At 45.2% G+C, this 72,089-nt stretch overlaps 2 protein-coding genes across 2 annotated transcripts; one reads left to right on the top strand and one right to left on the bottom strand.

Moving 5' to 3' along the window:
* Positions 1-2,621: 2,621 nt before the first annotated feature.
* On the bottom strand, positions 2,622-30,833 carry LOC131899765 (anomalous homeobox protein-like). The gene is given in 9 exon segments (XM_059251227.1): positions 2,622-2,762; positions 3,017-3,101; positions 4,964-5,078; positions 15,690-15,982; positions 16,778-16,898; positions 17,202-17,409; positions 18,186-18,309; positions 24,260-24,387; positions 30,583-30,833. Coding segments are annotated over 9 exon segments (1,464 nt in total). The 5' UTR covers positions 30,832-30,833.
* A 759-nt stretch (positions 30,834-31,592) lies between these two features.
* LOC131899766 (uncharacterized) lies at positions 31,593-38,711 on the top strand. Its single transcript, XM_059251228.1, is given in 4 exon segments — positions 31,593-31,656; positions 35,265-35,417; positions 36,227-36,427; positions 36,430-38,711. Coding segments are annotated over 4 exon segments (2,700 nt in total).
* Positions 38,712-72,089: the final 33,378 nt, after the last annotated feature.

The raw sequence follows: 72,089 nt of genomic DNA on the forward strand, positions 1-72,089 counted from the left end.
GTTTGAATGGCCAGTCTGTGGCTTCCCCAACTCCAGCATCAATCCATGTCCCCACGGGTTGACGCTCAGTGTGGTACCCAGAGAGAGATGGGGGCAGTGGTCAGGGAGCATTGGGCAGCACGGATTGTACACAGAACGTTGGATGGTCGGTCCAACCCTCAGCCCCGGACCCTTTCGACTTCCCTTTGGGCCCAGGATCTCTCCAGAAAGGTTCTGAGACTGAACAAAATGGAAGTGCCAGACTGGAGAGCAGGGCTGGAGAAAAGGCTACTCGGGATCCCTGTCCCGGCTTGTGAAGCAACAGCCAAATGATCTCTTTCCTCCTTCAGTTGCTATGGTCATGGCTTCTCATCACAGCACTAGTAACCCTAGCTAGAGCAGGGGTATATAAGATAGTCTCCTTCACAGTTTTCTTGAGGAAACTTGTCTTACCACACATGAATCCAAACCAATTCAAGTTGGATGGCCGCTCCTTAGCCCTGCACTCAGATGTAAGTTGGAATGTGTCTGAGTGGAACACGTGCAAGTTTAATGTTTGTTAGGGAAGAAGTATATTCCACTGTTCAGAAGGGTCCATGTGCAGCTCAGTGCAGGTGAGGATCCCAAGTTACTAGGTTGGTTGGTATGTATTCAGAGTACATGGAGCTAAGGTTCTGAGGCTGTCAGTGAAATATGATAAATCTGTGTGTGTGTGTGTGTATGTGTGTGTGTGTGGTGTGTGTGTGTGTGTGTGTGTGTAAAAGAGTCTTGGGTCACTCAACTCTTTTCTGTGCTTGCTTGCCTTAAAATTGCTCAAAGTTTCAGAGGAAACAAGAATTCTTTCGACAATGATAGGACAAACACCATTCACGGGAAAGTTTGGCAAAGAAACTTCTTTCCTTTGGCTTGTGCCCTGAGAACCTGAGCGAATCCGAAGTTGAATGTAATCAGATCATGAGTTTGATAGAGAAAATGTCAAGATGGAAAGGCATCAGGCTGGTGCTGAGAAACCAGCTGTAATTGTCAGAGATCAACATCACTAAAGAGAAACCTCCTGTGCTGGGCTGGGACATTATTCTGAGGGCAACCCACTGGAGGCTCCACCCTGTGATGGTCCAAATGCATTTGAAAGAAGAAAACCGAAACCTAAGGATTCCCTGAATCTCTAAGTCAACTGCCCAGGAAAGTGTTTCCCCAGGGCCAGGACACAGAAGCTGATGCTCCCATGGTCCATGGGAGTTGGGAGCAGAACTCAGCATCGTCTCTGTGTGGTGCTGGTTCTGCAAGCATGGAAGATGCAAGATTAGGGATTCAGGAAGGCCTGCTCCATGTTTTGAGAGAGCAGCTCGGGCCAAGCAATGTGTGGCAGTGCTGGAACTGCCATGAGAATGCCCTGAGAGGACATCGTGTAAGGCCACAGGAAGAGGAACAAACACACTGGGGATCATAGCTTGATGCACATAGCAAAAGTCCTAGGCCGAGGACAGGGGGAGCCTCCTGTGGCACAGGGGTCACTGCCCCCTACATGCCCCTTCATCTAGTAGAGTCAGGCCGGTAAGGGGGTCTACAGACCCATTCCTGCTGCGGCCATCAGACAAGTGGTTACTGGCAATAGATCCTCTGACTTGGGCTTCTGATAGGCCATTGTCAGGGTCTGCCTCCCCTTCCAGAACTGGGGATTGCCTAGTGCCCAGTTGAGAAGGACTGACATTAGGACTTGGAGCCAAAGTTCAGGTCGCATTCATAAGCTCCTCGGGCCCATACATGGCTTCCACTCTGCAACAGACACCTGAGTGTGCAGGTGAGCAGAGGGTTATCAGATGCCCAGAATCCACAGCAAATCACACAGATAGTCGCAGCTCACCAAGAAATGCACCTTCCAGGAATTTACAAGGAAGAAATAAACAACCGAAGCCGAAGGAACAAAGGACAGAGGAGAGGGACGCCCACCAAATGGTGCTTATGAACTAGCTGAGGAAAACAGTCACATCTAGAGGAGAGGGTGTTTAGGGAACAGTTACCACCTCCCCACTGTGAATTCTGCTCTGGGACCACAGAGCTGGTGTGTTAATCTCCTTGCATCCATACAAACATATGTCGGGGCAGTGTAAAGTTTGATACAAAAACATGAATTTAGTTTAATAAACCTTTCTTTCTGAAACAAATGCTGGGGGGCAAGGAAACACAGTCTGCTGTACCCTATCTGGCCATCTCCAGTCAACACTTTGCTGGTCAACATTCTAGGAGTGGGGGGGGGGGTCCCATGAACAAAGGGATGGCTTGTCACTCTCCATACTCACTCAAAAGATAATGAGTGGAAGAAGGAGGCTCTGTGTACAAGGGATAGGAAGGCTCAACAGTGGAACATTCTTCTGTGATCTAGTGAGCCATCCTTCTGTGATCTAGTGAGTCCTCCTTCCCAGCTCGTGCCGGGAAGGGGAGTGGGGGGAGGGGAGCTAAAAGCAACTTTTATCACTGTCTGCCTGGAGCCGACCCACATTGGACTTATGATACCACAAACATTTCTCAAAAACTTTGCCAAGACAGAGAATTACCATCCAAACTGCTCAAACAGTGAGTGTGGTATGACAAGAAGCTCTTTGGGGCTTCCTTGCCGACTCTCTTGGGGATTTCTTGGAGCATCAATTTTTATTCGGGATGGTTCCATGTGCTGATCCGATCTCCACATGGGCTATGTGACCCACGCTGCCCTCAGAAAACTCAAGGAGCATCATGGCTCTCCAGAAAGCATTCCATGAGGCCTGGCCATCGGGCCATTGCATCTGGAAAAAAAAAAACAGAACCACGTTACATATAGAGGCACATTCTGCCAGGCTTTGGGACACCTGCCTCCCACCTGCATGCCTCCTGGCCCCATCAGACCTTTACTAGACTTAGGAGAGGGATCTGCCCCTAACACCCCTGGCCAAGTTCTTGTGAATATAATAACATCCACCCACAACTCATTCTGCTCCTCATGGGCCACCCAAAAGCACTTGCTCTAAACAGAAATCATGCAAACCCCATAAGACATCACCTGGCTGGAAGGCATGTGCTGGCTCTGCTCCGTGACAGACTCAGGAGCTGGCATGCCAGAGGAGGCTGGCATCACCTCCAGAGAACTGAAAGTGAAGAGCCCTATCTTACGCAATTCTACTTCTTACATCAGAACAGGCTCTGGCTCAAGGGGACCCTGGGTGGTGTGATCCCCACAGTCCTAAATCTGTACATCACAGCCGTTCTGAGAGACTGATGGAAATGTGACTAGTTCTGACAAAGCACTGTGTGCAGAGTTAGCCAGGAGGGAAACATCGTAACACCAGTAGCCTCATACAGCAGGTCACAGGGAACAACTGGAGAGGGCGTCACTGGTACTAACCCAGCCCTGGCAGGACACATGTCACAGTGGATACACTAAGCACAAGACACCAGAGCAAAGCAAAAAATAAAAACTAAAACTTGGAAAACCAAAGGCTGGGCACGGAGCCTATGTCTACAATCACAGCCTTCCACAGGCTCAGGCAGAAGGACAGCTGGGATTTAGAAGCAGCCAGATTTATACAAAGACCTTATGTTATTTACCAAAACAAACAAACAAAAAACCACAAATCATAGGGCACAGTATCTGTTTCTATTTACATGGAATCCTACAGAATTCTAATGGGGTCATTTCCTCTGAGTTGAAGCATTCCCTCCGGGAAGAAGGAGGGAGGTGGATGAGACCCGGGAATGAAACAAGGGCATGTCTAGTCAAGCTGAAACTTTTAAGATTCACAAAGGTCCCTCCCCGAGGTTATAGAAGCAGCAAGTGATTGCTGAAGGCAGGGGTTCTGACCAGTCAAGCTGCCTGGAGGAGACTCCCTCTCTGGTGAGCTAAGCTGCCTAGAGAGGATGCTGCACTTGTCAAATTGCTTGCAAGAGAGTTCCAGGGTTCCAGCTTTCCTGAGGCATCACTCACGCTGGGGTGGGTTTTGGTGAAGCCCAATTGCCTTTGGTCATGCCTCCTGTGTAGCCAACTCCTTACCTACACCACAGTCAACTCACCCATTCACCGAGATGGACATTTCACGGTTCTTTGTCATCTGTTCCCTACCTGGGGTGAGTAGGCATTTATTCCTATCACCCCCAGGCAGAGTGTCACCCTCAGCAATGCAGCTAATCATTACAGAACAGAAGCACAACCCTAGTCCTGGAGTATCACAGAGCTGGTGGGTGAGACGAGGAAGGCTCCATCATGACCTGGAAACATGGCCTTGGTTTCCCTGAGTATAGGCAGGACAGGTGTCCACGGAAATAGGAGGAGCATGAGCGATTCCCTCTCCACCACAAGACCCTAGACAACACTTCCAACTCCTGGAGCTCTCCCCCAATTTGGAGATTTTTGACATCTTTTCTCCACCAGAAGACCTCAGACCACTCCATACACTGCCCCTGGCTGCAATCTCTTGAAAACCTTGGGCATCGTCTCTTAATCACAGAGGCCTGGACCACACTGGACAGTATGCATCTTTGTGTCCAAAATCCCTTGCAACGCTGGGCATTATCTGCCTACCACAGGACACTCTACTGCACCATACACCCAAGTCTCTGCAGTCTTCCCAGAAGCCCTGATTGTCTATCTTAACAGTCCACGCCTTGACCTCTCTTAGGCTTTGCAAGCCCTTTCAAAACAACAATTTGGAACATTAAAAGGTAAAACCATTATGCTTCTAAGAATCCAACAGCCTTTGTCTATGGAACAAATATGAAGAGGGTTGTTAAGCCAAGAGACATCCGGCCACTGACAAGCCTGCAGACTATCAGAGGTGTAGGATGCCCACGGATGTGCTTTTGTTTGGGGTGTTCCTTTGTTGAGGAGTGTTAAGGTTTCCAGAAACACACATAAGGAAAGATACGGAACTACAAACTCTGAGAGAGTGAGTCTGCAAAGTATGCCCTAGCCTGCCTTGTGATCCACAGAAAGCCCAGGATTCTTCAGGCTTACCTGTGGGGATGATGAATTTTACAGCCCGCCGTGGAAGCTGCCTGCCCACTTCTTGGTCCTGGACTCTCCTCTTGGCATAAGCTCCGAGAGTGACTACCACACAGGCCAGTAGATCCTGCAGATAAAGAAATTCCACAAACCACAGGTGAAAGGAAGGCACACAGCACACGGGTGGCACAGCCACTCTCTCCAGGACACAGTGGACTGTAACAAACAAACAAACAAACAAAAAAACAACAGTTCCCCATCCCTGGGACTCAGCCTCCCACTCAGGAAAAGGAAGGACAGATCCACCACCTCTATGACCTATCAGACCTCCAGAGCCAAAGTGAAACTCCATTTCTGTTAAGACTAACTAGGCCAGGCTTTGCCACTGTGGGCTTCACACCAGTCTGATGCCAGAGTCTCAGTCTGTCACATGCAGGCAGCCCCAGTTGGTCAGGACATGCAACTTGCACTTCGGGCTTTTGTGCTTAGGGCTTCAGCCACAGGCCTGCTTCAGTTATCTCAGGTTTCACTGAGAGTTTCTTGATGTGAACGCTTTTACTCCCTCACCCTCACCTTTGTCCTTCACTCTATCTTGGTCAGAGAGCAACTTGGAAGATCTTTGACCGCCCCCTCCCCATTGGAAACAGAATCTTTTCTCACACAGTAGATCCTGCTTACAGTTTCCCCTCCCTCCACTCCTCCCCATCGATTCCCATCTCCCCTTCGATCCAAATCCATTCCCTTTCTGTCCCTCACTAGAAATAGACAGGCTTCTAGGAGATATCAACCAGACGTGACACAATACAATACGATAAGACAAAGCGAGAACCATCACATCCAAGTCGGACATGGCAAGCCAACAGAAGGAAAAGAGTCCTAAGAGCAGGCACCAGTGCCAGAGACCCACTGGTTCACGGATTCAAGAGTCCTATGAAAATACTAAACGGAAAGCTGTAATATATAGACTGAGGACCCGGTGCACACCCATAAGCTCTGTCCTTGCTGCTTTGGTCTCTGTGAGTTCCTATGAGCTTTGCTCAGTTGATGAAGAGGGCCTTGTTTTCTTGGATTCCACCATCGCCTCTGGCTCTTACATAGTTTCATCCTCTTCCTCCCTGAGGTTCCCTGAGCTCTGAGGGGAGGGATTTAATAGGGACATCTTATTTAGAGCTGTGTGTTCCAAGTTCTCTCTCTCTCTCTCTCTCTCTCTCTCTCTCTCTCTCTCTCTCTCTCTCTCTGTCATGTCTGGCCGTGGGTCTTTGTATTTCTTCCCATCAGCTGCAGGCAAAAGATTCCTTGAGGGCAGCTGAATAAGGCATTAGATCCTTGACTCTTAAAGATGAGCTAGTGGATTTGGTCATAATTGTGTGTGCAACAAGAAGGAGAAAAGCCTGAAAGGCAGGCTTCAGGTTGCCCTGAAGCCATGGGGTAGTACAGCCAGCACCAATAGAGCCTGGCCTCAAGCCAGAACAAGAGGCCTGGGGCAAGGCATGCTCTAGTCTCCTGCCTGAGCACCAGAATGCCACTAGCTGCCCACAACCTTCCAAAGTCAAAGAGCCCATTGTCACTGTGGTGATATATTGTAGACCCTAATAAACTTGCCTAAGGATCAGAGGACAGAGCCAGCCGCTACATTCAACATAGAGGTCAGGCAGTGGTGTCACACACCTTTAATACCAGCACTTGAGAGCTCATGCCTTTTCTTGGGAAGCACACACATCTTTAATCGCAGGAAGTAATACGGCCGGGCAGAGAAAGGTGTATTAGGCGTGAGGAAACAAGAACTCTCTCTTTAGACTGAGGATTTATTACATAGAGGTAAGAACTAGTGGCTGGCTGTTCTGCTTCTTTGATCTTTCAGCTTTCACTCTGATATCTGGCTATTGGGTTTTTTTTATTAAAAGACTATGTAAGAATCTAACAACATCTGGCCATGTCATATGTGCTTCGAACTCTGTTTCTGCTCTCTTCTCATTCCTGAAGAATTTGAAATACTCCATTCTTAATAAAGGGAGTGAAGCTGCTGGGCCAATGTTGACACTCCCCAACACACACAGACAGACAGACAGACACACACACACACACACACACACACACACACACACACACAGAGCAAGAGAGCAAGAGCGAGAGCGAGAGAGAGAGAGAAAGAGAGAGAGAGCTAGAGAGAGGGAGAAGGAGAGGGAGAGAGAAAGACAGGGGTAGGGGGAGAACGACAGAGGGAGAGGAGGAGTAAGAGAGGGGGTGGAGGTAAATATGTGGCCCTTGTGGTGCTTTAAATGAGAAAGTCTCCCAGAGCCCAGGTATTTGAGAATTTACCATTTGGTGGTGCTTTTGCAAGGGCTGGGGTTCGGGGGGTTACGGAATCTTTAGGTGGCAGAGGCTTGCTGGAGGAAGTGTATTCCTGTGGGTGGGCTTTCAGAGTATATAGCCTTGGCCAATTGCTAGTCCACCTTCCACGAGCCCTGCATGCAGGCAGAAACGTGATCAGCCACTTCTTGCTCTGACAGGGAGGACATGAGCTGAAATGCAAGGAGCATTGGTACCAACTGGGCTGGGCAGGGGAGAGGAGGTAATGTAGGCTTTAGGATGCATGTTCAACCCCAGACCTGGGGAGCACTCATCTGCCTGGAAACTGGAGAAAGCAAGCTCCCAGAAGTGAGTTTTCAAATGACATGCTTGAAATACTGGATGGTATTGAGAACATGAAAAAAATTAGGCAATATAGGTTTCTTTTTAAAATGAGGCAACTAGAAACTGCAAGAAATAAAAAGATGCATTATGTTCACAGAATATTAAGCAATGTAGGCCTTGGAGGAAGTGGGAATGGGGGGTGTGTTGTGGGGAAAGGCTTGGGGGCAGGAGGAGGGAGGACAGGGGAATCTGTGTTTGGTATATAAAATGAATAGAAAATTTCTTAATAAAAATATATATGAACATTTAAAAAAAAAGAAATGCAGGCAGGCAAACACACTGGCCTTGCGAGATGCAAAGTTGCATAATTCTGTTGTCCTACAGACAAACAAATGCTAAAGTGCTAACCTAGAAAAAACTCCTGGCATTTCTACCCTGGAGTGCTGTGAGGGGCAAGGGAGGGGCATGACTAAGGAGACTGCCTTCCTCTGTTGCCCAGGTACTCACAGATTAGGTAGGACAGTTGGGAGTATTGACATGTGCAGGCAGGCACTGCCTCCCATTTTAACTCTTTCCTAACTGCCTTGTTTTTCATTCATGTGCACTTTTTCCCTAGGAGACATAAATAAGAAATATTCTGGGGCCCAGGACTTCCCTTCTGAAGCACAGGTGAGTGCCCTAGCTTGCCCCCGACCCCATCCCTGGGCACCAGCCACTGCGGGGAAGACCTGCCCAACTTGGCCCCAGGTTCTGGTCCCCGGGCAGGTGCCCTTCCAGCCCCACCGGGAAGGATCCCCTTCTCCAAGACCCCTGGCAGACCCTGCAGTCTCCACGCCCTGCCCCCACGCCCATCCGCCTGAGCCCCAAGCCTCTTCCTGAGACTTAGAGGCCGGCCCCCAGCTCCCATCTTGCCCAGGACTTCCCTTCTGAAGCACAGGTGAGTGCCCTAGCTTGCCCCCGACCCCATCCCTGGGCACCAGCCACTCCGGGGAAGACCTGCCCAACTTGGCCCCAGGTTCTGGTCCCCGGGCAGGTTCCCTTCTAGCCCCACCGGGAAGGATCCCCTTCTCCAAGACCCCTGGCAGACCTTGCAGTCTCCATGCCCTGCCCCCATGCCCATCCGCCTGAGCCTCAAGCCTCTTCCTGAGACTTAAGAGGCCTGCCCCCAGCTCCCATCTTGCTCAGGACTTCCCTTCTGAAGCACAGGTGAGTGCCCTAGCTTGCCCCCGACCCCATCCCTGGGCACCAGCCACTCCGGGGAAGACCTGCCCAACTTGGCCCCAGGTTCTGGTCCCCAGGCAGGTTCCCTTCTAGCCCCACCGGGAAGGATCCCCTTCTCCAAGACCCCTGGCAGACCCTGCAGTCTCCATGCCCTGCCCCCATGCCCATCTGCCTGAGCCCCAAGCCTCTTCCTGAGACTTAGAGGCCGGCCCCCAGCTCCCATCTTGCCCAGGACTTCCCTTCTGAAGCACAGGTGAGTGCCCTAGCTTGCCCCCGACCCCATCCCTGGGCACCAGCCACTCCGGGGAAGACCTGCCCAACTTGGCCCCAGGTTCTGGTCCCCGGACAGGTTCCCTTCTAGCCCCACCGGGAAGGATCCCCTTCTCCAAGACCCCTGGCAGACCCTGCAGTCTCCACGCCCTGCCCCCACGTCCATCCGCCTGAGCCCCAAGCCTCTTCCTGAGACTTAGAGGCCGGCCCCCCAGCTCCCATCTTGCCCAGGACTTCCCTTCTGAAGCACAGCTCCCATCTTGCCCTGGATTTCCCATCTGCAGGAGAGAGAGAGAGAGAGAGAGAGAGAGAGAGAGAGAGAGAGAGAGAGGAGAGAAGAGCACCCATCCTCCCCAGGACTTCCCTTCTGAACAAGAGCTCCCATCCTGCCCCGGACTTCCAATTTGGACAAGAGAGCTCCCATCTGGACAAGAGAGAGAGACTTCCTGAATCTGTCAGCTCTGTCTGAACCAAGTGTGCAGATAAGGCCAAGAACGAACCACAACGAGATGGGCAGACATCAAGGCAGAAACACATACAACAAAATGAATAGCAATACACCATCACCAGGCCCTAGCCCTCCTCCAACACCTAGACCTGAACATCAGAAATTGGAAGAAGCAGAAGAAAATAGCCTTATGAATGTCATCATGAAGAAGCTAGAGGCTCATGTAGAGGAAAAGACAAAAAAATGTGAAGAACGCTGTAAACAACTAGAGGAAAGGGCAAACAAATTAGAAGAAATCAAAAATGTCCTGGAAGAGAACAATAAAATACTGAAAGAAAATCAAGAAAAATCAATGAAACAAATGAAGGAAACAGTCCAAGACCTGAAAAGGGAAATAGAAAAAATGAAGAAGACACAAACAGAGGGAATGCTGGAAATAGAAAATCTGAGAAAACGATTGGGAACTTCAGATGCAAGTATAATCAACAGAATGCAAGAGATGGAAGAGAGGATCTCTAGCGTTGAAGATACAATAGAAGAAATAGATTCATCAGTCAAAGAAAACACTAAAGTCAACAAAGTCATGAACCAAAATGTCCAAGAAATTTGGGACACCATGAAAAGACCAAACCTACGAATAATAGGGGTAGAAGAAGGAGAAGAATACCAACTCAAGGGCACAGAAAATATATTCAACAAGATCATAGAAGAAAACTTTCCCAACTTAAAGAAGGAAATGCCTATGAAGATACAGGAAGCCTATAGAACACCAAACAGACTAGACCCCCAAAAAAAGTCCCCTCGCCACATAATAATTAAACAATTAAACGTACAGAATAAAGAAAGAATATTAAGAGCAGCAAAGGAAAAATGCCAAGTGACATATAAAGGCAAACCTATCAGAATAACACCCGATTTCTCAATGGAGACTTTGAAAGCCAGAAGGTCCTGGACAGATGTAATGCAGACATTAAGAGACCATGGATGTCAGCCTAGACTAATATACCCAGCAAAACTTTCAATCATCATAGATGGAGTGAACAAGACATTCCATGACAAAGCCAGATTTAAACAATATTTATCCACAAACCCAGCCCTACAGAAAGCACTAGAAGGAAAATTCCAACGTAAGGAAGTCAGATACAACCTTGAAAACACAGGCAATAGATAAAGCCACAGCAGTAGACCCCAACGAAGAAAAGAACACACACATCACCACCAAAAAATAACAGGAATGAACAATCACTGGACATTAATATCCCTCAATATCAATGGACTTAATTCACCTATAAAAAGACATAGGCTTACAGAATGGATACGAAAGCAGGACCCATCTTTCTGCTGCATACAAGAAACACATCTCAAATTCAAAGATAGACACTACCTAAAAATAAAAGGCTGGGAAAAGACTTTCCAATCAAACGGTCTTAAGAAACAAGCGGGTGTAGCCATCCTGATATCCAGCAAAATAGACTTCAAACTAAAATCAATCAAAAGAGATCAAGAAGGGCATTACATACTCATCACAGGAAAGATCCACCAAGATGAAGTCTCAATTCTGAACATTTATGCCCCAAACACAAGGGCACCCACATATGTAAAAGAAACATTATTAAAGCTTAAATCACATATAAAACCCCACACATTAATAGTGGGAGACCTCAACACCCCACTTTCACCACTGGACAGATCCCCCAAATAGAAACTTAACAGAGAAATAAAGGACTTAACTGATGTCATGACTCAAATGGACTTAATCGACATCTACAGAACATTCCATCCTAACAAAAAAGAATATACCTTCTTCTCAGCACCCCATGGAACCTTCTCTAAAATCGACCACATACTTGGTCACAAAACAAATCTAAACAGATACAAAACAATTGGAATAACCTCCTGTGTTCTATCAGACCACCATGGTCTAAAGTTGGATTTCAACAACAACAAAAACTACAGAAAACCTACAATCTCATGGAAACTGAACAATACCCACCTGAATCACCAATGGATTAAGGAAGAAATAAAGAAAGAAATTAAAGACTTCCTAGAGAACAACGAAAATGAAGACACCACATATCCAAACCTATGGGACACTATGAAAGCAGTACTAAGAGGGAAATTCATAGCACTAAACGCCCACATAAATAAGCTGGAGAAATCTCACACTAGTGACTTAACAGCACACCTGAAAGTTCTAGAACAGGAAGAAGCAAAGTCTCCCAGGAAAAATAGATACCAGGAAATTATCAAAGGCTCATGGATAGGCAGAACTAACATAGTAAAAATGGCAATCTTACCAAAAGCAATCTACAGATTCAATGCAATCCCCATCAAAATACCAACACAATTCTTCACAGACCTGGAAAGAATAATACTCAACTTCATATGGAAAAACAAAAAACCCAGGATAGCCAAAAGAATCCTGTACAATAAAACAACCTCTGGAGGCATCACGATCCCTGACTTCAAGCTGTACTATAGAGCTACAGTAATAAAAACAGCTTGGTACTGGCATAAAAACCGACATGTGGACCAATGGAATCGAATTGAAGACCCTGACATTAATCCGCACACCTATGAACAAATAATTTTTGACAAAGAAGCCAAAAGTGCACAATGGAAAAAAGAAAGCATCTTCAACAAATGGTGCTGGCAAAACTGGATATCAACATGTAGAAGGCTGCAAATAGATCCATATCTATCACCGTGCACAAAACTTAAGTCGAAGTGGATCACGGACCTCAACATAAATCCAGCTACTCTGAACCTGCTAGAAGAGAAAGTAGGAAGTAGTCTTGAACGCATTGGCATAGGAGACCACTTTCTAAATAGAACACCAGTAGCACAGACACTGAGAGAAACAATCAATCAATGGGACCTCTTGAAACTGAGAAGCTTTTGTAGGGCAAAGGATACGGTCAACAAAGCAAAGCGACAGCCTACAGAATGGGAAAAGATCTTCACCAATCTCACATCTGACAGAGGACTGATATCCAGAATATATAAGGAACTCAAGAAATTAGACATCAAAATGCCCAACAGTCCAATTAAGAAATGGGCTAAAGAACTAAACAGAGAATTCTCAACAGAGGAAACTCAAATGGCTGAAAGACATTTAAGGAATTGCTCAACATCCCTAATCATCAGGGAAATGCAAATCAAAACAACTCTGAGATACCACCTTACGCCTGTCAGAATGGCTAAGATCAAAAACACTGAAGACACCTTATGCTGGAGAGGATGTGGAGCTAGGGGAACTCTCCTCCACTGCTGGTGGGAATGCAAGCTTGTACAACCACTTTGGAAATCAATATGGCGCTTTCTTAGAAAATTGGGAATCCATCTCCCCCAAGATCCAGCTATACCACTCTTGGGCATATACCCAAGGAATGCTCAACCACACCACAAGAGCACTTGTTCAGCTATGTTCATATCAGCGTTGTTTGTAATAGCCAGAACATGGAAACAACCTAGATGCCCTTCAACTGAAGAATGGATAAACAAAATGTGGTACATATACACAATGGAATACTACTCAGCAGAGAAAAACAATGACATCATGAGGTTTGCAGACAAATGGATGGATCTAGAAAAAATCATCCTGAGTGAGGTATCCCAGACTCAGAAAGACAAACATGGTATGTACTCACTCATAACAGGATACTAGATGTGGAACAAGGATGACTGGACTGCTACTCACATCACCAGGCAGGCTACCTGGAAAACAGGACCCCAAGAAAGACACAGGGATCGCCCAATGACAGAGAAATGGAATGAGATCTACATGAACAGCCTGGACATGAGTGGGGGTAGTGAAGGGCGAGGGTCTAGGGAAAGAGAGCTTGGGTGAGTGGGAGATCCCAGCTGGATCAACAACAGAGAGGGAGAACAAGGAATAGGAGACCATGGTAAATGAAGACCACATGAGAATAGGAAGAAACAAAGTGCTAGAGAGGCCCACAGAAATCCACAAAGATACCTCCACAACAGACTGCTGGCAATGGTCGAGAGACTGTCCGAACTGACCTACTCTGGTGATGGGATGGCCAAACACCCTAATTGTCGTGCTAGAAACCTCATCCAACTACTGAGGGATCTGGATGCAGAGATCCATGACTAGGCCCCAGGTGGATCTCTGGGAGTCCAATTAACGAGAATGAGGAGGGTTTATATGAGCGAGAATTGTTGAGACCAAGGTCGGATAAAGCACAGAGACAAATAGCCAAACGAACGGAAACACATGAAATATGAACCAATGGCTGAGGGGTCACCAACTGGATCAGGCCCTCTGAGTGGGTGAGATAGTTGATTGGCCTGATCTGTTTGGGAGGCATCCAGGCAGTGGCACTGGGTCCTGTGCTCACTGCATGAGTCGGCTGTTTGAAACCTGGGGCCTATGCAGGGTCCCTTGGCTCGGGCTGGGAGGAGGGGACTGGACCTACCTGGACTGAGTCCACCAGGTTGATCTCAGTCTGTGGGGAAGTCTTTGCCCTGGAGGAGATTGGAATGGGGGGCGGGCTGGGGGGAAGGCGAGGGGGGTGAGGGGGGAGAACAAGGGAATCTGTGGCTGATATGTAGAACTGAATTGTATTAAAAAAAAAAATGGGATTCAATCAGACAGTACCTAATCTCACCCTGAAACTCCCACCAGAGTGTTTTTTGGAAAGAAACTGAGCCTTCTGAAGCACCAATCTTAATTACAAAAAAAAAAAAAAAAAAAATTAGTCGGGTGGTGGTGGTGGTGCGTGACTTTAATCCCAGCACATGGGAGGCAGAGGCAGGCGGATCTCTGTGAGTTCTAGGCCAGCCTGGGCTACAGAGTGAGTTCCAGTTAAGGCAACAAAGCTACACAGAGAAACCCTGTCTCGAAAAAACAACAAAAACAAAAAATTAATATGGTCACGTTGTCTGAGCAGTGATTGTCTCATTATATACAAGGTCTTGTAGCCTTGCACCAGGCCTTCCAGGGGAGATGATCACTATGGAGTCTATGAACTTAGACAAGACCAGTTTCTTCCATCTGTCCTGCCCACTTGGGTGAACCTACATCGGAATCTGATGTGCATACCATATATGTCAACATGTGGGAGGCTTGGATTTTGCCATTCTTCTATTTGATATGTTAGTGCTTCTTTTATACAGGGTTTATAATAGGTGGTGTTCAGACTGTAGGCGTGCATTATTTGACCTGTAGAATCTCATGTTTAGTTAAGTTCATTACCAGTATTTAGAATTTACAAAACAAAGATGTAAAATTCTAGGTCAAATTTTTAACTTCTAATTTTTTTTTAATGTGGATAAGTGTTTTGCCTGCATGTATATATGTGCCATGTGTGTGTGCTTGTGCCTAGTAACCACAGAGTCCAGAAGATAGTACCAGATGCCCTGGAACTAGAGTTATAGACAGTAGTAAGCTGCCATGTGTGTATTGGGAACCAAATCTGGGTACTTTAGAACAGCTGCAAATGTCCTCAACCACTGAGCCATCTCTCCAGCCTTTGATATGGGATACTTTGGTTCAGGGGATATTTAGCATCCTTTCTCTATGCTTTTGTAGTACTCAATCATCCTCAGGGAACTCCTTCCCTGAATGACAGGCAGACACATTGAGGCTGCTGTACCCCCCTTCTTGAGGCAGCATATGATGTAAGCATGACAATTGGTTTATCATTTTTCCATCCCAACACTCAGCTGAATACTCTTAAATTGAACAATGTTGAGATGGGAAACACAGATCAGGGCTCACACCTATCAACTGTGGAGTAATTCCAGTAAGACCTCAGGTCCTGCCATCCTTATGCTACTTTATAGCACCCCTGTGGCCTTTGTATTACCTAACCCTGGTTTGCTACCCTTCTTTGATATTTGGTGGGCTGTTTTATATCTTCCTGGGAAATTTCTTGCCATTTAAGTTTGGTTATAATGGGTTTCCTGTATCCAAGAAAAATACACCAATAAATTTTGTTATATTAGTATCTTCCTTCACAAAAAAAAGAAAAAAAAAAGAAATATTCTGGAATAGTTGTGGGAACAATATGCTCTGACAAGAGCAGTTCTGGGTTTCGCTGAACATTCCAGATTCAAGCAGATGGTGGCCACCCTAACAGAGCACCTGAGGACCTGAGTAGTTGCTGGACTAGCACAGTCTCTGTGAGGTGGACTCACCTGCAAGGCTGGGACCCGTGAGTGCACCAATGTCCATGGCTAAGGGGACAGGTTCAGGATCCATCCCAGAGTCCAGCTGGTGTCTAAGGCCCGGTTCCTCCATCGAGAGGCAATGTTCCTCGGAGGATGACAGTGTAAAGGGCATCATCCAAGAATCATGGGCAGCCATAGAGGAATCAAGCATGCTGCTGCCAGTAGCCAGAGGCCAGAGGCCAGAGACGAAGTCCATTGATGTGAGGCTGGCAGGATGGTGACCTGGCCACTCCTGGTACCTCTCGCATCCATATAGTGACCTGGAAAACATAACCAAACAGTGTGCTTGGGATGGCAGAGGCCTGGGTGAGGTGGGTGGGTGTTAGGCGGGGACTCCAGGCGAGGTTGGCATTATGGGCTGAAGCCAATGAAGCTGTGGAAGGTTGCAAATCACTACCACTAATCACCCTGCCTGCTCTTCCCCGAGGTGGCCGAGGGGCAGGCTCTGACATGCCTGGAGTCACAGACACTTCAAATTGTCTATAGCATAGAACCAGAAAACAGAATATGATTGACAAGATCCTAATATCAAATGAATAAATGATGGTTAGCATCAAAGGAACATTAGGCAGAAGCTGACAGCAATTTAATGAGTATCCCATCAGGGCTAATGTACCTCAAACCTGATCAGAGCTTTTGTTAAATATCCTCTCAACCTCTGCCATAGCCTGAATGGCGGCACTCTCTCATCCCCATTGCATGGGGAAGAGCTCACATGAACCTGCCTGGGGTCACACTCCTGGGTATTGTCCAGCCTGGCACTGGCCCCATGATGAATGAGCAATGGGCTGCATGCAGAAGGCTCAGGCCTTGCCACAGGGGAGCAGAGTGCATGGGGAGTCCCAGACAGTGAGGGACATACAGGGTGCTGCTCACTCCATGAAATAAAAAAACCAACCAATGCTCAGAAAAAAAGAAAACAAAAGCAATCCACTATGTCAGGGCCTAGCACAGGCAGCCCCGGAGTTAAGGTTCCAATATACTCTGGTCTGCACTCAAAGGCAGGAGGGGACTAAAGAGGAAACACCTGCCATGGGCTGAAGGCATGACATTACCTGAAAGCCAGGGCCTGTGAGGTGGTGTTGTCTCCAGAAAAGCTCACAGTTGGGGACTGTGGCCCCTGAGATCCTTGAGGGGTTTCGGAGGGCTGTAGAGTCCCACTTCCTTCAGACCTGGCTGCAAAGCAGAACAGAGAGGAGGGCATTAGCGTCTACCTACCTCCTGCCCGCTGAGAGCAGCCCCACAGACCGGCGTCAGAACTGGTTTTGAGTCATCCCAATGTTCTTATCCCTTGTTGTGACCTCAGTGCAAACAAACTGTTCCAGGCCCGGACATGGACTCACTCCCCAGCTCTACTCATTGTCCTTCCTAACAGCTACCACACCCCCAGCTCCAGACAAACACAGCCATGCCAGGGTCAACTGCCAGTCAGCTAGATCTTGCCAGAAGGCAGCCCCAAGAAGCCCTTGCGATGCTCACCTGACCACTGGGACACAGCCACAGACTCCTGATGGTATCCTGAGAGCTGCAGCGGCTCAGGACCACTCTCCTTTGCACTGGACACTTCTGATGTGGCCTCCTGGGCTCTTTGCATGTGCAGGAGAAGAGCCTTCTGACGCCGACGATAATTGGCAAACCAGTTGTACACCTGCTCAGGAGTCAAGCCAGTCTCCGAAGCCAGTTTCTCCTGACCCCCCCCCCAAAAAAAAAGCAACCACAATTGAGGTGTAAGGGGGCACAGAGGGGGCTTGGACAGCTCATATCCACATAGGAAACAGGGCACAGCCCAGCCTCACCCCTGCAAAGACAGCAGAGATTGTCTGCCATCTATGAACTGGCATAGTGGAAAACAGTTTGTCTCCTGCGCATGTGCTGAAGAATTAGAGAACAATGCACACATGCCCCACCTCCTGCACCCACTCCATTCTGGGCCAGCTGATGCTCTGAGCACCCAAGACCTTAAAACAGGAAACGGGCCAGAATCTACCATGAATCCCAGGATCAGTGTCCGCACTGGCCCCAACCAGGAGCCACTTTCTTTGAGACACTGTGCCTTTCAGCTTTGGATCACACAGCAGGATTGGGGATCCTCTGGGAATTGACCAGGTTGAGAAGTGGGCAGCCAAACCTTGCAGAGGAGAGGTTGGGTAAAGATGGGGACCAACAGCACCCTGGGAGGGGCCTGGGGAACCCAGTGAGCCCAGAGGGAGACACAGACTGCTGAAGGAGTTACAAAGTAGAAGGGGAGCCACGTAAGAGATGGTGGCCCTGCTAGGAGGAAGACAAGTGGTCTCCCTTGTGGAAGGTGGAAGAGAAGTCTGCTGAGCTGAGGGGAGGTAGGAAGAGCTGTCTAATAAAGAGAGGAGAGTTACTCAGGAAGACATGGGGAGACTCAGTTACTAGGTGGGGAAAGGCTCAGGAAGAGTAGCAGAGAAGTCCCCTGGGGTGGGCTGTTGTCCTTACCAACTAGGCCTTCTTGGGATAAGCACCCACACCTGTGGCAAAGTCTTGCAGATGGCAGCCAACCTCTGGGAGGAAGTTCCGGTTCTTAGGGCCCTCAGGGCAGAGGATAGAGGGTGGTGGGTTCCTAGATAAGGAGGGCCAGGACGATTTATAGAACACCAGTTCTATCTGCTTAGGGCCTGGCATCTCACAGGGAAGGAGTTCTGACAATCATTCTCCAGTCTGCCCCTGCATCCCACTCCCAGTCACCTCAAGGGGTCTGATTCCTGCTTTCTGGGATGCCAACTGGTGGTCCACCACACTACAGTCACCCAGGAGTGAGCACAGGCTCCCCCCAGAGCCTGGCCCAGCACAAACACTGACGGTCCCTCCCCCGCCACTGCCCTGTTCACAGCAGACTTGTTAACCCTGTTCTCCACCACCAGCACTTTTACTTCAGGTCAGACCCTCCAGTTGGCAAAGCTGTGAATCTCTCACCTTATACATGGATCCCTCTAGCTGCACCTCCTGACTTGTCCCTGGCAGCAAAACTTCTCAGACAACAAGCAGGATCATGGCCCTGACATCCCAAATATACTGCCACTGGCTTCCCCTTGGCCCCTGTCTCACTGAACTCAGCTTCTCAGCTCCTTGTGTTCTCCATTCTCCTCCTTGTGCCATTCTTCCTGTTATGCTCCATGTTGGGCAGCCCCTGCAGCATGCAGGAAGCCCATAGGTGTTTCTCCCTCTCCTCTCTACACAGCATTGGGATTCAGGGTCACTGAAGGGACCCCGGCACAGCTATCCTTCTCCTGTGTGTAAGCTGATTTTTCCTGCTGCATCTTTGAATTTCTTCATAACGGACACATGAAGTGTATAAAGGCTATCTATCTGCGGAACAGGTGAAATCCAGATGTGTGGCATGCATGCACTTCCCAGGAGCATCTCATCTAACACATCCCAATTGCCATCCACCTGGGACTCCAGAGCCTTCTCCAGCCCAAACACACCCAGAACAAAGGGCCCTGCTCCTGGAAGTTCCTACTTAGCACAGAGCTCCTCCTGCCTCAAATTCAGTCCTGGGCCACAGCTGGCCTTCAAGATACTACAGGCGTGGCCAGCATAGTTATAGCATAGACCGTGTTCTGGCCACTGCCCACATGGCCCTGAGGTTGACTGTCTCCCTGGAAGTCCCTGGAAGGGGTAGGTGAACCAAGTCGCCACCTTTTCTTAGGGTCACAGGCTGAGGACAGATCTGTATTTGAGAGGGCTGGAAATAAAACCTCCTGAGACCTCTACTATCTATCTGCTCAGGACATCAGGCACCCCTCAATCCCTGGCTCCTGAACTGGCACCCACCTGCCTGGAAAATTGACCAGTATGGTTTCTGAAGGGACTCTTGTCCAGCTCAAGTGCAGAGAGCATGGCTCTGGCAGGCCTTGACCTTTTCCCCATGCCCTCAGACCTGTGAAGAACCATTAGATTCCATTTCTAAGGCTAGCCACCAAGTCCTATTCCCTTATTTAGCTACGTACTTCTCCTCAGGCTGACTATCAAGGCCCAGCTGTCAAAATATCAAAAGCCAGCAATAAAAAGCCCCATTTGATTGCCATAATTAACACGCCCAATGTGGTATTTTGAATATCATTTGCTGCAAGCCGCAAGAACATATTATAGAGATTCAGCTGCATATAATAGAGCTATACCAAGAAAGATCAAGGAATTTTTCTAGAGGGAAGCCATTTATCAGGGAGTATCTGGTGTTATTCAGCTTTTAATATTCAGTTGTTTCTTGCTGTGAATTTCTTGTGCGCTCATATACTACTAGGCCATAAGGCAGAAAGTGTAAGTTCAGACCTACTGCTGATCTACTAGGTAACACCTCTACAGAGCCTAGGAGACAGGAGGACTGTAGTTGCATAGATTTGTCTCTTGTGCAAATGAAGCTCAGACCATCCCTTTCCTTCAGGCCCAGTAGCATTACAGAGCTACTGACTCAGCACAACAGGGCTGTTTGCATAACCAGGTGCACTGAAGACTTGAGCAGAATTCCTTGTCCAAGCAGAGTCCCTTGGCAGGAGGAGAGAGGGGCAGGGCAGAGTTTTTGTAGAGACTGGCTCAGGCAGAGGAGTAAGGAGCAAGTTAAAGTTCTGCAGACTGTAGTTGGATCTGAATCAGGTCAGAAGACGAGAAGAGGGAAGAAAGACGAAAGAACAGGGGACGAAGATGAGATCAAAAGCAGAGGAGCTTAGTTATTAGGACAGAAACAGAATAAGCAGAGAGGAACTGAATGTCAGGACTGAACTGAAGCTGTATAGATAGAATTTTGTCTTAAGAGAAATAAAGCAAACAGACAAAAGGGCATGGTGTATATAGATTCCTTTCCCTCAGGAAACCCCCCACCAGACGTAGTGTCTTCTCCAGGCCCCCGGGAAAATTCCAATAGGCATTGGCTTCCATAACCTCATTAGGGAGTGGTTCTATTAGGGGTAGGTGTTGGGAGGAAGTGTGTCACTGTGGGGGAGGGCTTTGAGGTCTCCTATGATCAAGCCATTCCTGGTTCAGTTCATTTCCTGTTAGCTTCAGATCAAAACGTAGAACTCTCAGCTCCTTGTCAGCACCAGGTCTGCCTGCACAAGGCCATGTCCCGCAATGATGTAAAGGAACAGAACCTCTGAACTGTAAGCCACCCAGTCAAATGTTTTCCTATATAAGGTCATGGTTTCTCTATGCAGCAATAGAAAACTCCAACTGAGACAAAAGTTGGTACCAGGGACTTGGGTATTGCTGGGATAGGTCTGATGATGCTATTGTTTGAAGGAATCGTGGATCTTGTGGCTGTGCATTGGAAAAGCAGTTTAGCGCTTTAAGTACTTTTTTATTTTTTTTATTTTTTTACTTTTTTGGTTTTCGAAACAGGATTTCTCTGTGTAGCTTTGCGCCTTTCCTGGAGCTCACTTGGTAGCCCAGGCTGGCCTCGAACTCACAGAGATCCGCCTGGCTCTGCTTCACGAGTGCTGGGATTAAATGCGTGCGCCACCACCGCCCGGCTAGTTACTTTTTAATGGGTGATTCTAGTAGGAACATGGAAGACAGTGGTGCTGAGTGTGACTTCAGCTGTGGGTGCCTGGATCAAGTGTTTTCAGAGGAGAGGAATGTTATTATGTGGCCTGGAGACCAGTCGTGTGATATTTTGGTAAAGAACGTAGCTGCTTTTTACCCCTCTCTGAAAAGTCTGCCTGACGCTAAAGTGAAGAGTTTTGAATTAATATCTTTGGCATAGGAAACCTCAAAACAGCCTAGTATAGAATCTGTCATGTGGTTATTAGTGTTAACTCTAATGAAGATGTGTAATGAAAATGAGCAAGATGAGAAAGGAAACATACAAAATGTACAATTTGCAGAGAAAGGGAGCACCAGGAAATGGAATGGAGTTAAGTTCTGTGTTCAAGGATATAAACACATTAAGAAATGAAATAAAATGTGTGGTGACCTTGGGGCAAGATCCCACCCTGGTAAGTTTCCAAAATGTGAAAAGGAATGAAAGAAAAGCTTAGAACCAAGTTTGGTGGTGCACATCTTTAATCCCAGTACTCTAGAAACAGAGGCAGATGTTTCTCTGAGTTTGAGGCCAGCCTGGTCTACAGACCTGGTTTCAGAACAGGCAAGCTTAGGCAGTAAAGAAAACCATCAAAACCAGAAAGCTTGTGAAGATGTAATTGAACGAGGGGGCCATGTTCCAACCACAGCAAGCAGCAGATCTTTGCAGCTTCAGCCATGTGGTTCTGCCTTTAGAGTCAAGGACAGAAAAAAGGGGTTATGGAATTTGCCTCTGTGCCTAAAGAAAGTTTAGCCAAGGACGTGCATGTGTCAGGGATGTCCCTGAATGAGAAGTTATGTGTGAAGCTGTGAAGTTGGAGCCTGGATTTCCCTGGAGACCCCACGACGTTAGAGATGCTAGATCCATGGGATACCTCCTGAGGAGACCTGCAAACAGGGAGTGGAAACCAGCCCAAGAGAAAGAAGTGTATTGCAGTCAACAAAGCTGAACAGAGTTGGAGATCTGAAGAGTGTTTTGACATCAGATATGGAGATGCAAAATTTGGAGCTTGCCCAGCTGGTTTTCAGTGTTGCTCCTGCCCAGTATCTCCTCACTATGCTCCCTTCCCCACATTTTGGAATAGTAATGTATATCCTGTGCCATTATATGTTGAAAGTATGTGATCTGCTTTTTGATTCTGATTTTACAATTTTATAGGGGATTATGGTTAATAGATTGCGTGAATCTCAGAAGAGGCTTTGAACTTTAGACTTTTAAATAAGTTTGAGACTGTTCTAGACTATGTTGTCTTTCAAAGTTGACCTAAAGGCCTTTTGCATTATGATACTCTTACTAGCTTATGGGGCCAGGGTGTGGAATGTGGTAGTCGGAATGTAATTGGCCCCTGTTAAGTTCAGAGTGTGTGGTACTATTAGGAGTTTTGGCTTTGAAGGTGGAAGTATGTCACTTTGGGAGTGGGCTTTGAATTCGCCTATTCTCAGTCCACACCTATTTCAGTTCACTTCCTATTTCCTGTGGGTCAAGATGTAGACATCTCAGCTCCTTCTCAAGCACCATGTCCCACTATGATGACAACAGACTGAACCTCTGGAGTGTATGCCACACAACTGCATGATTTCCTAAGAATTGCTGTGGTCATGGTGTCTCTTCACAGCAGTAGAAACCCTATCTAAGACACCCAATAAAATTAAACACCTCATCCTAACATGAGATTTCCCCTTGTAACTTTATAACTGCCAATTTCCTATGTGCCATGTCTGTTTTCTTTCTATCCAGAGACAGTCCTTTGTCCTGCTCCGGAACAAATATCCCTGCCCCTTTACTTTGCTCCCTTCCCCTGTTCCTCTTTTACTCTTATCTCCTGTCTTTTTCTCTTATTCCTTTGCCCTCTGTCTCTCTTTGGCAAATAAATCTCCTTTATGCTGAGAACTTGGTCTGGAGGTATCTTGAGCCAATTCAAGGTTCCCTACATTTTCTCCGTTCTTGTCCAAGTGCTGGCCAGGTAGCACCTATGATCTGTTCAAATGAACCTCCCTCCCCCCTCAACCCCAAAGCAAAGACCTAATTCTCTCAGTCGTCTTACTGTCTCAATAGCCACACAGGAAGAAATCAACTTTATTTCTTTTCTATTGCCCCTGAATTTACCCACTGCCTAACAGTAAGAGATCACAACTTGATCTATACCCACAACCTCCAAGCACCTAGCACTCCGGGGGACACTTCACAAACACAGGGGCAAGACGCTATGACTGCTTAGCTGCGGTCTGCTGGCCTATCAGGCTTTGGGGTGACATGAACATATCCACTATCTCAAGGCTGATTTCTTACTGAACTTCCGAGGACCTGTCTCACACTGACAATATCTGGTTATGCTCTCCGGTCAAGAAGGAAATCCCCTCTTCTTCCTACAGTGAGTCAACCCTGTGACTCAGGAAGCCTGCATTACTCAGAGCATCAAAGCCTTCAGTCCTCTTACTCAGGTGAGAGGCCCCGGATGAAGAACACACGTTCCACCATCTCAGTGTCTAGGGAACCCTGGTCTGTATCTCCCACACAAAACCTCAGGCAGGTAACTTGACTATCCCATGACAGCTTTCTCTTCCATAAATGATGAAGGTGAGACTAATACTGATGACATTGTCATACTACGGCCCCCAGGGTCTAGCCTGATGCCTACACATAGGGATTAGATGATGTGAGGAACAGCTATGCAAAATTCAGTTGCGCTTCATTCTCACCGTTCCTAGTCACAGGATCCTTGTCTAGTGATGATTGGAAGTAGAGACAGACAGGATGCCAGCTGCGTGCAGCCCTCTACTTCCAGCTACCATGTAACAGGTGACAGTTGGAGTTGTGACTGTGTGATGGGCCTACCAGGGTGTGACAAATGCTGACGTCATGATGTTCACTACATTGTAATAAATACTGCTAAGGTGACTTCCTGTCCCTGTTTCCTCAGCCCCTTGGGGTTCGGATGGCACATCCCAACCCTGGAAGACCCATGGTGCCAGCACAGAGGGCAATCATCAAGTACCTCTTCCTACAGCGAAACTTCTGTCCCGGGCTCAGCTTGGAGACACACAGCCTCCTCATGGTCAGGTGATAGTGGACGTCATTCCAGACTCGTACCAGCTCCTGGCTGCCTCCTGGCACCCGACAGCCCTGTAAGGAAAGCCTGCTGAAACCCAGTCACCCTACACAACCTGGAGTGTGTGAGAATTGGTCGTGAGCACCAACCCAGCCTATGGGCAAGGCAGTCATTGGGATCTGAACCACTGGTCCAGCAACCACCAATGTCAGTTCAACATACAAGCCCTTCAATCCAGCAGGCCCTGGGGAAGTGCGGCCTGATTCAGCCGGTAACCGCACAGGCCTGCCAAATCTGTCATGCCAGCCCTGAGTAGCTCACAGGCCTATTTCCTAATCTTGAACCCTTCAACCCTCCAAACTTCTAAGTAAGCCCAGCTTCCACTCAACCACACAAGTATGGAGAACAAGGTATGGTGGTTTTACTACGCCTTGTTCTCCTTCTCTTGCCCGGGGCAAGCACTCCCTCCATGAGTTTCTAGTCCCACTGCAGGGTTTACTGTCACCAATGCCACTAATTGCCTTTCTGTAGTCACCTCAGCTGAACCGTGTACTCCCTGTCTGTTCACTACATTCCTCCTGCGTGATTCTGTGTTATCATGTTGACAGAGGCTGGCCTGCACCTCGCCATTGTCTTTCCTCTGCCTCCGGAGTGTTGAGATTACAGCTATGCATCTCTATGTTAAGCTTCAGGTCAGGTGTCCGTATCAAATGCGTCACTGCATCTGTTGTGTGACAGTTTCCTCCCAGATTAAAGCATTCCGTCCTACAGGGGAGGTCCTAAAGCAGGACAGTAAACAACTACTAAAAAATACAGCCTCAAGGCCTTCCTGAAACTGACCAGATTCACTGGGGCCCATCCTGGGGGAGTAAGCAGAGCTCAACTGCCAAGAAGATTCTGAGATACAGTAGAGCCAAGATCAAAGAACACTCACAGCTAAGCTAAGCCACAAACAAGACTCTGGGACCAGACCAGCTGCCCGGAAGAAGGAGAATGCAGGCAAGCTTCCTAGAAGATGTTCAGACCAACAAAGGCACCTGGAAAGGACACCCGCTAACCAGTTGGTTGGTGCTGGGGTGGACCTTGGTGATGCAGCTGTCTTTGAGTCGTTTCTGCTCCAATAAGTAACCCACACCCATAGTCCTGTAAGTAACCCATATAAAACTCTTTGATTCACCAAACTGGATACCAAGTAGTATCCATCCTTTGGTCTGTCATGGGTTCCCTTTCTGGGGTGAGTAGACGAGTGTGTTTCGTCTCCCTAGAAAAATCTTTTGTCAAACAACTTAACTGGAGCCCAAACAGAGACCTGACAGAACCAAAGAGTCGTTGACGAGGAGTGAGTACATGAGTCTCCTGTGCATGCAAGTCATGCACCTGAGGCTGCACAGCCAGAGGGGCGAGCATCCACAAGGGAAGCTCCAATACACTTGTCTGTTCCTGTGTCGTGGGTGGAGTGTGCTTTTGTGCTCTGAAAGCAGTGGCATGGTTCTTGCTGTGGGTAGTGAGACATGCAACTAAGGCTGAGTCCTCAGGATTAGGAGTGCCTGTGGGAATAATCCCAGGATGGCGTTCTTGCTTGTGTGGTGTGGGGGTGGCATGCCGAACTGAAGAGCGGGGTCCACCACATGAATACGGAGATGTGATGAAAACAGTTAAAGGTTCAGAGGAAATTCCGCAGCTTTGATATTAGCGCACAAGTTTGGAGACTGGTAGCAAGCAGCAGAGGTTGCCTGTCGTCCAGCGTTGTGTGCAACAGAAATATGTCCGAAGCTGGGATGGCAGCCAAGCGGGAACTTGTTCGCAACAAGAAAGGGATATGCAGATAGCCTCCTCAACTACAGTTGCTGATGTGGCAAACAAAGTAGATAAAAGGATGAGAGGGAGATGGTAAAAGCAGTAGAAGGTACTCCTCAGGTCCTACCTGTAGCATAAAAGTGGGAGAATCTGCAATCCAGCATGCAGATGGGGGATTAAGCATGGTCCAATGCAAGAAACAAGTGTGGTCAGGAAATACTCAGCGTGGGAATTGCTGGAATGAGAGAAGACTTTTAAATAAGTGATGGAGCAGTCTGTCTCAGCCTGGCTTGTGAGATCATGGGGCATGGGAGTGGATGGCATCAGTCTGACTGCAGTGGAAGCAGGAAAACTGAGTAAGTAGCCACCCCTCCTTAAGTGAAAGGCTGCTTAACCCGAGGCTTTCTGAGAGAAACCCATCACTGATGGGCCGGCATTGCAAAGCCATTAGGAAGACTCGGTTATCTCCCTCTGAAGTCCCACAACTAACAGGGGCTGGAGGACCACAGAGGAGGAGCAGACACTATGGAGGGAACCAGGAGTAGAAGGAGCTGTGTTTGAAGCCCAGTTCACTGGACCAGACAGAACCATGTTCATGGAGAAGTTAAAGAAGAGGCTGACCCAGCAGGGACCTCGAGGTTGCCGGTAGGATGGAGCTTTAGTGGCTTTGCTGAGCCCTTTGGTGGGCAGTATCTTGATCACGTGGGAAAGGCTTTGGTAGATCCCAGTAACTTAGACCAGCACGTTAAAGGGTGTCTGTAAAGTGAGGGAGCAACCCAGAGGAGGTAACAAAATGGGAGAGCAGAGAAAGAGGTATATCTGGGTTCCTCAAGACAAGTGTGACTGGATTTGAGTCGAGCTGGAGTTCTTACGGAAAGAAATAAGAAAACCTAAATGGTGTGCTACGGAGCCCCTGGAATCTTTAAGGCCCAAGGAGCAGTTCACAGAAGGCACCCTTGATAGAACAATACAAGTGAAGAGGATCAAGCCTGTCCCAGGGGTGGGCAATTATAGTCCCAGACTAGGGACTGTAAATTCCCCTCAAGCTAAAGGTAATGCTAATGGTGGAAACTGTTTGCCCAGTCTGGAACTCCCCAACAGCAGGATGTTGAGAATGGAAGGCAAAGGCTACAGCTACATCCACAGTGCCAACCCGGAGAGTCAGCAGGTGCAGCAGAGGAGAACAAGACCATGTTCCCCTTTTGTACTGTCTGGTAGGTCTGAGCAGATTAAGTCAGGCCCACTGACTTTATCAGGTGTAGAGAAATGTAGGGAAGCTCCGAGAAAGAGCTCTAGGATATGGATTGTATTGACGGAGAGAGAATGACCAAAGATTACAGATGAACGGATAGCCCACTCGAGCTCGTGACTCTGGCACACTTTGCCCTTCCTCCGTATTTCCTCTGCCTTGCTAAAAACAAAACAAATAAACAAACAACAACAAACAAAAAACCCCAAACCATTAGATTACATTCCTAAAGCTAGCCTCCAAGGTCTGTTCCCTTATTTGTCCACTTCCTCCTCCTGAGGCTGACTACCAAGGTCCAGCTATCAAAGTGTTGAAGTCCAGCAATCAAAAGCCCCCAGGCACGCCCCCATTAGTTCACCTAATTAGCATACCCAAGTCAAAATATATCACTGCATCCTAGCCGATGCTAACACAGGCCTCCCCTTTTTCTCTCCTTAAAAATTTCACCTGAAAGGTCATTTGCTTTTGCCTGAGTCACAGAGCAACCACATTAACTTTTCTTCCCTGACTAACAGAGGATTCCTCTGGTGTTTAGGTGTGGTTTGTGCCTAGGATCTGGGAGGGAGCCCCCGCTGTCCGGGAGCCTCCTACAACAGAGAGCTAATTAGTCAGTGCCACCTATCCATGCTTTGTACCCAACCTTGATCCGTGGGAGAAGCTACTCAGCACGGAACCTTTTCATACTGTATCAGACCTTGACTGTGTCTGGCTTTAGTATCTTCTTAGTCAGGAACCTCTGGGATCTCCTGACCCTTGCTGGGAAGAGATGACAACAGACTTTCCAAGTGCTTCTCAAGGTTATCTTTGTAACTCCACTATTTATGATGGGATGGTGGTTCGGGATGTCGCCTTGCCCTGCCCATCCTCTGGCAAACGTTTTGTTACATAGAAGACACAATGCTAACCTCTGAGGGTTTTGCAGATTAGGAAAGCCATGGGAGAGACAACCAGGTGCAATGGTACTTCCACCTACCTACTACCCAAGTGTGGCTGGCTTAACTGAAATCCAAAAGGACACTCCCAGAGGCTATAAGGTTATTGAATGAAACCCCTAGTTCCAGGGGGGGACGACCTCCTCATGAGTCATCGGCCAGGAAGTTCTGGAGAACCCGCAAACCATAGAGGCTATTGCTACTGCTGTTGACTGTATGCCAAAATCAGAGCCTATTGCTGAAGACACCACATGCATATCCTTTGATTGTAGGACACGGAACAATCAAACTGGCACTGAGCTGGAAACTCCCAGCCTGCTGTCTGGGGTTCATACTGCCAGAGGTGGCTGGGCAAGCTGCGGGTGTAGAGGACTGTCACCGACGTTCCTGTTTGGCTATGGACCCTGTGTGCTAAAACATTGGCATGCCAGGCAGGATATGCCTGTTTGTGCTAGAGTGGGTAAGCCCAACAGCGTTCTGACTGGACTTAAGGACTGCTCCACAAGAGAGAGCTCACATCTGGGAAGGTAAGGCAGGACAAAAACCTGTGTCTGGGGAGGCCAGAGGTCCCAATGGGGAAGCACCTATGATAGTTTGACTAGATGGATGTGATGAGCCTGTCAAACCATCTTCTAAACCTGCATTTCTGCCCATACTACACTGTTAGCGAGAGCCTCATAACCACTGGTGAGGTTCCACAGAAAACGTGACTGTTACTGTGGCATGGGGCTTATTTCTTAGTCCCGAGTGGACATCTAGAGTTGCCTCCTCCAGGGCTCATGGAACATTGCAGGAGAGGGGGAGGAAAGAATGCAAGAGCCAGAGCAAGGGCTGGAGTGTTGTGTAACAGTTGCCTCTGAGACACAAACATTCCATCCTGCAGGGGAGCTCCTTAAACAAGGAGGTAAACAGCTAAAAACAAAAGTAACTTCAGAAATTCACTATGCTCCTCCCTGGGAGCCAGAGTAAACAGACCTGAGCTGCAAAGGAGACTCTGAGACCAGCCCAGCTGCCTGGAAGAGATTCAGACCAAGTTGGACCTTGCTGTAGTCCATAACTTGGTCTACTGTGGGTTCCCTGTCTGGGGTGATTAACAAGTGTGTTTTGTCTCCCCAAGAAAAGTTTTGTCTCAAAACTCCACCTTCGCTCATCACTTGGCGAGGGATTACCACCAAATAAGCATTTTCTCTGGCGCCCAACGTTTGTGCTACGAATTCTTGAAAAGCTACTTGGCTAGGGCCTTGCGGGGCCCAGCTCAGACCCGACCTATACGTTGCCAGTTGTGGTGGCGCATGCTGGTAGGATTTACTGAAGGAGGCAGAGGCAGGAGGATCACAGTTTGAGGCCGGCCTAGGAGGCTTGGGAGAAGCTTCAGCTTCTTTTAAAAAGGAATTACTTGTTTTAAATAAGATAAGTAATGAAAATTTTTTGTCTGAATTTGTCAAATGTTACTGGACTGGACATTGTTAATATATATAATGGAGTTTTTTGCCTGAATCTGTCAAATGTTAACGGACTAGACCTCATTTATGTAATCTTGACTTATTGGACATAATTTTTCTTGTATTAGTTATAAGCTTTTTTAATTTTAGACAAAAAGAGAGGAAATGTGGTGGTATTGTGTTCCCCAAAATATTGTGTACCTTAATAAACTTATCTGGGGTCAGAGAACAGAAAAGCCACAAGATACTTAGGCTAGAAAATGTTGGCACACGCCTTTAATCCTAGCATTCCAGAGACAGAAATCCCTCTGGATCTCTGTGTGTTCAAGGAAGCATTGGAAACAGCCAGGCATGGTGACTCACGCCTTTAATCCCAGAAAGCAGCCTTTAATCCCAGGGAGTGATGGCAAAATCAGAAAGGTATATAAGGCGTGAGGACCAGAATCTAGAAGCATTTGGCTGGTTAGGAGGCATTTGGCTGGTTAAGCATTCAGGCTTTTGAGCAGCAATTCAGCGGAGAGCCATTCGGATATGAGGACACAGAGGCTTCCAGTCTGAGGAAACAAGACCAGCTGAGAAGTTGGCCAGGTGAGGTTAGCTGTGGCTTGTTCTGTCTCTCTAACCATCCAGCATTCACCCCAATAACTGGCCTCAGGTTTGATTTTATTAATAAGAACTTTTAAGATTCATGCTACAATTTTCTAAAAGGGTAGTTACCTAGCTTACCAAGCTAGTCATTACTTGGTCAAGTCAGAGTGGGCTGTCCTGCCTCAGCTCATGACACCATGGGTGTGGTGGAGGCTGCTGTGACCCACTTCTCCTGTGCCGCCCACCATACCTTCATCATACCTGTAGAATCTGGAGGGTTAACAGCCGCTGCTCTTGATGGATCAGGACCTGAGTACACACCAGGGCCATGTCTACGTTGTTTAGCAGGTCCCAACGATGCTGGCTGTCCAGAATGGCTTTAACCAGATGGAGCACCTGAACAGGGTTGTGTTTGAAGTCCCGACACAGCTTCCCCGCGAGGGTCACCAACTCTGGTGGGGGAGGGGGAGCGTCCCCACGCTCCCTAAGCAGCCTCAGGAAGTTCTCCATCTTGCAACAACAGCTCTGCCAACACAGAACATTCAGAGTAACACTGATACCAACCCTGTTCTAGCCATGAGTCTTCAGACCAACTCCAGAAGGCAGGTGACGTGAGAGCCTCAGGCTATACCACTTCCGAGGTAGGGGAACTCACCTGAGAAAAGCTAGGGTGGTCTCACACATCCTTCTTCCTATTCCCCCTAATAGCAGCGTCCTTAAGGAAGCAGCTGTGTACAGGCCACTGAACAGGGAGGGCACTCTGCAACCCCCCAGTCTCACCTTTCTGCGCCTTAACCCTTCCCCTGGCCTGATCCTTTCTTCTCCTTTCCCTTCCTATGATCCAGGCTTTCAAGGAAGCTAGGATTGCATTTCCATTTGCTCTTCACTGTGGCATCTGTGAGTTTCCCAGAGGCCCCAACATCTGCCACGTGGGTGACAAGGCATTCACCTAACCACGGCAGTCGCTCTTCTCACAGTTAGTGACACAGATTTCCAGGACTAAATGCTGGGTCCTAGAACATCTTACAACAGTAGGAAGCTACAAGGGGAGAAAGCGAATTCACAGGCATGAAGAGTTCCCACCTTAGGGCATTGGTGCAGCATGTGGATGGCAGATTTTCAGACATGAAACCTATTCACGGAGATTCCATTTCTGTGGAATACACTCCAAAAGTGAAGCCGAGAACAGGCCGCCAGCACAGAACCTAGCATGTTGCCCCCAGGAGCCTCTCCCAGGCCGGCTGGTTCTCTCACGCACTGGGGTCTACACCATGTGCCTCATCAGCCCTCAACAGAAGGTTCGGCTCTCACAGGCCGGGAACAAGGCTATCTCAGGTTTTGTTCAGTGCCTCAGCTCCCTGCTGTATCAGGGACAGGGTCAATGCCTCATGAGACCACCCGTGTCTGAGGAAGAAAGGGGCTCCCCCTGAAACCCCACCCAGGCTGGGACCAGAGGGCCAGACCATGTTGCTGGGTACCTTTCCAAAACGATGCTCCCTCGGAGGAAGAGGCTTGCAAATGCTAGACTTCAAACATGTAATGTGGAGCTGAGGAGCGCAGTAGTCAGGGCACAGCAGCCTGGCTTTCTGGACACCAACACCCAGGGATCTACACGAGGCACCTCCCCACAATAACGCCCCACCCTATCCTCTTCCTCCAGCTCCTCCCTGAAACCCCCCTCAGACCACTGGCTCCCCAGATCTGCAAACAATAGCTACAAAGTATCCAAACTTCAGCCTCGGCTGGCTCAGGACAGAGGCCCCTGCAAGACTGGGGGAAGTGCCAAGATACAAAGACCCCTGATTCTTAGCAAGATGGCGGTGAAGTTGGTCCAGGACATACCCTGTTGCATCCTCATGGTGCCTATACTGGATGACAAGTTGGGGTCACTCTGGTCCTCTGTGTTGCTTGACTTGTCCCTGGTCACATGGGAGTGTGGGCATTCCTGACACAAACCCTGAGGACTGGCAAGTTGGGGGCCTTGGCAGGGCTGTAGCATAGCCCGTTCTAGGATTCTTCATGTACTCAGAGTGTGGGAATTCACCTTCTATGGCTGTGGAATACAGGGAGCTTGGGGGTTCTGGGCAAACTAACTCCAGACACTGTTTTCCAGACCGGACTAAGCAAGTTTTCTGATAGTCTAGCAAGTATACAGATGGTATTCAATAGCCCGAAGGAGAAAAATGTCCTGCTCAGTGCCCTGGAGATCACAGCCCAGGCACACTATAGGTTCAGAGTCCCATGAGACTCTCCTTAACCCACGTTGTATGTTTAAGCATGCTTAATACCATCCTGAGGATGGGATCCTGGTGATCAGAAATTCTAATCAGGACACTTGGCCATGTCACACGGTACAACCAAATGGATGAGGATGCTTGACCATGCCTCCTGGTACAACCCAATGGATGAGTGTTGTGAACCTATTTGGAAAGTAATGGTAAAGTTACATACAGCACATTAAACCATGATTCTTTCTGGAGAAACAGCACTTGTTTTTGTTTTATGAATTGCTATTGTTTGGATTTGGGTTTTTTGAGACAGGGCCTCATTGTAGACCAGGCTGGCCTCTAACTAGCTATAATGACAAGGATGACCTTGAACTCAGAGTGTAGAAAAGATAACCTGGAACTCCGATGCTCCTGCCTCTGGGATTGCAGTGGAGGAATGCTCAATCAATGTAGTATATCTTTAAAATACATATAATATATATTTATCTATTATATAAATATATATAACAAGCAGTTCTCACCTTCCGCCACGTGGATCCCAGGATCAAACTCAGGTTGTCAGACTTAGCGGCAAGCACCTCCATTTGCTGAGCCTTCTCATCACACCCTCCTCTCTTTCTGTCTGTTTGCTTGCCATGCCTTACATATGTGCGATTTAGATTCTGCAAGGAAGTTCTGACTTCCCGAAACTGCTCCTGTGCAGACTTGGTGGCAAATATTATCTTGGCGTTTTTTCTTGACCTATTTATAAAGTCTCTGCCTTCATTTAACTAAGTGTGAAATCTTATGTTTCTGCAGAGGAACCTAAATATTTTGTCTTCTGTTTTGTTGTTTTGATTCAACTGGTAAACACATATCCACCAGTATTCATGGCTTGTCAGTGTAAGCTTTCAGACATGCCTTCAAAGGGTGCTGCTTTACGCACATTACAACAATCACAACAATTCCAAAAGCTGAAGGATCAAGTGAGCTGATAGATGGATATTGCCTTTTTAAAGGAAACTAATGATTGCTCAATTGTGTCAAATGTTTGCCCTTGTCAGGCTAAGAAGATGATACAGGCACAGACACGTTTAGGGGGAATTAAGCCAGGCTGTTTGACCGTGTGCTTCTCATTTTAAAACAAGAGTAACCATGAGTTGCCACAGGTGGGAAGCTTGCTGTGCCCACTCTCATGTGTCCTGGGACAGTGGACAGGCATGTCTGTGTCTCTGAGCTCTGAGGTGGCCATTTATAGAACAACCGACGTGGTGTGACAGAGCTGGCCCCTCACATACATGTTGTAGGGAATTTCTTCCTCCACGAGGGGCAGAGTTCTGTAGTTAGGTTCTGAATGGACCACAAGGCATTTTCAAAGGACTGAATTGAAAGACCCCCAGCCTCCCCGCCTAACATAGCTTGGCTCAGCTGCTTTTGAATAAAGCCTGAGAGGTACTGAGGAGCTCAGTTAGCCACCTAGCCCCAGAGCGAGGAACTAAAAGGTCAGAAAAAGGTTCGGAAAACACCCTGTACCCTAGACAGAAGCTCGGGCAGAAACCACGAGCTGACCTGGGTTTGAACCTGGCCTCATCCAATCAGAACTGGCCTCATTTGCATCATCCAATCAAAACTCTGTAACCAGGCTTCTTGTTTCTGTACCCGTGCCCGACCCTATAAAAACCCTCTGCTCCAGCCCGTGCGCGCGCCAGTCCCTTGAGCTTCTTGAGAGACTGTGTCGCCCCGGGTACCCGTGTTCCGGAATAAAGCCTCTTGCAGTTTGCATCTGATTCGTGGTTTCGGTGTGTTCCTTGGGCAAGGGTCTCTCCTGAGGGAAGACTGCCTTCGGGGGGTCTTTCATTTGGTGCATTGGCCGGGAAAAGAGACCCCCTGCCTCGGGACCACCGACCCACTGTCAGGAGGTAAATTGGCCGGCCACTGTCTGTCTTGTCCCAGTCTGTCTACTTGTTTTCTGTTCTCGTCGGGCGCCCTAATTCAGGTCCAGGTAATTCAGGTCAGGTCAGGTACAGGTCAGCTGAGTCGGTGGGGGCTGAAGGAGCTGACGGGCTCAGACTTCGCCCACCAAGACCCTCCACGGGTCACGGGAAGTCCCCTGGAAGACGTTCCAGGGGTCACGGTTTTTCGGGGCCACTCCCGTATCAGAAGGATACGTGGTGCTGGTAAGAGAACGGAGATCGAGGTTCCTCCGTTTCCCCATCTACGGAGAGCGAGGTTCCTCCGTTTCAGGTTCAGGTAATTTAATTTCTGCTTTCGGTTTTACGCCGAAGCCGCGCAGCGCGAATTTCTGTCGTCGGTCTTGTCTTTTTGTTTATTGTTACTTGTCTAACACTTCTTTATCTAGAGACCACCATGGGGCAGACCGTCACCACCCCATTGAGCCTAACCACGGACCACTGGTCTGATGTTAAGGCCCGAGGAAGCAATGAAGGTGTCATTGCTAAAAAGAAAAAAACGGATCACCCTCTGCAAGGCCGAATGGGTCATGATGAATGCTGGCTGGCCGCGAGAAGGATCCTTTAACCTCTCTCTTATTTTACAGGTGGAGGGCAAGGTTTTTGGCCCCTAATCCTTATGGACACCCCGACCAGGTCCCATACATCGCCATCTGGAGGTCTCTGGTATAAAACCCATTTTTATGGGTCAAGCCTTTCCTTACACAGCTCCCTCCAGTCTCTGGGCCCCCTGTCCTCCCTCCGGACCCTAACTCCCCTCTCATAGATCTCCTGGTAGGGGAGCCCCCTCCCCATCAGGCTGGACCTGCTCAGCGTCCAGCCGCCGCGGGGGCGGCTTCCGCCACCGTGGAGGAGGCGGCAGCGGCGGCAGCATTAGCGGCCGTGATTCGGCCGTTGGCAGATGCTGAGGTTTACGACTGTCAGCAGCTCCTGCAGACCCTCTTAACAGTAGAGGAAAAGCAGAGAGTTTTCCTGGAGGCCCGGAAGCAGGTTCCAGGCGACGACGGGAGGCCATCCCAACTCCCGAATGTCATCGATGCAGCTTCTCCCTTGATTCGCCCTAACTGGGATTTCAATACGCCTGAAGGTAGGGAGCATCTACGTCTCTATCGCCAGTTGCTCTTAGCGGGTCTCCGAGCGGCCGCTAGAAGGCCTATGAATGTGATAGAAGGGAAGAGAATGTGATAGAAAGGAAGAGGATGTGATAGAAAGGAAGGGAATGTGATAGAAAGGAAGGGAAAAGGAAGGGAATGTGACACAGGGAGAGGAGATTTAAGGGAATGTGATACAGGGAAAGGAAGGGAATAAAGGAAGAGACACCCGCTGCATTTAAATTGCAGCGGTTGGAGGGTTTATAGGTGTTAGGGTTGCCAGACCTAATGAAGGAAGCAGAGAAGAGAGAAACTCCTGAAGAGCGTGAGGAAAAGAGATGGCAGAAACAAGAGGAAAGGGATAGGAAACAGCATAGGGAGATAAAGAAAATTCTGACCGCCGTTGTATCTCAGAGACAGCGGAGAGAGGGAGACAGGTCGGGAGAACGAAGGAGGCCACCCCTAGATAAAGATCAATGTGCTTGCTGCAAGGAGAAGGGACACTGGGCCCGAGAATGCCCCAAGAAGCCACAAGGACCCCGCCGGCCCAAGCCCAAGACCGTGGACCTCCTTAGTCTGGGGGACTAGGGGGGTCGAGGCCAGGAGCCCCCCCCTGAGCCTAGGATAACCCTCAAGATCGGGGGGCAGCCCGTGACCTTCCTGGTTGATACTGGTGCCGAACATTCAGTCCTAACTCATGCCGGAGTGCCTCTTAGTCGGCATTCTGCACTGGTGCAGGGGGCAACTGGAAACAAGAGATATTATTGGACTATCGAGAGAAAAGTTCAACTGGCTTCAGGGCAAGTAACTCACTCCTTTCTGCACATACCTGAATGCCCCCTCCGCTGTTAGGACGGGACCTACCAACCAAATTAAAGGCGCAAATCTATTTTGATGAGAAGGGACCGAGGGTCAGGGGTCCTAAAGGAGACCCTATACAAATCTTTGCCCTCAATTTAGAGGAAGAATACCGTTTGTTTGAGTCAGAACCCCCGGAGAAATCACCTGAGGAGCTACAGAACTGGTTGAGAGAGTTTCCTCGCGCCTGGGCAGAGACTGGGGGCCTGGGGTTGGCACGCGATCAGCCACCGCTGATGATCTCATTAAAGGCCTCCTCGACTCCCGTTTCAATCCGACAATACCCAATGTCACGGGAAGCTCATGAGGGAATCCAACCCCATATCCGGAGGCTCCTGGACCAAGGGGTACTGAAGCCCTGTCAGTCCCCATGGAACACCCCTCTTTTGCCTGTTAGGAAACCAGGGACAGGGGACTATAGGCCAGTCCAGGATTTGAGAGAGGTCAATAAGCGAGTGGAGGACATACACCCCACGGTGCCTAACCCTTACAACCTCCTGAGTACCCTCCCACCGACGCACGTCTGGTACACGGTATTAGACCTGAAAGATGCCTTCTTCTGCTTGAGACTGCACCCTAAAAGCCAACTACTGTTTGCTTTTGAATGGAGAGATCCAGAGCAGGGACTCTCGGGACAGCTGACCTGGACCTGGCTCCCTCAAGGCTTCAAAAATAGCCCAACCCTCTTTGATGAGGCCCTGCATGCAGATCTGGCTGGGTTCCGAGTCGAGCATCCAACCCTGACCTTGCTCCAGTACGTAGATGACTTACTCCTGGCAGCCAGGAGTCAGGTCGAGTGCCTAGAGGGCACTCGGGCTTTACTGGCCAGGCTTGGACAGAAGGGCTACAGAGCCTCGGCCAAAAAGGCACAAATTTGCCGAGACAAGGTTACTTACCTGGGCTACACCCTGACTGGGGGGCAGAGATGGTTGACGGAGGCAAGGAAAGAGACAATACTCTCCATTCCCCCTCCTCGTAGCCCCCGCCAAGTACGGGAATTCCTGGGTACGGCTGGGTACTGCCGCTTATGGATCCCCGGGTTCGCCGAATTGGCCGCCCCCCTATATCCCCTCACTAGACCAGGGGTAATGTTCCAATGGGGAGAGGAACAGCAGGAGGCATTCCAACGGATCAAACAGGCCTTACTTGAGGCCCCGGCTCTGGGTCTGCCAGATATTACCAAGCCGTTTGAACTGTTTGTAGATGAGAACTCGGGTTATGCTAAAGGGGTACTGGTGCAAAAACTGGGACCTTGGAAGAGACCTGTAGCATACTTGTCTAAGAAGTTAGACCCCGTGGCCACAGGATGGCCTCCCTGCCTCCGCATGGTGGCAGCCATTGCAGTTCTACTCAAGGATGCCGGGAAACTGACCCTAGGCCAGCCCCTGACTGTACTGGCCTCCCATGCCGTGGAGGCCTTGGTCCGACAACCGCCAGATAGATGGCTTTCCAACGCCAGGATGACTTATTACCAGGCCTTACTCCTGGACTCAGACCGGGTCACGTTCGGACCCATAGTCTCCCTTAACCCTGCCACCTTGCTGCCGCTGCCTAGCCCATCTATAGAGCATGATTGCCTCCAGATTTTGGCCGAGGCACATGGCACCCGCCCTGACCTGACGGATCAGCCGCTTAAGAACTCAGACGTCGTCTGGTACACAGATGGGAGCAGCTTCCTGGAAGGAGGAGAACGCAGGGCCGGGGCAGCTGTCACCACTGAGTACGAAGTGATATGGGCCTCGGCCCTCCCGCCTGGGACTTCGGCCCAGCGGGCGGAACTGATCGCCCTCACCCAGGCCCTTCGGATGGCAGAAGGTAAGAAGCTCACCATGTATACAGATAGCAGATACGCCTTTGCCACTGCACATGTCCATGGTGAAATCTACCGGCGGAGAGGCCTGCTAACATCCGCAGGTAAGGAGATCAAGAACAAGAAAGAAATCCTGGACCTCCTGAAGGCCCTGTTTCTTCCGCTCCAGCTTAGTATTGTCCACTGCCCAGGGCACCAAAGAGACAACTCCAAAATAGCCAAGGGAAACCGGCTGGCGGATTTGACCGCCCGGACAGTGGCATCCCAGCCAACAGGGAGTAGCCAGTTAATGGCTATACAGGACACCCCGGAGCCTCCTCCGCCCGGGAGAGAGCCCATGCCATACAGCCCCGAGGACCATGAGCTAGCAAAGAAAATGGGGGCGGACTGCGACCCGCAGAGGCAAGCCTATATATTAGGGGATCGGGTGGTCATGCCAACCTCCCATACCTGATATATGCTGAGGTTCCTTCATGAACTGACCCATTTGAAAGACCCTGCTGGACAAAAATACTGGGACTGTGCTAAACCAGGACCGGGTGCCTCAGCAGGTATCTTCCACCTGCCCAGCCTGTGCTCAGGTCAATGCAGGAAAGATTCATCTAAACAAAGGGGCTCGTCAACGAGGGTATCGCCCAGGTGTACATTGGGAAATAGACTTCACGGAGGTTGGGCCCGGACTCTGTGGGTGCCGGTGCCTCCTGGTCTTCGTGGACACCTTTTCAGGATGAATTGGGGCGTTTCCAACCAAGAATGAGGCGGCTAATATGGTAACAAAGAAACTGTTGGAAGAAATCTTCCCCAGGTATGGGATGCCTCATATATTGGGGTCGGACAACGGGCAGGCCTTCGTCTCTCTGGTAAGTCAGAAAGTGGCCAAATTATTGGGGGTTAATTGGAAACCGCCCCCAGAGTTCAGGACAGGTAGAGCGAGCTAATAGGACAATTAAGGAGACTTTAACCAAATTAACGCTTGCAAGTGGCACTAGAGATTGGGTGCTCCTACTTCCCTTGGCTCTTTACCGAGCCCGGAATACTCCTGGGCCGCACGGCCTAACCCCTTTTGAAATTCTATATGGGACCCCACCCCCAGTCGTGAAATTTCTCCATCCTGATATCTCATCTTTTGCCACCAGCCCCACTTTAGAGGCACATCTACAGGCCCTCCAGCTGGTGCAGAAGGAGATCTGGAGACCCTTGGCTGGAGCCTACCGAGAGCAGCTGGACAAGCCGGTGGTCCCCCATCCTTTCCAGATTGGGGACTCCGTTTGGGTCCGGCGCCACCAGAATCTAGAGTCACGGTGGAAGGGGCCCTACACTGTCTTGCTGACCACCCCCACTGCACTCAAGGTCGATTGCTGCATGGATCCACGCCTCTCATGTGAAGGCTGCCGGGGAGACCGACCCAGCAGGAACATAAGGTCATCTCACAAACTGGGGAAATGGTTTGGCAGATGCCTCAAACTCCTCCACCCACCCGGGGGGGGGTGCATTGGCCGGATCCGGGATGCCGTCACCCTCGAGCAAGATGTAGATTCGCCCAGTCGGACTTTCATGTCTGTCCGGGGGGATGGGAGGGGCTGGGCCCTCAAATGCGGGGGGGGGGAAGGAAATTTCTTCTGCGCCCAATGGGGCTGCGAGACCACTGGCACAGCATATTGGAGTCCTAGCTCCAGCCCAATAGAGGTTTCAGGAAGGCTACAGGCGGGGGGGGGGGGGTCTTGCTCAGCTGGGTCCACCGAGATCAGCCGATTCGAGCCCGGGCTCTGACTCCCCCTAAATATAACTTTCACTGGCCCGGGGAAGGCTGATAGAAGCTGGCAGCGGGGGCGCACTTGGGGGCTCAGGTTATATGAGGCCGGATATGATCGGGGCGTAGGATTCACTGTCGAGCTTAAGATTGGGGAGGCCTCCGCCCCTATAGGCCCCAATCAGGTTCTCTCTGACCAGAAGCGCCCCTCCTTACCTGTTCCAGCACCCCCGAAGATTGCCCCTCGACCCGGTTCGATTGCCAGCCTAGGTATAACTCCGGCCACTGCCAGGCCGCCCCGGCTGGGAGCCGGAGACCGGTTTTTGGGTCTGCTAGCAGGGGCTTAACACTCACAGTCCCCCTCCGGGCCAATGTCTAGGGACAGCCCAACATAAGCTTACAATCTCAGGGGTGTCAGGACAAGGACTATGTCTAGGGAGCGTCCCCCGCACCCACCAACACCTGTGTAGCCGCACCCTATCTATAAGTGCTGTCTCTGGTTATGTCACCGGCCCTAATGGTACCTATATGCTCATCGAGTTGTATATCATACACCAGAGGAGATTTACCCACACTTTGAGATGAGACCCTATCGGTATAAGAGAGAGCCGGCGTCTCTCACTCTGGCCCTATTATTGGGGGGGGGGCTGACTATGGGAGGAATAGCAGCCGGGGTAGGGACAGGCACCACCGCCCTAATGGAAACCCAACAATTCAGACAGCTCCAAGCGGCCATGAATCAGGACATTCGGGACCTAGAGGAATCAGTAAGCGCCTTAGAAAAATCCCTGACCTCCCTCTCTGAAATAGTGCTCCAGAACAGAAGGGGACTCGACGTCCTATTCTTACAGGAGGGAGGGTTATGTGCCGCCCTTAAAGAGGAATGCGGATCATACTGGGGTGGTAAGAGATAGCATGGCTAAATTGAGAAAACGATTAGAATAGAGACAAAAATTCTCTGAAGAGCAACAGGGATGGTTTGAAGGATGGTTCAGAAGGTCCCCCTGGCTCACCACCCTTGTTTCCACCCTTCTGGGACCCCTTCTGATTCTATTACTCCTCCTGACGTTCGGGCCCTGTATCCTAAGTAGACTTGTCCAATTTATCAGGGAACGCGTCTCTATTGTTCAGACTTTGGTATTAACCCAGCAATACCAAAGGCTCAACCAGATGGAACTCGAGTCACGTCACCAATCTTCCCCATGAATGGAGGATTCCATTCCTGAGATAAGAAAATGGGGGAATGAAAGACCCCCAGCCTCCCCGCCTAACATAGCTTGGCTCAGCTGCTTTTGAATAAAGCCTGAGAGGTACTGAGGAGCTCAGTTAGCCACCTAGCCCCAGAGCGAGGAACTAAAAGGTCAGAAAAAGGTCGGGAAAACACCCTGTACCCTAGACAGAAGCTCGGGGAGAAACCACGAGCTGACCTGGGTTTGAACCTGGCCTCATCCAATCAGAACTGGCCTCATTTGCATCATCCAATCAAAACTCTGTAACCAGGCTTCTTGTTTCTGTACCCGTGCCCGACCCTATAAAAACCCTCTGCTCCAGCCCGTGCACGCGCCAGTCCCTTGAGCTTCTTGAGAGACTGTGTCGCCCCGGGTACCCGTGTTCCGGAATAAAGCCTCTTGCAGTTTGCATCTGATTCGTGGTTTCGGTGTGTTCCTTGGGCAAGGGTCTCTCCTGAGGGAAGACTGCCTTCGGGGGGGTCTTTCAGAATAAGTCCCAGCTCAGCTCCCACTGTTAGCCTCACATGAAGAAATGCTTAATTATTATGTGCTGTTTTCAGTGCTAGCCTGAGAACCCAAGCCCCATTTCGGGTTTACATTTTAAGAGGAAATGGATTGTCCTCAAAGGGAGGCCAGTGTTGAGCAAAGTTCTTATGATGCCGACAGACACACACATGAAGTAATGGCCGCCATGTGCCACCACACTTGGTGTGCTAAAACCCCTTTTAAATATAAAGTCTCTCTGGACATGATGCCATAGGCTCGAAATTCCAGCACATGGAAAGAAGAGGTAGAAGATTATGAATTTAAGGTCAGTCTGGGCTACATAACAAAACCATGTCCCAAAAAACCACCCTAAATTTGTGTGTGTGTATGTGTGTCTGTGTGTGTCTATGTGTGTGTGTGTGCACATGTGTACATGTGTGTATGTGTGCATAAGTGTATGATGTGTGTCTGGGTGTGTGTACATATTTGTGTGTGGTATATGTATATGTGATGTGTATATGATGTGTTTACAGTTATGTATATGCATGTGTGTACACGTGTGTCATCTGACTTTTGTTTAGTTCATAAGTGATGCACTTTCATACGTATTCATGCCTCTTGTATCATAAAACTTCTATATGCACTATTTTAAAAACTTTTTACCAAGCTAGTATCTTTCAAACCACATTGTTAATGGGCAAACCCTTTCTAGGCCTGTGTTTTTATGTTCCTAAATTTTATTGTGATGTTCCTGTGAAGCAAAGATTATTAGACATAGCTAAACAATGCACACTTCAAGCAGTACCTCTGAATAATTCAAAGGCATTGAACATTTGTTCCCTAAACAGAAGTTTTTCCATCAATAGATAGTTGTTGGTTTTGGTAGATTTGTGCTCTCTCTCTTGGGCTTGCTGTCTCCTGATATTCTGCAAAGAAATCTGCAGGGACGTTTCTGTAGTTGTTGGAGGTTATCTTTTCTTGTTCTTTCTTTCTTTTTTTTTTTTAATACATACCAAGGAAGGCTGACCTATACTTTTTATTTGGTTAAAATTGTCTGTAAAAGGTTCTGCATCAGCATTAACTCCATGATGTCCCATACCATCCCCCACATTTCCATACTCCAATGTAGGCTCACATCAGGCAGGGGCAGATCTCCCCCAGTGACAAGGGGTAATCGTAATCAAACCACCAGATGGTAAGTTATTGATATCTTGAGAGAATATTGCTCAGACAAGGGGAAGATTGTCAAAATGAGAAGAAAGTGGGCATGGGGACAAAGCTCAGTTGGTAAAGAGCTCTTACCTCAAACACAAGGACATGACTTTAATCCCCAGCCCCCAAGTAACAGATCCAGCATGGTGGTGCAAGTCTGTAAGCCTGTCACCAGACAGACAAAGACAAGCAGACCCCTGGGGTTCCCTGGTTTGAGAGCCTAAACAAAGTGGATCCCGGTGAAAAATCTTGTCTCAAAAAGACAAGGTGGATGGCACTTGAAAAGTAATGGCACCAAGATTGTCCTCTGGCCTGCATACACCCATTCGAATGTATCATGCATACACAAACATGCTCACACATCAGCACACACATACATACACACATGTACAAAGTCAGTGTAAAACCACAATAAACTTGATGTTTGTGTGTGATCTCAGTACTTGGGAATCTAAAGCAGGAACACCGTGAATATGCGGCCAGCCTGGGCTTTATAACAAGCTGACTAAAGCCAACAAAACACAAGTGCTATGCCTGCTCTCCCCAAAGTATCTAAAGTCCAGAGCTCATGCAGAAATGGTTTCTACACGCAGTTACCTGACACCAGCTGTGGTGGTTTGAATAAGAATGGCCCTTGCCAGGCGGGGGTGGCGCATGCCTTTAATCCCAGCACTTGGGAGGCAGAGGCAGGCGGATCTTTGTGAGTTCCAGGCGAGCCTGGTCTACAGAGCAAGATCCAGGAAAGGCGCAAAGCTAAACAGAGAAACCCTGTCTCGAAAAACCAAAAAAAAAAAAAAAAAGAAGAAGAAGAAGAAAAGAATGGCCCCCATAAGCACACAGATTGCAATGCTTGGTCACCAGGGAGTGGCACTATTTGAAAGGATAGGAATTGTGACCTTTTGGAGGAAGTGTGCCACTGGAGGTGGGCTTGAGGCCTCCGAAGCCCATGCGAAGCCCAGAGTCTCTCTCTTCCTGCCTCCAGAGGACTGGTTGGAGAACTCTCAGCTACCATGTCTGTCTGTGTGCTGCCATGCTTCCCTCCATGAGGACGATGAACTAAAGCCTCTGACACTGTAAGCCAACCCAGTCAAATGCTTTCTCTTATAAGAGTTGCTGTGGTCACGGTGGTTTCTCTTCACAGCAATAGAACACTGACTGAAATATCAACTGAATGTTTTTCAAGCCTGGTTCCAACTTTCATTTTTTTCTGACACAGACATATCCAGAAAATTTCAGACTAAATCTTAGGTGCTGATTGTTTCATGTTGTTGTCCAATGTGCTGGAAAATCAATCCCCTTACTGGAAGGAAGCAATACTGCCAGTCGATCAGGCATGTGCAGACAGGTTGTGATTCTTCATATAATACAGATGCTACAGATCTGCATTCCTACTGACTGTGAGGAATTATAATCTGGGAGATCTGTCTAGCTTAGTAATGAACACCCCAATGACCTCCGTCTCCCTCAGCCACTCATCATCTGAATCTAGCAAGATGTCAGAGAGCAGAGATCAAGAGAACTACTGTGAAAGGCCAAAAGAAAACACCTTCTTACACCCGAACGGGGAGTGCCCTGTCAAAAGCGAGTCCGCTGAACCAAGAGATGAGGATGAAGAGGATGCATGTTCCAATGAACTCGATGACGAGGAAGTATTAGGCGAACTCTCTGATAGTGTTGGTAACAAAGTCTTCCCTCTCTTAAACCAAAGCATTTCTCCTTTATCCTCCAGTGTGCTGCAGCCACTTCCACATTCTGATTCACAAATACTCTTGGGCTGGTGAGATGGCTCAGCAGGTAAAAGCACCACAGTGCAAGCCCCACAACCTGAGTTTGGTCCCCCAGAGTCATGTAAAAACCTTTATGTGGGAGAGTGCTTCTATAATCCGAGACATCCTTCTGTCAGATGGGGGCAGGGCATCACCTGGAGGCTTTAAGTTCAGATTAATGGAGTGTGAAACATGACACGAACAACAAGAAAGACTCTGCTTTAACAATGTCAGACAAGCTTTGTGTACTGCTTCAGTAATGGTATGAGTATTATGGCGTAACTAACTTCTTTTTTATTAGATTTGAAGACTGCACCATGGGAGGGAATTTCATGCCTAGTACTATAATCCTGGTAGGTACCCATTGGCTGAGGAGGTCATTGGTACTCTAATAAATGTCATATAACAAAATGGTTATGTTATCAAATTACCTTCTAAATATTTATTTTTATACCCATCAGTCTTAGTTTCTTTTCTATTGCTGTGATAAGGCACCATGTCCAAGGCAATTTGTATAAGAAAGCGCTGAAGTTGGACCTAAGTTTTCACAGGGTTGGACTCTATAATGGTGGACCAAAGACAAAGTGGCAAGAAAATAGTGGAGAGCTTACCTCTTGACCCAAAAGTAGGAGGCAGAGAGAACTGAGAATGGTATGAGCTTTCTAAACCGCAAAGCCTGTCTCCCCCCTACACACCACTTCCTTCAAAAGGCAGCATCTCCTATTCTTTTCTAGACAGTTGCAACAATTGGGTGCCAAATACTCAAAAATAACAGCTTGTAGGCACTATTCTCAATCAAACATCCAGACCATAGGTGTGGGCTGCTACCAACCTTGGAAGAGAAGTTTTTGTTTTCAGTGGATAGTAGTAGTCAATGGAGTGATACACAATCTGTCCAGGTGCTAAGAATAAGAGACTGAGTGCCCAATCCTAAATGGCACATCTCTATTATCCCCACCATGACCAAGGTTCAGGCAGCATCCCAGAAGTGTGGTTGGAGAGAACGTATAATCCAAAGAAGAGGTAAGAGTGTTGAGAAATTCAGTCTTGTGGGCCTGACAGGACTATCACAATAATATACCCAGGGAAGCTGGTCTGTCCAAGGCCTACATAATACCAACTCTGTCAAAATTTCACCATAGATGAAGGATGATCTCCAGGTCCAACCACTCACTGGGGACCTATGTGCAGGTGGTAGTTGCTTAGGAAGGGAAAAGCATTCGTTTATGAAAGGGTATCAATAGTACGTTTCCCATGCTCCATGGAATAGCCTCCACCTGTGCACATGTGGACAGTGTAACGGGACTTACTGAGTTAACAAGGAAAATGACATGAAGTTGGGAGAGGGCATGGTGGGAGAGATATGAAAGGAGTTAGACAGGAGGTGGATATGATCGTATTTTAGTGCCTGAGATCAATAACCGATCATAATACAGCCCTACTATGAATTCTCAAAAATTGAAAAAGTCTACTGTTATTTAATCCAGCCTCAGAGAATTTCTCCAAACATGGGTAGACTGAAGTCTATTCCAGAGGATGATGCAGAGGCAGGGGGATTTCTATGAGTCTGAGACTAATCTGATCTACATAGCAGGTTTCAGGCCAGCAAGGTATCCCTTGCTAGGGATGGGTCACCTCCCCCAAACAGAAAGGCTGTTGTCACTACTGTTGGTTGCATTCTAAACCTGGTAGGTAGGCCCTGTTGCTGTGTATCTCATTCTTTGATGGCAGGATTTGGAGAAATAAGGCTAGGACTCAGTGTCCCTTCCTGTGGGCAAAGTCAAGTGCCACAAAGTGTTACTCTGATTTCGTGGGGGTGGGGTGGGGGGATTGTGGCTCAAAGTCCTACTCACCAGAGGATTCTACATGCTTTATGACAGAAGTGCCAGACACATGCCAGCTAATGCAGTAACGGAAAGCATGGTTCCAAACTGAGTCAGCCTTCTGATTGGAGTTAAGGCCTGCTCCACAGAGGGGACTTCTCTTCAGGTACTGGGAACTTGGACAAAATCTGCGGTCATGAACTTCTCAGTGGAGAAACACTTGTTAATGCTTGGATAAATGCCTGTGATATGTTGGCGAAGGTGCTTCTGAATGTGTGTGTGTTCACAACCATGGGTTATTACTGCTGGTGGTGTTCTTTTGGATAGCCTTTTTTCTTCTCACTTGTCTTTCATGACAAAAGAATCACCAGCAAGACTCACCACCACCCACACATGGGGAAACAGGGGGATAAACATAACAACACAAGGGTTCATGACTGCTCTGGAGTTAGACATTCAAGTCAGAAGATTTTGTCACCCCCTCCAAAGCTCAGGGGCCATTGTTAAAGAGGGCACTGAGAAAGTTCAAAGCTTGGAGGAAGGGGTGAAATGCAATTTCCTTCAAGATCAAACATCCCATCTTTGAGGAAGGCTCATTAAAATGCAGGGTGTTCTAAGAAGAGGTGAAAACATTCCATCCTGCAGGGGGGCTGCTGAGCTCAGGAAGCAAAGGACTCTCTTCAAGAAGTCCTTGAAATTGACCAGATTCACCAGACCCTCCCTGCTCAAGCACATACAAGCAGCAAGAACTTGTGAGGGACACTGGCAGCAGACCAGCAGAGCTTCCTGGAACAGACACTCTGCAACCCGCCAAGCTGCCTCCTAGTTGTGCTGTGCGCTCCAGCTTTCCAGCTTTTGTGGCCCATCACTCATGGTGAGGTGTGCTTATCCAGCAGGTTAGATGGAAATATGATGTATAGTTCTTAAAAAAAATTATGGGGATACGGGGAGGTGAATATTCTGGAAATGTCCACCGGGTAGGTTTGTCAGGATGTGATACCAAACTGCATGAGGACTTTGTCAACTGGATTTCTTGGTACACACTTGTCTATTTTACAGTGTTTGAAAGCCTGTCCTGCCGAGGGTTCCACACATATGTTGTGACCCACAGTCTGATCGAGGCTGAGAATATTGCAGATAATAATTTTCTGCATCCTTTGATGATCCAGGGACACCTAGCCACACTTTTATCTAGTGTCTTCTAAGGGTCCATGCCTCTCTTTATCCTACCTTAGGACTTTTTCGTTGTGGAAAGTGCAGTATCTGAGACACATGCTGTATGTGCTTATAGCCTCAGGATTGTCTACTTCCCATACTGACCCATACGCTGGTAAAAGCTAAAGCAGCTTTATAAAAATATTGGCAGTAATGTGTACTTTTCAAAGACAAGCTATAGGGGAATAGGCATATTGGTAGCTATTCTTTGTTAAGTTTCCTGTGTTGATACAGTGTTGTTTGCTTGCTTTTACCACTTTTATTGTCTGAGATTACAATATAATTGTATCTGTTATACCTTCCCTTACTTCCCTTCAAATCCCCCATATCTCCCATATGCAACATTCTAAATAAAATATAATTTAATTTTTACTTTTATATGATGTAATATTTCATTAATAATTTTAGACATTCCTTTTACATATATACTTATAAATTATATACAATATCATGAAGAGTGGAATTACAAACAATATTAAATATGAACGCTTATCCTATTATATGCCCATTGTTGTACATATAATTGCAACATAAAATATGATGTACATATTACATGTCATCATATTAATAACACACATATATAATTATGATATTATAATATGTGGGAACCTCACCACCTATGTCTGTTTCTCCCTGTTTTTCTCACACATATTTACATGGATATGTTGGATTCTGTAAAAACGTTGGTCCATACCCATATGTCTGTTTTGAAAAAAAATTTCTCTCTGTCAGTTCTGTATTTTCTCATTTCTATTAAGATCAGACTCTAAGTGATAAAAACCAGAGATCAAATGAAATCTTCAGTTTTCCATGATATTTGTTGGCTCAATATGTTAAAAATCTTTCACCATCATGGTTTAGAGGTGGATTTGGGTAATTATATCACTTTGTTTGCACACTCTAGGCAATGGAAACTTTACCATATATTTAGAAATTTTACTACTTACTATAAATTGCAATATATAGTAAATAGGATATTTTCGATTGCATTTATTAAAATTTAAAGTTATCCTACAATATAATTATTTGTATATATCCCCTTCCACCAACTCCTCTCAGTTATTTCCCCACCTCCCTACTCACCCTAATTCATGTTCTTTCTCTAACAACATAAAAAAAAAGAGGAACATAAATTTTAAGGAACAGAATTTTGCACTGCTCTATAAAATCAGACTTTCCCCTACTCGAGCTAAAGTATCTGTTGGCGATGAGAGAAGAGCCGCTGATTTTCCTAACAGTGTCTTCTTTCTCAGATCTCAGGTGGTTGGCACAGCATTGCCATAGCAGTCACAGAGATCGACATGATCACCGATGATGTATTGAGGGATGCCACAGGGGGATCATCGTGACATTCTAAGGCTAGTCAACTAAACTTGCTGCCATCTAAAGGGTCAGACACTTGCCTTACAGGTGGATGACATTGCCACTCACCACAATACATAAATATAAGATACTGTTCCACATTCTAAATAAAATATAATGTAATATGAATATTTAAAATGGATGTGTGTATGTTGCATATACATTTACATTATTTAAAACAGCATGCATCTTATAATTACAAGTGATATTCCTTATACTGGATAGAATGTATGTCATATTATATATCCATTGTAGTATATGTGATTACAATATGAATTATGATGTTACACATTACATGTGTATTAAAAACAAATCTAAATAATGTACATTCCTACAATATTGTGCCTTATTGTATCATATATTTCACATTGGTTATATCATATATTATACTGTATACTACATTAAATATACTGCAATTGTAATAAAATAACTATATGAGGCTAGAAAGATTGCTCAGTGGGTAAAGTATTTTTAAAATTATTTTAAAGCACTGTTATTTTATGATGATATATGTATGTCACTATATAACAATAACTATATTTATATGTCATAGATCTTATATTTTAATTATATTTATATTGTATATAATAGTGTTTGCTAAAGGTTTGTGCTTTATGGGATTTCCGTGTGTGTGAAAGTGTGCGTGTCTGCATCTATATGTGTTTCTTGTGCCTTTTTTGGCTCTTTTTTGTTTTCTATTTGTTTGTTTTGTCCTATCTTCGTTTGTTTTTATTTAATTATTTTTTCTTCCTTTTTAAATATGCCTGTTCGTTTTCTAATAGGAGAGATAAAGAAAGGGTTTGGATTTGGATAGATGGGGAGATTGGGAGGATCTGGAAGGAGTTGCTGTGGGGGTGGGGAACTAATCAGAGCAAAGTGTATGAAAAAAAATCTACTTTCAATTTTTCAAAAAGATGGCTTTTAGTTACCTCAAGGGTCTAGAAATTACTTTCAAATATAATTAATGATGAATTCCAGTCACGGAAGTGGGAAGTATTTCAGAAAGAAAAATACCGTTTACATCATTAAGCAGCACATGACCAAGACAGTCAACATTTCAGATCTGGTGGAGAAGTTATCTCACAAGGGCCTACTCCTAGCTGGAGTGATTGACAGTTGATGGCTCCTGGGGAAGTAATAGTCACATTTCTTTAAGAATGTAGTCACTGGTGGGTCCTTACACTCATGTGTTCAACAATAACTGGAGTTGTTTTAAAAAGAGAGAGAGGGCAAAAACAGTAAGAAAGAAAGAAAAGCTGGGAGGAGGATATGGGGAAGAGACTTGTGAGGTCTAGACTGGACAGAGATATGATCCAAGCACATTCTTGCATGTATGGAATTCTCATACGTGCAGCAGTGACTGGAACTATATGAACTTGTGTAGGGGTAAGTTCAGGGCATAGAGAGGAAATGGAGGGCAGAAATAGGGGGAGCTAGATAAGATCACATTTTATTGTATACGTGTATGTGATTATGAAAAATGTTAAAGTGAAATATAAAAAATAAGTAAAATAAAATCATGGATCTGAATAAAATTAGGACTAGGGTAAAGAAAAATAAAATTACATTAAAATTCATTGTGACTTCAAGAAATGTCAGCTGTCATGTGCAACATGTGTTATTTTAAATAACCTACCTAGAAGTGTAAATGAAAAGTTAGTGCTGGAAATTTTGAGATGTAATAAATGTATTTTCATGTTTATCAGCAGAGAAATTAGGATGGATTTGGTGTGAAGGGGAAAGAATGATATTATCATTTTCTGTACAATCTCTTGTTCTCAGATAACAGGAAATTAGAGATTGCACACCAGGAAGAATTTTCTGGAAATATTAGTCATTGAATAATATTTATAAAAATGAATAAGTTTTCCATTTTACAAATATAATTAGAATCTAGATGGAGGTCTTAATAGTCCATCCCTTGCTTCTTGCAAGGTGTTCATTATTTAAGATGGCAATACTAAAAATCTGCTAGGGATGCTATGAATGTGTTGCTCTGATTGATTGATTGATTGATTGATTGATTGACTGATAAATAAAATGCTGATTGGCCAGTAGCCAGGCAGGAAGAAGGGGCAAGACAAGCAGAGAAGAGAATTCTGGGGACAGAAAGGCTGAGTCAGGAGTCTCCAGCAAGACACAGAGGAAGCGAGATGTAAAACTACCGGTAAGCCACAAGCCATGTGGCATCTTATAGATTAGTAGAAATGGGTTCATTTAAGATGTAAGAGCTAGTTAATAGTTAGCTTGAGCTAATGGCCAAGCAATTTTAATTAATAGGAGCTTCTGAGTGATTATTTTATTAGTGGGCTGCTGAACTGCGGGGGCCCGAGTGGGACAGAAGAAAAATCCAGTTACAAAAATCTGAATAGAAAAATGGCTTAAAATATACCATTATTGCCCAGTAACCATAAAGACACATTTGAATTGTAGGTTTCAGAGATCAGTGATAGTTTTGTATTCCTCAGATTCGTATCTGATACGTGAATACAATTATGTTTGTTTGGACATCCCTCGTCAGGATTGTATGTACATCTGTGCCTGTAATCACTGATGTCTGTATAAATTTTCTTTCTGAGTGAATGCAAGTTGAATTAATAGACGTCAAAGTATGCATTAAACAATGATGAATTCAGCTGGGCAGTGGTGGCATAAACCTTTAAACCCAACACTTGGGAGGCAGAGGCAAGCGAATCTCCTAGCTGAAGGCCAACCTAGTCTACAGAGTGAGTTCCAGGACAACCAGGGCTACACAGAGAAACCCTGTTTCAAATATAACAAACAAACAAGACAAAAAAACCAAACACACACACACACACACACACACACACACACACACGAATGATTCAGTGTCTTTTCCTGAACCGGTTGGAGATGATCCATCCTCAGTGACCAAGTCAATCTTCATGGTTTCTATGGCCACAGTGTGCCAGTGTCCCATGATCTGAAAGTGAAGACACCTGTCATTGCATTATTCAGGTCACACAGGACCACAATGAGAGATACATGCCATTTGTTCCTTTGTCTTTTAGGGTGGATGAAGAATGTGAAAAGTTTGAAATCAAAGGGAGAAGAATGTTATCAAATGATTTTGGTTTTACCTGTGAGTATGTGACCTTTCTGGAAAATGTTAGTTCCTTGGTGCTGGCATCATCCTATAACTTCCTGAGCCTGGAAGAATTTCTTCTCCCAGTTCCCCACCAGGTCTTACACCTGCCACTGGGTCTTTGAAGAAGTCGCATGATCTCATCACATATGTCACATTAAATTGCCAAAACAAACAAACAAACAAACAAGCAAACAACAACCCTAAGATCTCATTGTAAGATATTCACATGTAAACAACTGAGAATATCTTTTATGTAGAATACTTTAAATATCATTTACATTATAAATATTATTTTGACTAGTTAGTAAATAATCAAGTTTGTCAGTGAAAAGTAAGAATTTGGGGGCAAGAGAGATGGTCAGCAGTTAAGGGAGCTTGCTGCTCTTCCAAAAGCCCTCGACTCTGATCCCAGCACTCACATCTAATAGTACACAATCATGTGTAACTTCAGCTTTTGGGGACACAAAATGTTCCTCTGGACGCTGAAAACACCCTGGTCACATGCATAAAAATACAGGTGCACATGTATACATAAGTGATAATAAAATCAGTCTTTAAAAGGGATAAAATATTCAAGTGTTTAAAAAGACATTTAATAACATAGATTAATGAGTATATTCTGATTATAGAAAGACATTTATTAAAGAATTTAGTGAGTGTATTCTGGTTAGCTGAAGTCCTAAAGATGAGAATGGCAGTGATTAAAACAACAGATTAAAATATTCATACCAAAGTGTACTTAATTTCAATTTCAATTCCAATGAGAACAAAAGTGTATAGTTTTTCATTTGTAATAATTTTTTAATGGTTGGCAATAATTTGCAATCATCAGTCTTACAGAATGGAATGGCCAGATGCTTAGTTAAAATTCATTTTGTGGAGAAAACGTACAATATATTATTCTCATCTCAGCCTGAAAAGTATTTTTGACATAAATGTGACTAACCAGCTGATTCTAACATTTTGAGGGGATTGTTCATGAATCAGTGGCACTAATGAAGAAAGGACAAATAATTGTGTGGTCCTTGAATTGAGCCTGGTCAAATGAAATGAAATAGTGTTAAAATGTTTGAGTTCTGACACTTACTTTTTCACACCACAGATGCAGGTCAACATCAGTTTAGGATTCTCTATGTATCAAGTGCAATCATGATCACTTATAATTACTATTTAGATGCTTATGAGAACTTGATATGTGTGTTAATTTTGGTTGGTAAGTATCAGGACTTTTATTATTATTACTATTATCATTATTATTTTGTTGCACCTAGGTATATGTCTGCACACCACATGTATACCTGGTGCCCACAGAGATCAGAAAAGGGCATCGGGTCCCCTGGGACTGGAGTTACAGATGGTTGTGAGCCACCATGTCGGTGCTGGGTATTGGTGAAATTATTTAGGCCACTCCACGTAGTTAAAAGGAGATTTATTTAATGGCGTAACTTACAAATTAAGGGATAGGTAGGTCGCGGGGTCTGGGGAAGGTGTATCACAGTCCAGCGGTGTTCTCTGGAGCTGTCCTCTGTCTACCTCCACCATCCAGCGTCCTGGAACCAAGAGAGCGTTCGCCGATCCGGATCTCGGGTCCCCAGGCGCCTCCCTTGGCCCCGCCTTGTAGGCGTGACAGTTGCCGAAGTCTCAATGGGGGTTGGAACTTCCAGAACAAAGCTGGAATGGCTACCCACTACATCTCCCCCTTTTTGTCTAAATAAGAAAGTTCTAACCTAATACAAGACTATATACAAAGGAATGGTTATCAAATATTGTCCAGGAATAATGAGGGATAATGACCTAGATAAGATGGAACTACTTCCAATGCAAACAATATCAAGCAAGAAACACATATTAAAATCCAGAGAAGTATAGAGCATAGATAAATGGCATGTTACAAAGATCATTCCAAAAGGTGTCCTACCCTAAAGAACCTGAATCTAATACTTAATATGTTCTATCTACTAAGTTGTAACTATAACTGCTAGTCTTCAATCCCATCAAAGACCTGAGAAGGAATATAATGGTACCTGAGAAATGGTAGATGGATGCAAGCAACTTTCGGGAATCTTGCGAGAGTAGACCGAGACAGCTGGCAGCCTGGACAATCACCTAATGTTTCTCAGCATTGTTGGTGCATTCAAATTGGCTACAGGCCTAAAGTATCTGACAGACCATTTTCAGAAGCAGGAATTCTGAAAGACCATCTTACCCTGTCTTGGCAGAGTACAGTGGTCGCTTTCCTTGTGACCCGCTTGTCCAGAAAGGATAGCATTGCATTTGTACTGTCAGCTGTCGAGGCAAGGGCAGTTCTTTGCCCAGTAGGCCATTTTGTGCCAAGAAGACAAACTTCCAAATGGAAATGTCTAGAAGCCCAACATTCTCTCGGGATCAAATTGGTGCAGCCAGGAGCAATTGTGTCTCGCATCAACAGAATTCTAAGTTATTTAAATGCCATATTCTCTAGGTCTATGAAGTGTTTGAAGATTACCTGTCCATCTGACCTATGTATCTGTAAATCTGTATAACCTGACTAACGTAACTATAGAGATAACAAGCATAGGTGACTATAAATCTATAAGTCTTATCTACCAAAATAACCTAAGGACTAAGGCTTCACGTAAACAAGGTAGACAGTCTATAAGCAAGTGTATGGTAAAGAACGATGACTTCAAAGTTGTGACAATACACAAGATGTTATAACAGAGGTAGGAGTGTATAGTGTGATATACAATATGACAATAATCGTAAATATATATCAATATTTATAACAGAGGTAGGAGTATGTAGTGGGATATGCAATATGACAATAATCTTAAATATATATCAATATACCGAATATCCTAAACAGAAGTAGAACATACATAAAGTATGACAGATATAAATTTACATTTGTATCAATATACAAACATTTCAAATAAGAGTAGAAATATATGTACATTATACCAAGTATAGTTTTGTATTTGTATCAATATACAAATTATCTTAAACAGGAATATAAAAATAGTTTACATTTGTATCAACATATAAGAATCCATAACAGTGCAAATTACAGTGCAAATTATTTAAGGCTGCTATTTTACTAAATTTGTTTACTAGTATACACAATAATCTACCATAATGTCTTATACGTATCCATTCCATTTCTTCTTTTCCTTTTTTTTTTTTTGGGAGTACTGAGTTTAATATTTCCTTCCACCCCCAACCCTATAACCATCATCCATAACCCTGAGAATTATGAAACCTAAGGGAGAAGGGGCGTCGTTTTCTTAGAATTGCTTCCTGCTGTTTAGGGGGTGATGTTATCTCTGTTGGGTACTGTGAGAAAGCTCAGATAGTTAAATTTCAGTTAGACTAACTGTAGGTTCTGCAGCAAGTCTTAGAGTAATGGGTAAGATTGTCTGAAATTCTGGTAAGAAGTGTAGTATGATGATGATTACCATGGCATCATTCTGGATTGGGTAGAGTTGTTGTTGGGGCCCCATCTTCCTTCTGGAGACTTCTGAGATTGCTATTAGAAAAACCTATTTGTTATCAAAATGGAAGATTTGGATTTAAAGAGGACATAGCATGTAAAAAAGGATTCTGAGAAATCAAGAGTAAGCATGGAGAGAATTAGAATCTAGAAGACAATGGTCCCTTTTTATTGGTTTCCTTCTGTCCCACACCAGAGGGCTCTTCTGATATGGTACTGAAGAATCTCTCAAACTTTTCTTTTAGCAATGTGCTTGGGTTTAGAGAAGGAGTGAGCCAATTCCATCTCCAAAGCCAGCTTGGCTTATAATTGAATTGGGACCACAACTTTTCTATATTGATAGAGAGATAGATGTTAGACAGTGAGATTTTACCGTGTGTAGATTGGTACCAATAGATTCTTTCTTTCTGCTGTAAACATCCGGATATCCAAGGCCTTATGATTTTTGGAAGATGGGTATTTCCATTATCCTGGAAAGACAAAAACAGAACCCTACCCCAACCTTGATTGTTAAATTTTTCTTACAACTTGTAGAGATGTCACATTGGTGGATGATCTTTTACTTCACCTCATCAAGGGGTTTTTCCTGTTCAAATCGAATTTTTATTAATTTTGTTGGTATCCATAGCTTTTCTTCTCCTGCAGAAACAAAGGCAAAACCCCTTCCCCAACGTAGAACATATCCAGGTTTCCATTCTGAGGTCAGCACATCCTTGAAATAAACTGGTTGGTTTAGCTCGGGAGTTTTGTCTGTCGTCCAATGTCTCTCTGCAGCTGTTGTTCCTTTCTCATCAGCATTGAGAAAATTCAAGGTTAATAAAGCACTATGCAATCTATTTCTAGGAGTCATTGTTACCTGTTGCTGTTTATTTAGCATATCCTTTAAAGTTCGATTGGATCTTTCTATGACTGCTTGGCCTGTGGGATTGTGTGGTATACCTGTAACATGCTTTATATTGTAATAAGCAAAGAATTATCTCATTTTATTGGAGACATATGCTGGAGCATTGTCTGTCTTAATTTGTACAGGTATCCCCATGATGGCCATAACTTCTAATAGGTGTGTAATCACAGAATCAGCCTTTTCAGAACTCATAGGAGTTGCCCATTGAAATCCTGAATAGGTGTCAATGGTATGATGTACATACTTTAATCTTCCAAATTCTGCAAAATGAAACACATCCATCTGCCAAATTTCATTTCTTTGTATACCTTTTGGATTGCTCCCTGCAGGTAATGGAAGTTGGTTATAGATGGAACAAGTAGGACATTTTTTCACAATATCCTTAGCCTGTTGCCAAGTGATGGAGAAATCCTTCTTCAAACCTTTGCTATTTGCATGGTATTTCTTATGAAATTCTGAAGCTTCTAGCACATTACCTATTAGTAACTGATCAATCTCATCATTACCTTGTGCTAGAGGTCCTGGCAGACCTGTATGGGATCTGATATGTGTTATATATATAGGATGTTCCCTTTTTCTGATGATTTCCTGCAATTGTATGAATAATGAAGTTAATTCTGTATTATCAGGAATAAATTCAGCAGTTTCAATATGTAAAACAACTCTCTCTGCATATTGAGAGTCAGTGACTATATTGAGGGGTTCTGTGAAGTCCATCAGTACCATAAGAATGGCATACAGTTCTGCCTTTTGTACAGAGCTGTATGGACTTTGTACCACTTTACTTAAGTCTCCTGATTTATATCCTGCTTTCCCTGATTTATTTGCATCAGTATAGAATGTGAGGACTCCAGAAATTGGCTTTTGTCGTACAATGTGAGGAAGGACCCATTCGGTTTTCTTTATAAATTCTATTCTCTTGCTTTTGGGATAGTGGTTGTTAATCTCTCCCAAAAAGTTACTGCAGGCTCTCTGCCAGTATTCATTATCTTTCCATAGTGATGAAATTTCTTCATTAGTTAAAGGTACTACAATTTCTGCTGGGTCCATTCCTGTCAACTGGCGAAGTCTTAGTTTACCTTTTTGAATCAAATCAGAGATCTTTTCTATATAAGTCTTTAATTTCTTATTTGGTTTACGTGGTAGGAATATCCATTCCAATATAATATCTTCCCTCTGCATCAAAATACCTGTTGGGGAATGTCTGGAGGGGAATATGACAAGAATACATTTAAGTTCTGGATCCACACGATCCACATGTGCTTCTCGAATTGTCTTTTCTACTAGAGCCTATTCCTTCTCAGCTTCGGCTGATAATTCTCTTGGACTATTTAATTCTTTGTCCCCTTCTAGAGTATTAGCCAAATTTCGTAGTCCATCTTTGGGTATTCCCATGATACCCAGTAAGTTGGAAATGCTTCCTAATAACTTTTGAAAATCATTAAGAGTCTTCAATCGATCTCTCCTTAGCTGTACCTTTTGGGGTCTAATTTTTTGTAGCTCTATCTTATATCCTAAGTAGTTAATAGAATCTCCTCTTTGTATTTTTTCAGGAGCAAGTTGCAGTCCCCAGTGAGGCAAAACTTTTTTTACTTCTTCAAACATGCTTTCTAATGTATCTAACTTTGGATCAGCTAATAGGATATCATCCATATAGTGATAAATTATGGATTGTGGAAACTTTACACGAATTATCTCCAATGGTTTCTGCACAAAGTATTGGCACAAAGTAGGGCTGTTTAACATTCCCTGTGGGAGGACCTTCCATTGATATCTCTTGACTGGCTGAGAATTGTTATAATTAGGTACTGTGAAGGCAAATTTTTCTCTATCATTTTCTTGTAAGGGTATGGTAAAGAAACAGTCTTTTAAGTCAATAACTATTATAGGCCATTCTTTAGGTAGCAGAGAGGGCAAGGGCATCCCAGTCTGTAGGGAGCCCATTGGCTGAATTACTTTATTAATAGCTCTCAGATCTGTCAGCATTCTCCAATTACCAGACTTTTTTTTAATAACAAATACAGGAGAATTCCAAGGGCTGGTAGATTCTTCAATGTGTTGAGCATTTAACTGCTCTTGAACCAGCTGTTCTAAAGCTTGTAGCTTCTCTTTTGTCAAAGGCCATTGTCCAACCCAGACAGGTTTATTAGTTAGCCATTTTAAAGGTAAGGCAGTTGGTACTTCTGAGAGTTCAACAGCAGTTGTGCTCTGTTTGTGAACAGCCTGAATGGTTGGTGCCTGATTTTTATAGCATGCGATGATATTATTCCTAGAAACATGCATTGGTCTGTATTCTTTTTCTGAAAGTGTAGGAATTTTAATCTGGGTATTCCACTGTTGTAACAGATCTCGGCCCCAAAGATTTACTGCTACATTTGCTACATATGGCTTCAGTCTTCCTCTCTGTCCTTCTGGCCCTATGCATTCAACCCATCTCGAACTCTGTTTTATCTGAGATAGGGTGCCAATCCCTAAAAGTTGGACATCTACCTCTTGAAGAGGCCAATTCGGATGCCATGATTTTGGTGTAATTATAGTCACATCTGCACCTGTGTCTACCAGTCCCTCCATAACCAGGCCATTAATTCGAATTCTAAGCTTTAGTCTTTGACCATTTATGGAAGTCTGCCAAAATATTTGTTTTATAGTGTTCTTTGTAAACTGTGATCCATCCATCAGAGCTGTTTTATCATCCATTGCAGTATCGGTTTTTACATTAGGCAGTGGTTTATTCAGTTGTCCTGGAGAGGAATTTCTTCCACAGTGGCTGGGAATGTTCGTACTACATTTGATTTGGGGGCCTGCAAGAGGCCCCCTGAGGCGTTTCCCGCCAGTAAAGGGTTACCTCGTATATCTATTTTTGATCTGCACTCACTGGTCCAATGTCGGCCTTTGCCACACCTTCTACATAATCCGGGAGGTGGTTGGGGTCTCCTGTTTAGGCTATTCCTAAAAGGAGTATTATTCCTAGGAGTACCCCATGTACAGTTTTTACTTATATGACCTGGTGTACCACATTTAAAACATTTGGTAACACGGGGCCTTCTTTCACCTCTGGGATTTGTCTCTCCTATCCAAGCCTCATTACTGTAGTTACGAGACTCAACACCATTAGTATACTGAATCCATTCTTCCAAAGGAGCTGATCTGATCTTTAATGGTGTAAGTATTCTTCTGCATTCTGCATTAGCATTGTCGAATGCCAAGGACTCAATTAATACTTTTCTTAATTCTTTATCTGATACAGCTCTTGTTATAGCTGTGTTCAGTCTTTGTAAAAAATCAGTGAAGGGTTCATGCGGTCCCTGAAATATCTTTGTGTATACCTCAGTTGGTTTTCCAGGTTCTGGAATTTTTTCCCAAGCATTTAGAGCTGCTGTACGGCATAGGGATATTGTATGTTCATCATAAATGGCTTGTACATTCCTGTCAGCAAAACATCCCTCACCAAGTATTTGATCTTGGGAGATCACAAAACCTCTGAGTTTACCTTGTTGTTCTAAATTTTTTGCCTCTTCTCTCAACCAGCTTTTCCACTGTAGCTGCTGACTATATTCTAGAACAGCTGAAATCAACTGATGCCAGTCATCTGGGATGATTCTATGTGAGGTAGACCATGAATTTAACAATTGTTTTACGTATGTGGAGTGTATCCCATACGTAACTACTGCTTCCTTTATATTTTTAAAGTCCCTTGTTGAAATTGGTTGTAATGTATATGTATTATATGGCTCGGGGTGTGTGTCATCCGCTGGCTTCTCCTGGATGATAACAGGATAAGCCATTGTGTGAGAGCCATTTGGAGATGTTACAACCTCTATGGTCTTGCCCTTCTGCTTATTAGGTCCCTTGTCATATTTACTGAGAGTTTCTTCTAAGGCCTGCAAACGAGCACCTAGGGTCTGTTCTAGGGAGTGAACCTCCTCTCTGGCAAGGGACTCCAGATTTCTCATGGAATCATAGAAGTTTTTATGTTCCTCAGAAACACATGATTCCATGGACCTTATCTTATCAATTAATGATAATCTTTCTTCCTTATATAGTGTCTGGAGAGTTAGTGTTCTATCCATTAAATATTCACATTTATTATCAATAAGATCAATTTTTGGTACAAGCCTGTTTTGTAAATCCTGATTAGCAGATTCCAGAGAAAGAATCTTTTTCTCTAAGGTCTCATTGCTATCCATTAAAGCAGATTCCAGAGATAGAATCTTTTTCTGTAAGCCATCATTGTTAGTTTTGAAAGCCTGTAAATCCTGATTAGCAGATTCCAGAGAAAGAATCTTTTTCTCTAAGGTCTCATTGCTATCCATTAAAGCAGATTCCAGAGATAGAATCTTTTTCTGTAAGCCATCATTGTTAGTTTTGAAAGCCTGTAAATCCTGGTTAGCAGATTCCAGAGAGAGAATATTTTTCTCTATGGTCTCATTGCTATCCATTAAAGCAGATTCCAGAGATAGAATCTTTTTCTGTAAGCCATCATTGTTAGTTTTGAAAGCCTGTAAATCCTGGTTAGCAGATTCCAGAGAGAGAATCTTTTTCTCTAAGGTCTCATTGCTATCCATTAAAGCAGATTCCAGAGATAGAATCTTTTTCTGTAAGCCTTCATTGTTATTTTTGAAAGCCTGTAAATCCTGGTTAGCAGATTCCAGAGAGAGAATCTTTTTCTGTAAGCCTTCATTGCTCTCACTTAAAGCCTGTATCAGTCCCAATAATAACTCATCTTTGTTCTTGTTTTTAAACCAGTGTTTGAACACTGTGTGAATTATTACGATGAATGCCAAAATGGTACAGGCCAGATATGCCTTAGGAAGGTCGTATATTTCCAGGAAGATGTCATTCATCATACAGGCAAAAAGGTTTTCAAATTCTTGTGAGGTAATGTTGTCAGCCATATTACCAGAATTACTCAAAATTTGTTAGTCAATTTTAAGGTGTAAAATTATCAGGTACTTTTACTTACCTTTCGTGGTTTTGGGGGGTGTAGTAGCACTTTTCAGCCAGCAGGTGGCGATGGTACAGCTCCAAAGCAGGGCCTGCTGGTGATCTTGGCTGACTGCAGCTCGCTGGAGTCAAGATGGTGGAGCCGAGCCGCAGCTGGCGTGCGTGCACTCAGGAAGCGGGGGAGTGCCTCTTTTGCTGGTCTGGGGCTAAGCTAGGGAGCTGAGACCGGACTAGCTGCTCCCTTTTTTGGGAATGGAACCGTGTAGGTGTTCCCTGGTTATATGGAACTTTGCAGGCGGGTTTAGGTACCCGCTAGCCGGGGAGGAGGCTGAGGGCAGGAGCCACCCAGGCTTTTGGGATTTGCCCCACGTGAGCGCCAGATATTGGTGAAATTATTTAGGCCACTCCACGTAGTTAAAAGGAGATTTATTTAATGGCGTAACTTACAAATTAAGGGATAGGTAGGTCGCAGGGTCTGGGGAAGGTGTATCACAGTCCAGCGGTGTTCTCTGGAGCTGTCCTCTGTCTACCTCCACCATCCAGCGTCCTGGAACCAAGAGAGCGTTCGCCGATCCGGATCTCGGGTCCCCAGGCGCCTCCCTTGGCCCCGCCTTGTAGGCGTGACAGTTGCCGAAGTCTCAATGGGGGTTGGAACTTCCAGAACAAAGCTGGAATGGCTACCCACTACAGCTGGGAATCGAGCCCAGGTCCTCTGAAGAGCAGCCAGTGTTCTTAACCACTGGGCAGTCTTTCTAGATCTGGCTCAGCCATATCTGATGGTAACCACAGAAGTCATAAAGCCAGCACAGCTGCTTAACAAAGATCCAGCAAACCATGCCACCTTTGGCTATCATCTTCACCTGTTGCATATGAGGGACTTTTAATATTGTACAATTTGAGGATATTGGATTGATAGAAAGTTTCTTATGAATCAGTTATGCCTTCTCCCGGGAATGCATTTCTAAGCTTCCCCTGGACAGTCTTGAACATACTATTCTCCCCACTTTTAGGGAGATATCCTTATCTACATGAGGGTCTTCCTTATGCCTTGGAGGCTGTAGCACACATAAAGAAGCCAGAGATGTAGCTGGAGAATTTCTCTCCAGCTCCCACCAAGCCCCGCCAGTCCCGGAGCCCACTTATAAAATAAACATGCACACGCTTATATTATTTAAACTGCTCGGCCATTAGCTCAGGCCTACCATTGTCTAGCTCTTACTCTTATACTTAGCCCACTTCTGTTAATCTATATGTTGCCACGTGTTCCGTGGCTTTACCTGTTGCCTCTACGTGATTTTCCCTGAACGGCAGCTGGTGTTGCCTTTTCTCTGCCTTCCTTTCCTTTTCCTCTCTCCTCTCTGCTAGTCCCGCCTATACTTCCTGCCTGGCTACTGGCCAATCAGTGTTTTATTTATACAGAGCGATATCCACAGCACAGAGGTCTCTTCATAAGGCTATGAGACATTCTTGAAACACCTGCCCCTGTACTTACTCAGGAACAAGACAATCAAAACAAAGTAAACTTAAAAAGGTCAACAAGATTCAGTGGGCTAGAGGAGTTGGCCACAGTTCCGATTACAAGCCTCTTCCCACTGTACACTCAATTATGTGGCATACAACTCTGTGCTACATAGAGACATATTGATGAGCAAAGTATGGAGTGGAAAGATGATGAAAGTATGAGACATCAGGACCTTTCTTTCTTAGAAAATTAGCACATGCAGGGTCACAGAAGTGGCATATGACCAAGGAACAACAGAACGCCAGGATTAGACATATAGACAAATTCTATAAAGATATAAACATTGTATTATGCCAGTATTTGAATAACAACTGCAGCAACTTTGTCCTGAGGATTTTTCTTTGGCACTCTGACCATTAAGAGTTAATAATACAGCCAGGCAGTGGTGGCGCACGCCTTTAATCCCAGCACTCGGGAGGCAGAGCCAGGCAGATCTCTGTGAGTTTGAGGCCAGCCTGGGCTACCAAGTGAGTTCCAGGAAAGGCGCAAAACTACACAGAGAAACCCTGCCTCGAAAAACCGAAAAAAAAAAAAAAGAGTTAATAATACATTGCTTAGGACATGGTAAAATGCCCAGGGTAGCTTGAAGATTTTGTTTTGGTCTAGTCTCCTTGAAGCAACCAAAGCTACCAGCCTGAGAACAGGCTTTCATATACCTCTAAACTCCTAAAAATTGGGTTTTGAGGTTAATGAGTAAGAATGATAACTCTGTTTATTAATGATGTCAAAACTTGACAAAAAATGATTGGAAATGATAACAAGCTGTTATGTCATAGTTTATTAATGATGACTAAAAGATGAGCAAAAGGAAGTGTAACACATATCCAAAACCAAAATGCTATGATGTATGTTTTGGAACATCATGAATGTATCCCTGCTAACTAAATTCTGTATAAATAAAGAAGCACTCTGGCTGCTAATCAGTCAGGCTGCAAGATTCTCCCGACTACCATGGCCTGGCTCACTTCCTTCCCTCATCAACTCCGTAAGTCCTCTGCTAGGACCTATCCCACCGGGGATGGCTCCAGTCAGGGTAGGTCAACTCACCCAAAGATGTGCTTCCTCTCTGTCCATCTCTCCAAAAATGAAACTAAGAAGTGTCCCATGTCTGATTCCTCCCGTCTCTGCTCTTGCATCTACCCATCTTAAAACCCTGCCCTCATCCAGAGCTGAACTCCGGCACAGATCCCATGAGTCTTATATAGCACATAGCTGTATCGTGTCTGTTTTTAATTAAAAATAGAAACATGTATACACATTATGTACATAAAATGAATTGATTCATAGATGTGCCCACATAGAGGTTCATTCCCTTTCACTGAGTCAAGAATGCAGAAATGGATTTTATGAAAAATAAAGATTTATATCCACCAGGGGCTGCCATTAGAAGGGTTTCATTAATTGGACACATACAATCTGATGATCTAAGAAAATAAGATGCCCCATCAAATTACCAAGGTTCACTCATTGATAGATGGCTTATATTACCTCATAATTCAAGAATAAAAATTTGAATTCAGATGCTTTCAAAGAAAATGAGTATTGAACTTAGGTTTGTTAAATGTGAAAGGGGAGATTTTTAATTTTTTTATCATCTTGTTTGTGGAATGTTGACATTATTTACCCCTCTCCATTTCATTGGGGGTCTATATTACAAAGGAATGGGGATGATGTTAATGGCATAAGTTAGAATGGGAGGAAAAGCAATAATTTTGAAACCTCCTAACTCTCAGATGCAGCCAATTTGGAGCCCAAAGTTGTTATTTTTGGAGAATATAAAATACCCGGCTGTGGTGGGAATGCTCAAATTTACAGCAGAGTACCCAATGTGCTTAATAGACCCACAGTTGTGAACTTAGTAGGTCTACAATTGTGAATGTGAAATTATGTTCCACTTTTCAAGTCCCCATGAACAACAGAGGTGGGAGCTGGGAGAGGATGGACAAGGTGGGACACACAGTAGGACAGCATGGGGGATGCATCCCACTCTGAAAAACATTCCACGTGCTCTTCTTCTTTTTTCCACACAATGAAGGGAAAGGAGATAGTGTGAGTGGAGAAGAGCAACAGAAAATTGGAGAGCTATGTGACCAGAAGCGCATTCCAAAGGAAAACATCAGATACATGCTTGAGAAAGGTAAAGAAGTGCTCTAGAAGGGACACTAGCTGTCCCCTGATACTTTATATGAAGTTAAAAATTAAAAAACAACATTGTAATTGATTCAAGTTTACTGCTCACAATTGTTTTTCGAAGTTATAATCTTTACAACTATTGAAAAAGTCTAAAGAGCATGCATTCTTCTTGTTTTCTCCCCTATTTTGCAGATATTTGTCCTAAATAAAGACAAGTGTAACTTGGGTGAGTAGAAAAATAACAGCGTACTTTCCATTTTTTTTTTTGAAAATCAATGTTTTGGGGTTTGTTACACTTTTGTAAAAATCGATGTATATGTGTGTGGGTGGGTGTATGGGTGGGTGGGGAGTGGTGTGGGTGCAGTACAATTGGTGTACAGAAGATGGCGCAAGATCCCAGTGTTAACATCTGTGCTTGTGATTGGCACCAGAGCTTGAGGAAGAACAGGGATGGCTTCTAAGCACTGTGCCTATCAGCCTTCATACTAATCTCCACTCGTTTTGCTCCCTCAAGATAAACAGTTAAATTTTTAGCTTTGGAGACAAAGAAATCCTTGGACTATGAACTACTGAATTTTAGGGTGAATTTTGAGCAGCCAAATATTTTGCAGCGTTATGTGATGCCCATATTTATGCAGTTTTCTGTGTGGTATAGACCTCAGTGTTTACATCGGATATATGAAATCTCAGGATTTATGCAGAGTTATTTTTAACTTTCTTTTTATTTATTCTTTGTGTCTTTCACATCTTGATCCCATTTATTTCCTGTCCCTGCCTATCTGCCCTCTGTCCTTACAGCCCACCCCCAGATAAAATTTAAGAGAAAAGAGAAAGAGGAAAAGAAAAAAAAAAGGAGAAAAAAATCTGGTCATGGAAGCTGCAGTGTGACCTAGTCACAAAGTAAACCCTTTTATCCACGTATCTTTCCTTGTAAGTGTTCATTGCAGAGTCATTGGTCTGGTCTGAGGCCTCTGGTTTCTGCTACACCATCGATGCTGGACTCTCACTATGAGTCCTCTGGATATCCTGTTGTTGCCCTGTGTCATGGAGATCCTGCAGCTTTGGCTCTGCAGAACCTGTCCCTTCATGTGCTCCAGCAGATCATGGATTGGATATTGGGGTGGGTCAACCATAGCTCTGGTTCTGGGCCTGGGTGGTAGCTGAATTGGTCACCCCACCATCTCTTCCTTGTCGTTCCCACCAGAGTGGGCTCTCCTACATTTGACTTGATGAGTTCACCCTTTGCAGTGATGAGCAAGGGGTGGAGCCAGCTCTCCTGCTTTTACACCCTCAGGGTTACCTCTCCCACACCTACACCTTCAGGGGCAGCTCTAGTGTGTTGCCCCGGCATGGCATAGGGGCCACTCTACTGAGTGCTGCAGCGGATGAGGGGCAGGGGCAGCTCTCCTGCTCTTATGACCACAGAGCCAGCTCTTCCACTTGCCTCAGAAGTTGATGGGCAGTGAGGGGTGGAGGGACATGACACATCTCCTGCCCTTGCTGCCACATGACAGATAGGTTATACGGACAGCTCTCCCACGCTTACAGCTTCAGGGATGGCTCACACACAACTCCATCAAGAGGACTGGCTCTATTGTGCTGCCCACGCAAGGTGCAAGGCTTGCTCTCCAGAGTATTGCAGCTGGTGACAGGCAGGGGCACTCTTTCACCCTTCTGATTTCAGGGCCAGTTCTCTCACCTGCCTCAGGTTATGCAGAGTTTTACAAAATTAATATTGATGTCTGTGGTCCGTGTTACTATTGAAGGCCATGTGGATGTGTATGGTCCATGCTGCCACCTGGAGCCATGTTGATGCATGGGATGTGCTGCTGTAGGGGGCCATGTTGGTATAAATGGTCTGCACTGCCACCTGAAGTCATGTTGATGTCCATGGTTCAGGCTGCCATGGGGGACCATATTGGTGTCTATGGCTGTTTTGTCCCAGAGACCACTGGATGCCCTTGGTCTGTGCTGTCATCATGGACCATAATGGTACTGCAACAGAGGGGAAGATTGATGTCCGTGGTCTGTACTGCCACCCCAAGACCATGCTGAGGTCTGTGGCATGTGCTGATGCCAGAGACCACATAGATGTCGGTGGTCTGTGCTGTCACCGGAAGCCATGTGGAAGTCTATGACCCATGCTCCTGATGACTGTAAAAGGCAAGGAAGCTACTTTTGCAATGGTATCAATGACTGCAGATGCACAATTGAAAAGGAGAGACATAGAAGGCTTCTGTGACAACTCCTATACCCACCCCACCCTAACAAAAAAAAAGAAAGAAAATAACAGCCTACACAGGAAACCATTGAAAAGAACTCTTAAAGTTATGATAAGGATGCAGAACTGTAGCTCTCCACAACTGATGGCTTCTTGTGGGAGAGGCATATAAATGGACATTTTCCATGTCCCAACTGCCTGGTCCCAAATAACCAATGCAGAGACAGAATATGAATTATAAATGCTAGGCTGATAGCTCAGGCTTATTACTAATCAGCTCTTACATTTTAAGTTAACCCATATTTCTGTTTACTCTTTGCCACATGGTAGTACCATTATTAGCATGGCATGTTCATCTCCTGCTCCCTCTGCTTCTGGCTGCTGACTCTTGACTCTGCCCTCCTCTTTCCCATCATCCTTAGTTTAGTCACCCCACCTATACTTCCTGTCTGGCTACTGGCCAATCAGCATTTCATTAAACCAATTTGAGTGGCAAATCTTTACAGTGTACAAGAGGATTATTCCACAGCATTTCACCCCTCTTTGTCTAATTAAAAAGGAAGGTTTTAACTTTAACATAGTAAGGTTATATACAACAAAAAATAGTTATCGAGTAAGAATTACAGTTACAATATCCTGTCTATTTGTATTTGACAAAATCAGAGAAAACATTTAATTATCCATTCTATCTTCATGGGTCCAAAGTTTTATATCTAATTTACCCCTTTATCACAACTAAGAAAAATTATAACTATGACTATCTAGTCTTGAATGTCATCAAAGACCCTAGAAGAATGAAATGTTGCCTAATACAGGGATATCAGACTGCCTAGACAGTCACCCAAAGTTCCTCTGTAATGTTGGGGCATCCAACTCTGGCCTACAGGTCTATCATATCTGACAAACTTCCCTGTGGAACAGGGAATTTTTGAAGGATATTGGTGAAATTATTAAGGCCACTCCACGTAGTTAAAAGGAGATTTATTTAATGACGTAACTTACAAATTAAGGGATAGGTAGGTTGCGGGGTCTGGGGAAGGTGTATCATAGTCCAGCGGTGTTCTCTGGAGCTCTGCTTTGTCCACCTCCACCATCCAGGGTCCTGGAACAGAGAGAGTGTCTGCAGATCCAGATCTCGGGTCCCCAGGTGCCTCCCTTGGCCCCGCCTTGTAGGCGTGACAGTTGCTTAAGTCTCAATGGAGGTTGGAACTTCCAGATCAAAGCTGGAATGGCTACCCACTACATCTCCCCCTTTTTGTCTAAATAAGAAAGTTCTAACCTAATACAAGACTATATATAAAGGAATGGTTATCAAATATTGTCCAGGAATAATGAGGGATAATGACCTAGATAAGATGGAACTACAACCAATGCAAACAATATCAAGCAAGAAACACATACTAAAATCCAGAGACGTATAGAGCATAGGTAAATGGCATGTTACAAAGATCATTCCAAAAGTTGTCCTATCCTAAAGAACCTGAATCTAATACTTAATATGTTCTATCTACTAAGTTGTAACTATAACTGCTAGTCTTCAATCCCATCAAAGACCTGAGAAGGAATATAATGGTACCTGAGAAATGGTAGATGGACGCAAGCAACTTTCGGGAATCTTGCAAGAGTAGACCGAGGCAGCTGGCAACCTGGACAGTCACCTAATGTTTCTCAGCATTGTTGGTGCATTCAAATTGGCTACAGGCCTAAAGTATCTGACAGACCATTTTCAGAAGCAGGAATTCTGAAAGACCATCTTACCCTGTCTTGGCAGAGTACAGTGGTCGCTTTCCTTGTCTCCCGCTTGTCCAGAAAGGATAGCATTGCATTTGGACTGTCAGCCGTCGAGGCAAGGGCAGTTCTTTGCCCAGTAGGCCATTTTGTGTCAAGAAGACAAACTTCCAAATGGAAATGTCTAGAAGCCCAACATTCTCTCGGGATCAAATTGATGCAGCCAGAAGCAATTGTGTCTCACATCGACAGAATTCTAAGTTATTTAAATGCCATATTCTCTAGGTCTATGAAGTGTTTGACGATTACCTGTCTATCTGACCTATGTATCTGTAAATCTGTATAACCTAACTAACGTAACTATAGAGATGACAAGCATAAGTGACTATAAATCTATAAGTCTTATCTACCAAAATAACCTAAGGACTAAGGCTTCACGTAAACAAGGTAGACAGTCTATAAGCAAGTGCATGGTAAAGAACGATGACTTCAAAATTGTGACAATACACAAGATGTTATAACAGAGGTAGGAGTGTATAGTGCGATATGCAATATGACAATAATCTTAAATATATATCAATATTTATAACAGAGGTAGGAGTATGTAGTGTGATATGCAATATGACAATAATCTTAAATATATATCAATATACCGAATGTCCTAAACAGAAGTAGAACATACATAAAGTATGACAGATATAAATTTACATTTGTATCAATATACAAATATTTCAAATAAGAGTAGAAATATATGTACATTATAACAAGTATAGTTCTGTATTTGTATCAATATACAAATTATCTTAAACAGGAATATAAAAATAGTTTACATTTGTATCAACATATAAGAATCCATAACAGTGCAAATTACAGTGCAAATTATTTAAGGCTGCTATTTTACTAAATTTGTTTACTAGTATACACAATAATCTACCATAATGTCTTATACCTGTCCATTCCATTTCTTCTTTTCCTTTTTTTTTTTTAGAATACTGAGTTTAATATTTCCTTCCGCCCCCAACCCTATAACCATCATCCATAACCCTGAGAATTATGAAACCTAAGGGAGAAGGGACGTCACTTTCGTAGAATTGCTTCCTGCTGTTTAGGGGGTGATGTTATCTCTGTTGGGTACTGTGAGAAAGCTCAGATAGTTAAATCTCAGTTAGACTAACTGTAGGTTCTGCAGCAAGTCTTAGAGTAATGGGTAAGATTGTCTGAAATTCTGGTAAGAAGTGTAGTATGATGATGATTACCATGGCATCATGCTGGATTGGGTAGAGTTGTTGTTGGGGCCCCATCTTCCTTCTGGAGACTTCTGAGATTGCTATTAGAAAAACTTATTTGTTATCAAAATGGAAGATTTGGATTTAAAGAGGACATAGCATGTAAGAAAGGATTCTGAGAAATCAAGAGTAAGCATGGAGAGAATTAGAATCTAGAAGACAATGGTCCCTTTTTATTGGTTTCCTTCTGTCCCACACCAGAGGGCTCTTCTGATATGGGACTGAAGAATCTCTCAAACTTTTCTTTTAGCAATGTGCTTGGGTTTAGAGAAGGAGTGAGCCAATTCCATCTCCAAAGCCAGCTTGGCTTATAATTGAATTGGAACCACAACTTTTCTAGATTGATAGAGAGATAGATGTTAGACAGTGAGATTTTACCGTGTGTAGATTGGTACCAATAGATTCTTTCTTTCTGCTGTAAACATCCGGATATCCAAGGCCTTATGAATTTTGGAAGATGGGTATTTCCATTATCCTGGAAAGACAAAAACAGAACCCTACTCCAACCTTGATTGTTAAATTTTTCTTACAACTTGTAGAGATGTCACATTGGTGGATGATCTTTTACTTCACCTCATCAAGGGGTTTTTCCTGTTCAAATCGAATTTTTTTTTTTTTTTTTGGTTTTTCGAGACAGGGTTTCTCTGTGTAGCTTTGCGCCTTTCCTGGAACTCACTTGGTAGCTCAGGCTGGCCTCGAACTCACAGAGATCCGCCTGGCTCTGCCTCCCGAGTGCTGGGATTAAAGGCGTGCGCCACCACCGCCCGGCTTCAAATCGAATTTTTATTAATTTTGTTGGTATCCATATCTTTTCTTCTCCTGCAGAAACAAAGGCAAAACCCCTTCCCCAACATAGAACATATCCAGGTTTCCATTCTGAGGTCAGCACATCCTTGGCAAAGTTTGGCAGTTGCCTTTTTTGCATCCTGCTAGACCAGTTTGGACAGTAACTGTCAGCAATTGAGGCAAGGGCAGTATTTTGTCCACATGGCTAGCTTTTGCCATAAAGAAAGCAAACTCCATATGGAGTTTCTTTGATGCCCATCGTCTTCTCTGGAGTACATTGATGCTGCCAGGAACAGATGTGTCTCACTGTCATGAAAAGTCTAAGTTATTAAAACATTTAAAATGCCATATTCTGTAGGTCTTTGAAGTGTTTGAAGATTACCTATCTATCTGAAATATATATCTGTATACCTAGAAAACCTAACAAACATGACTATAAGTTTAACTATTACAGATGACTATTAATCTGTATTTCTTAATTATACATCACATTTTTAAATGAGTTGCATAAACATAATATCTTAAACAAGTGTATAAATATACATATAAAATTAACTTTAAATTTGTATCAATAAACTAAAATCCATACCAATGTAAAGTATGTAAGATTAATAGTTGTTTTTCGATTAAAGCAGATTCAATAATCTACCCTTTTATCCTATCATCTCTATATCCTTCCTTTTTCTTTTCAGAACAAGATCCCTGAATTTAATCTCAGTTTGTTCAGTTTTTTTTCCTGAGCATTATCCATAACAATGTGTAACCAACCCCCCTAAAATAATAATAAATATCCATAACCCATTTTAGGGGGAATGTGGATGTAGTTTTCTAGACTATTTCTTACTGATTGGGGTCATTGGTAATCTTTGAGGGACTCTGAGAAAATT

Source organism: Peromyscus eremicus, chromosome X (assembly GCF_949786415.1).
Source record: "Peromyscus eremicus chromosome X, PerEre_H2_v1, whole genome shotgun sequence".
Lineage (NCBI taxonomy): Eukaryota > Metazoa > Chordata > Mammalia > Rodentia > Cricetidae > Peromyscus > Peromyscus eremicus.